The 72,089-nt window shown below is 39.0% G+C and overlaps 3 protein-coding genes and 1 long non-coding RNA gene across 5 annotated transcripts; 3 read left to right on the top strand and 1 right to left on the bottom strand.

The window, feature by feature from the left end:
- The first annotated feature begins 12,126 nt into the window (after positions 1-12,126).
- On the top strand, positions 12,127-21,371 carry LOC146474252 (uncharacterized). Of its 2 annotated transcripts, none has more exons than XR_014866212.1 (5): positions 12,127-12,196; positions 16,488-16,572; positions 17,483-17,693; positions 20,830-20,915; positions 21,328-21,371. It is a non-coding gene; the product is annotated as an uncharacterized LOC146474252 (long non-coding RNA). The 2 variants fall into 2 exon arrangements; XR_014866211.1 differs by lacking the exon at positions 12,127-12,196 and adding an exon at positions 14,801-14,874.
- Positions 21,372-26,300: 4,929 nt separating this feature from the next.
- On the bottom strand, positions 26,301-35,300 carry LOC146474251 (uncharacterized). The gene is made up of 5 exons (XM_085117281.1): positions 35,090-35,300; positions 33,635-33,722; positions 31,134-32,294; positions 27,805-27,844; positions 26,301-26,525 (listed from the first exon to the last, which is right to left on the bottom strand). Exons 1-5 carry the CDS (start codon positions 35,235-35,237, stop codon positions 26,436-26,438), a joined length of 1,527 nt encoding a protein of 508 aa, XP_084973407.1. The 5' UTR covers positions 35,238-35,300; the 3' UTR covers positions 26,301-26,435.
- A 6,124-nt stretch (positions 35,301-41,424) lies between these two features.
- Positions 41,425-67,767, top strand: LOC146474250 (endothelin-converting enzyme 1-like). Its single transcript, XM_085117549.1, has 20 exons — positions 41,425-41,481; positions 43,856-44,157; positions 47,071-47,261; positions 48,306-48,563; positions 49,044-49,109; positions 49,766-49,879; positions 51,951-52,073; positions 54,644-54,780; positions 55,870-56,098; positions 58,342-58,440; positions 59,412-59,489; positions 60,330-60,430; positions 60,553-60,611; positions 61,250-61,301; positions 61,782-61,849; positions 62,302-62,426; positions 63,834-63,899; positions 64,497-64,592; positions 65,317-65,393; positions 66,573-67,767. The coding sequence occupies exons 2-20, from the start codon at positions 43,899-43,901 to the stop codon at positions 66,670-66,672; spliced, it is 2,298 nt and encodes a 765-aa protein (XP_084973675.1). The 5' UTR covers positions 41,425-41,481; positions 43,856-43,898; the 3' UTR covers positions 66,673-67,767.
- Positions 67,768-68,481: 714 nt separating this feature from the next.
- Positions 68,482-69,451, top strand: LOC146474249 (adenosine receptor A3-like). Its single transcript, XM_085117280.1, has one exon. The coding sequence runs from the start codon at positions 68,554-68,556 to the stop codon at positions 69,382-69,384; it is 831 nt and encodes a 276-aa protein (XP_084973406.1). The 5' UTR covers positions 68,482-68,553; the 3' UTR covers positions 69,385-69,451.
- The last annotated feature ends 2,638 nt before the right edge of the window (positions 69,452-72,089 follow it).

Raw genomic sequence — 72,089 nt, 5'->3', positions numbered from 1 at the left:
ACACGACAAAGTGTTGATTCTAGTAGCTATTATGTATTTTTTTCAGCCATTTAGTATCTCCTCAAATATATGCACCTGTACAAGTATTTTGATTTATAGAGAAAATATTTTTGTTATCGTGGTTTCAGACTTTGTTCTAAGAAATGTTCAATCTTTATTCCAGAAATAGCATTATTTAAACATTGTTATATAACTACTCACCATTTTATAGTTTATAAATTTAGCTGTATTATATTAGTGGAGACGCATAGTGTTGGAGCGAGGTTCAGTGATGAGCGGGTTTGGCGTTCACTGACTGACTCACTTCTTCCCCTTAAGCTTTTATTGGTAATTCCGCTGACCAGTGCAGGCCCTTAAATTCTACTTTATGCTCTCGGGTACCACGGGCGCAAAAACGTTCGCATTCACTCGGAGAGACCTAGCAGTTCAGTTTCTCTGAAATATGGCTCGATTAACTCACCAAATGACTGGTTTTCGCGACCACGTTTTCATTTGCTGTTAGCGTCAGTATTTGTGAGTTTTACTCCGGGGTAGCGGAAAAATCCATTTCGCGCCGTTTGATTTCTTAGATTTCCAAGACATGATGTAAATTCCGCTAAAAATTGAAAACAAAGCTCGGACTTCAAATAAACTTAACAAGGACTGAGAAAACGCTATAGTCTATAGCAGGGTAAATATTGTTTTCAAATGTTTATTTACTTTTTTAACCACTGTTGAAGTGATCATTTGAACCAAAATCCTATAACGGTAACAACCAAGGGCAAGAGATATTAAACATGAGAATGATATATTATTCAGTTAGTGACACAGGCATACTCGTAAAAAAAAATATATAAAAAGTTTGGAAAATGGTGTGGGTGGGATTCACTGGCATTGTTGCATTCCGTCTCGTATTTTTCGTATTTAGAGAGATTTAGCATCGCGTTTACAGTTAACGGCAAACACCAAGCTGACATTTTCTCTTTGATGAAAAACAATGAAGCTTTTTTGGCTTAAGCTTATCTCCACCCAGTCGGCGACAGCTATCGAGCAAACACGAAAAAGAGAGAAGGGAGTACGAGAAACACAAGTTAATGCATTTTAGAACAAACAGCGGCTTGACGTTTCGCGCTTGGCGTTAGCCGTAAACGCGAAGCTAAATCTCTCTCTTATACTTCAGAATTTACGGTCCCTTGTATAATCTGGGATTATACTTCAAAACATTCGACTCCATGTAACAACTGAATGCATGTTCCAAGACTACTCCACTGCTTAGCATTAGCTAGAACTATCCGACTAGCTTTCGGATCGTTGTGTCACAAGACCAGCAAACCATTACTAAAATGTCAGACAAGACCACTTCACCCCTGGCAGCAACCGAAGCGGATGCTCCACGCACTGAATAAGGGTTGAATTGAGATGTGTCAATACCAGCTGTCTGCAATAAACCCTAACCCATCAAGCCACAGTACTAGCAGAAACGATCGACTGTGTTATGTTATGTTATGTTATGTTATGTTATGTTATGTTATGACTACGGACAGGTAAAGTTTATTCCCTTGGCCAACTGATTAGTCCTCATGTTGATACCACTTTCATACTCCTTCAGCATTCTACAACACAAAGCTTTTTATCCTCAGGACAACTAGCATGAACAGATTGTTTCAAATTCTTGCCAGTCCTAACAGATTTAGAAAGGGAATGGAGGTTAAACACAACCGGGCAAAAGCGTCTAAAATGGAGATCACTAGCCACCAAGTCCGAACTTTGATCAGCAGAGGTTACGGCCAAAAGCATAGGAAGCTTTTGAGTCAAAAGTTTAAGATCGAGAGATATTTCATTTCATTTTTTTTATTTCGTCACTAATAAATTACATTGAAACAAAAGAATACAAATAAAAATCAAATTAAAAAACATATATATTCTTAAAGTGGTAACATGTTTACGAATTTATAACACTTGACAAATATTACATTAAAACTTTTATATTAGCTAGGCAGACATGAATGTGAAATCGCAGATATAACATAATTATACGGATTTACACTGAAGGAAAACACGTTTATGAAGTATTTGTGGTGTAAATATAAATATAAATAGTAGCGAGGAGATCTTGAAGAAGCTTACTGAGCTTATCTCCCAGGTATTATAAATTAAAGTAATAAATTGGATGCAGAAAAAGGCGTCTTAAGTAGAAATATTCATTACAAAACTAGGTATTCATATCTGTTGTTATTCAATAATTATTATTCTATGCACGTTGTATTTATCTTACACCGACTAGTGGTTATATTTGCATTCGAAACTGAAGATGGACAACGATGGATGCAGGTCATCCGGAAACAGAATCCTGATTTAAAGTTGTGATTTTTTTTGAGGATCCTGTAGCTCGTACAAGCCCCAATGGTTTCCCTATGGGCATCCTGGCCATATGTTTATCTCTCTTTTGTTATTTATTTATCTTTTATATTTTAGTTTATATTTATCTTGTAATGATGTGTAAAAATAATGGCAAAAATAAACTGAAACTGAAACTGAACATGTATTTCAAACAAACTTAAAACCTTGTGTTGTTACTTGAAGATTAAAGCTAGGTATGAGTTGCATTGTCTTGCTAATCTCTTAGAAATGATTTCATAAGTTGTTGAAAAGAGTGAAAACTTGGAACTGCTTTGATATGCATAGGTGTTCCATCTTTTAGGTCCTTGAAAAAGTATACAAAACTTTACGAGATAAGATCTCATTAGGACCGAAAAATCTGATGTTTTCCACAACTGCAAAAACATCCAAGGTAAAGGCGTACTTAGCTTGAAGAGGTCTTGAATTAAAAATTCCTTTGAGTAACTGATGATAAATTATAGGGTGCTTCCATACCCGGACAGAGTCAATGACTGGGTGTGTCATTGAAAAATTGCACATGCGTAACTTTAAGGGTTCTGTGTTGGTTTCCTTGCTGGGCCTCGCCAGCTAAGAAGTCAATAATGACACTCAAAGATGCCGAAATAGATTTGACCTCCCTCTCAGTACACTAGCCACGTCACTTGCGCCATGTAGATGTATACTTTCTTTGCTTCGGATATCGCTTTGGCTGTCTCTGTTCCCTCTTTCAGACGCGACTCTAACCCTTGACCAAACAGGTCTTGGCCAGTTTAAAAAAGTCCTATTTATCAAGGGAGGCATAAGTTTTGTGGAATTTTGATAGGACAGCCACCCTACGTTTCTGTGCCGGAAGGTGTAGCAGATGAATGTGCGCCCTAGCTACTAGCTGCATTCATCTCTGAATGATAGCCATGAGGACGTTTACTTCTTCCCTAGGCAACTGGACAACGGGAAATTGAACTATTCTATAAAGAAATGCGGGCAGTCCTCAGCGTGCCCATAAATATCAAGGATCTTACCTTGAAAATGTAGAAGTCATTCGCTCTTGTGCTCATTCGTAAGAACTCTCTATTCCTCAAAAATTTCAAAGAACAAGCACTTTTAGGATCAGGCGCAAATTAAACGCAACCGCTATCTAGTGTAGCCTTGCTATAACGTTCTTGAAGTGACGCCTTATAATCTGCTTACAATTTTCAGTTTATCCGCATGGGGAAAATTGGAACTGTTTTTCCGCGTCTTAGAAAAGGCCGCGTTTAAATTAATTTGTTTTGCAAGTGCAAGATCAGAATAATAATAAGCAATACGCAGAGAGATTTGACGTCGGCTCCTGCAAAACTCGTACCTGAACTGTCACTTAAAAAAAGATCACTTTATTTAAGTGTCAAATATTTAGCGCAGAGCACTAACTGGGGACACTCTCCAGATCGGACTGCAATTTGGAAATGTTTGTTTTTGAGGAGAGAGGAAAACCGGAGTACCCGGAGAAAAAACCTCTCAACCCAATTATGACGCCGAGTCCGGGAATCGAACCCTGACCACATTGGTGGAAAACAGGTGCTCTCACCACTGTGCCATTCCTGCGTAAGAGGGCGAAGAGGATCTAAACCGCCAGAAGTGTTCTCGGTTAACAAAACATCAAAGCAAATCTATTTTGGTTTGAAGGCCAGCGAAAGCTGTTCGGATGTGACTATGACGGCAAAGAAATTTAAAAGCAATTAGTTTGTCTCACCCCTCCGGCGGCTTGAGAAATTTAATGTAGGGAATGACTGGGCGCACGTACGCTTAGTAAAAAACATTTTGTTTCCCGAAATTACAACTATTTATGTATAAAAACTCCAATACATGTCTTGGGCTTTTATCTCATAATTTTACGAAAAAAACATTCCTTATTTCCATTAGTTTTGACGCTCGGTGCTGTTCTCTTTAAAGTTTAGGGGAACTTAAAACATGCCATACCATTTGAAAAGCCTGAACACTTCCATTGTACTATTCTATTTTTTTTCCGAATTTTGTGTTTCGTGCCGTGTATGTATCGTGTGTGTGTGCAGTAAGCCTAATGCTAAGGACGGTTATTGATTGTATTGTAAATTGTAGCTACAAAATAAATAAAGGAACAGTTCACAAAAAAAATATGCCGTATTATTAAAGTTAGACCATAATTCTAAATGAGAAATTGCATTGTTTGCATAACTTGTTTTCATGATGAAGAGAGTGTAAATTAAGCTCATAAACCTCGAGATAAACGGATGTGGATCGTGAAAAAAATAAAAAACATTGTTAATAGCTATGTTTAATCAAATTTCGAAAGAGCGAAATCATTGAGGTAACCTGATTAGCTCGGGGATGGGATTTTGCTATTGGCATCAGTAATCTACGTATATTTTGGAACGTTTTCCCGCTTTTTTAAATTTTCCTGCCACTTTACGTTGGAAAAGTGTTTCCGCAGTGTATGTACACAATAGAGAGATTTAAAATCGCGTTTACGGCAAACGGCAAACGCGAGATTCGCGCGCTTATGTTTTCTTGAAAAATATTAGTGCACAGAATTAATGAGAATAGTCACCTCAGACCTCAGACTATCCGATGCCATCCACTCATACCCCCCCCCCCAAAAAAAAAACTAAAATAAATAAAATAAAATAAAAATAAAAAAATAATAAAACACTTACCAAAATAAGCAGATGAACACTTAGAGCACCAACCTTGATCGCTAGTGCAAAAAATAGTAATAAAAAACCACGCATATCTGAAATTAATACGAACAGCCAAAACCCTAAAATTAAGGTTCTCTCTGCCAAAAACACCAGAGCTGTGGCGACCCATGCAAAAAGTCGTCTTCAAGGGAGGCAGGTTCACCCAATCTTCAAATATTTATACAGGATAACCCTTCAGTATAAAGTGCTGTTATCAACGGGGTCCTGCTGACGAAGAATTATTGAGTAAGCTCCTTTTCTTGGATATCCTGATGATATTCATCTCCATTGTTCCTGAATTCCACTTTTGCTTTTTCATTCTCTTTTTTCATGTGGTGTTGTAACATCATCATCTTCCTCTGCTTTAGCAGGGGGCCAAGCGCAAGACGACGATACAAATTAAACAACGGCGAGGGGGTGCTCAGGTTAATAGAAATAAACGGAAACTGATATTTTGTACTCCATTACTGTATTTATAAACCAAAAACCAGAATTTTCGAGAAAGAATACGCCCATATACCTCTTGGCGATATTTAACAATCATTGAGGACTATTCTAATGTATTGCTAACGTAACACCTTCTGGTTTGCTAATAAACCAATTATATCCTCGTTTATTTTGAATAGCGCTTCTAAACGAGTTATACTCGAAAATCACCCAAAATCTCTGGCAGACGGGCAGCTCTGCGTAAGGTTAAGGTTTTTATTATTGTGCACTATTTCAATGGCTCACAACAAAAGGAAGTTACAATATATAAGAAAAGTCACGTAAAGATAGCATTAAATTACATAAATGTGAAAAGTAAAATGTGCGCAGTGACCAAAGGAGCTTAGGCTTTCAAGTTGGTCACTGGCACGTGCAACTAACTGGCGTATAACGTGCAACTAAACAGCAAAAAAAATATAAGAATAATAAAAGTGCAATAATAGGCCAGGCTCAGTGCGGCAGAACCGCAGTGGTCACTGGAGAAGAAACTTTAAATATTCCGTCAAGAAGATGATGATTTTAGCGTTATAACATCACATGATTGAAATAAGTCTAATCGATACGAGGAGGAGAGAGCACTCCTCTAATTTTTGCCTACTTTTAGGAGTAAAACGAAATAAGTTAGCCATTAAAATCCACCGTAGCTGAATTTCTACAATCATAGTAAGGTGTCAAACGTACTAATATAATATATCATTACTACTAGTTATTATCATTGTTATCATTACTATGTATGCCTCTTTAGAGAATGTAGAGTGAGACAATTAAAGTCTTACTACATGTATGTTGGTGACTCCAATATTAAATGTGCATCAAAAGCCCCTAAAAAAGGTTGGAACCTCGCCGGTGAAAACTAAAACATAGAGATACAAACCTTTTGGAATAGTACACATATACTGGGGAATACGTTTATGATAAAGTTAACATCCAACATTCAGTTGTTCTTTATACTGACCTGCAAAGGCAAATTTTCTTATCGTAACGTTACCGGATCAATATCCTCAGCAAAATGTTATGTTCTATGTTTTAGCCAGAGGCATATCCGTCTTTACAATTTTTTTATTTGCATATTTTTTTTTAAACAAGTTGTGTTATTGAATCATGCTTTCCGCTACTGTCAGTCTCTTAGAAATTCTCAAGTTTTGGCCAAAAAGAACAATTTTTTTAGGAAAAAAAGTTACTTCTATTTGATCTTATTCTTCTAAATACGTGTAGTCAATTGACATTTCTAGAAATGAAACATTTGTCACCTAATGTACCGATCGTTAGTCCAAACCGATATACCTTTGCTGCTGATTAAAATTTATTAAAGTTGGAAATAATAATACAACTTATATATAATAATTTACATTTATATATAATAATTCACCTCAATCTTATTGCCAATTTGACAAGCAGAAAAGGACCGCCAAGTCAACTGACCTTAATTATTCCTAAGGACGAATTTTCTCGGTGTTATGGTTACTGGCTCAATATCCTTAGCGTAATGTTATATTCCAACGAGTAGACTTAAGCCAAGTACCCTACATTTATACAACAGCTATACAATCTCGATTAATTCCACACATGAAACTGTGAATTTTATTATAACGGATACTTAAATTTGTAAGCAGACCACAAAGTTTTAATCAATCAAGTTGTGTTATTAAATCATACCTTCCGGAATGCTTGTGTCGCTTGGAAGAAAGAACGCGGATTTGGCAGAAACAGTGAACACAATTCATATCTTTGACACATGATTTAATAAGCAATGTTCCATGGAGCGAGTTCGATTGAGTCCGGTAATCCAACGTGATTGGACTCACTAATAAATATCTTAGCAATATATCGAACGCGATTGAACGTTTCAAGATTGACTGTGCCGAACTCAGTCTTGATTGCTAAGTTTACTGGCAATCTGTGTCGACGATTCTGTTCGATTTCCGAACAGGTTTCCGGTTCGTTCGATTGGTTTGGCAAATGAACCCACAAAAATTTCGTTGTTCGATTAACCAATTCAAGCAATGGATTGAGATCGATTTCCGAACGTTTGAATTTGGCTACGCTGGGTGTACTCGCTGCTATTACCCTCGCAAGCAGGCTGAGTTTGAAGACACCATCAGGGTTAAATTGATCGTGTAACGATTAGCTAGACGTAAGAATATTCTATCCTAATAATAATAATAATAATAATAATAATAATAATAATAATAATAATAATAATAATAATAATAATAATAATAATAATAATCGAATATTTATACAGGATAACCCTTCAGTAAAAGTACCGTTATCAACGGTGTCCTGTTGACTAGGAATTATTGAGTAAGCTCTTAGCTTCTTCTTGGATAACCTGATGATATTCATCTCCATTGTTCCTGAATCCCACTTTTGTTTTTCTTAATTCTCTTTTTTCTTCTGGTGTTGTAACATCATCATCTTCCTCAGTTTTTAGCAGAGGGCCAAGCGCAAGACGACGATACAATTCATGGCCCAGAATTCCTGGTTTTCTAATTTTTATCTGGAAGACTCGGTCGTGGAGGAATAAGTTTTTTGGCAATTCATTTTGGATCATCTCTATGGCCAGAAAAATAATTTGGCAGCAACAATTATTATTATTATTATCATTGTTATTGTTATAATTATTGTTATTATTATTATTATTATTATTATTATTATTATTATTATTATTATTATTATTAGAATAGAACAGAATAGGAAAGGATAGAATATTGCCACGTCTAGCTAATCGTTACACGATCGACTTAACCCTGATGGTGTCTTCAAACTCAGCCTGCTTGCGAGAGTAATAGCAGCGAGTACACCCAGCGTAGCCAAATTCGAACGTTCGGAAATCGATCTCAATCCATTGATTGAATTGGTTAATCGAACAACGAAATTTTTGTCGGTTAGATTGCCAAACCAATCGAACGAACCGAAAATCTGTCCGGAAATCATCATAATCGTCGACTCAGATTGCCAGTAAACTTAGCAATCAAGAGTGAGTTCGGCACAGTCAATCTTGAAACTTTCAATCGCGTTCGATATATTGCTAAGATATTTATTAGTGAGTCCAATCACGTTGGATTACCGGACTCAATCGAACTCGCTCCATGGAACATTGCTTATTAAATCATGTGTCAAAGATATGACTTGTGTTGTTTCTGCCAAATCCGCGTTCTTTCTTCCAAGCGACACAAGCATCCGGAAGGTATGATTTAATAACACAACTTGATTGATTAAAACTTTGTGGTCTGCTTACAAATTGAAATATCCGTTATAATATAATTCACAGTTTCATGTGTGGAATTAACCGAGATCGTATAGCTGTAGTATAATTGTAGCGTACTTGGCTTAAGTCCACTCGTTGGAATATAACATTACGCTGAGGATATTGAGCCAGTAACCGTGACACTGAAAAAATTCGTCCTTAGGAATAATTAAGGTCAGTTGACTTGGCGGTCCTTTTTTGCTTGTCAAATTTGCAATAAGATTGAGGTAAATTATTATATATAAGTCTGATTATTACATACACCTTTAATAAATTTTAATCAGCAGCAAAGGTATATCGGTTTGGACTAACGATCGGTACATTAGGTGATAAATGTTACATTTCTGGAAATGTCAATTGACTACACGTATTTAGAAGAATAAGAACAAATTTATCTAACTTTTTTTCCTAATAAAATTGTTCTTTTTGGCCAAAATTTGAGAATTTCTAAGAGATTGACAGTAGCGGAAAGCATGATTCAATAACACAACTTGTTAAAAAAAAAAAATGCAAATAAAAAAATTGTAAAGACGGATGGGTATCTGGCTAAAACATAGAACATAACATTTTGCTGAGGATATTGATCCGGTAACGTCACGATAAGAAAATTCGCCTTTGCAGGTCAGTATAAGAAATAACCGAATGTTGGATGTTACCTTTATCATAAACGTATTCCCCAGTATGTGTGCACTCTTCCAAAAGGTTTATATCTCTATGTTTTAGTTTTCAATCGGCGAGGTTCCAACCTTTATCAGGGGCTTTCGACGCACATTTAATTTTGGAGTCACCAACATACATGTAGTAAGACTTTAATTGTCTCACTCTACATTCTCTAAAGAGGCATACATAGAAATGATAACAATGATAATAACTAGTAGTAATGATATATTATATTAGTACGTTTGATACCTTACATTGACTGTAGAAATTCAGCTACGGTGGATTTTAGTGGCTAACTTATTTCGTTTTACCACTAAAAGTAGGCAAAAATTAGAGGAGTGCTCTCTCCTACTCGTATCGATTGGACTTATTACAATGATGTGATGTTATAACGCTAAAATCATCATCTTCTTGATAGAATATTTAACGTTTCTTCTTCAGTGACCACTGCGGTTCTGCCGCACTGAGCCTGGCCTTACGCAGAGCTGCCCATCTGCCAGAGATTTTGGGTGATTTTCGCGTATAACTCGTTCAGAAGCGCGATTCAAAATAAACTAGGATATAATTGGTTCATTAGCAAGCCAGAAGCTGTTACGTTAGCAAGACATTAGAATAGTCCTCAGTGATTGTTAAATATCACCAAGAGGTATTTGGGCGTATTCTTTCGCGAAAATTCTGGCCTTCGGTTCATAAATACAGAAATGGAGTACAAAATATCAGTTTCCGCCTATTTCTGTTACCCTGAGCATCCCCTTCGCCTTTTTGTCCATGTTGTTTATATCGTCGTCTTGCGCTTGGCCCCCTGCTAAAAGCAGAGGAAGATGATGATGTTACAATACCACGAGAAGAAAGGGTCTTAAGAAAAACGAAAGTGGAATTCAGGAACAATGGAGATGAATATTATCAGGTTATCCAAGAAAAGGAGCTTACTCAATAATTCTTCGTCCGCAGGACCCCGTTGATAACAGCACTATATACTGAAGGGTTATCCTGTATAAATATTCAATTATTATTATTATTATTATTATTATTATTGTTATTTTTATAATTATTACAAAGTAAAAAGACCTACTTTTGCATACGCGTTAGAGATTCTACAGCGTTATACTTGAGTTATAGTCTTGATCTTTACACGATGGCACGTTGACTAGAACTGAGCGTTTTCCGGAACAAGTTCGAGGAAAAGCTAGCCAACTACCAGGAGAATAGATGGAATAATTGAAAGTAAGGATTGTTTTGTTGCTTGTACGTGGGCAAACATATCTGTTGGTTTGACCACAGAAACTTAGACTTATTGACAACAAGGAAACTCAGTAAAGTCTAGAAAGGAAATATAAAAACCAGAAGAATAATTTGGCATCAACAATAATAATAATAATAATAATAATAATAATAATAATAATAATAATAATAATAATAATAATAATAATAAATAATAATAATAATGATAATAATAATAATAATAATAATAAAATTATTATTATTATTATTATTATTATTATTATTATTTTTTTATTATTATTATTATAAGAATAGAATAGGAAAGGATAGAATATTCCCACGTCCAGCTAATTGTTACACGATCGACTTAACCCTGATGGTGTCTTCAAACTCAGCCTGCTTGCGAGAGTAATAGCAGCGAGTACACCCAGCGTAGCCAAATTCGAACGTTCGGAAATCGATCTCAATCCATTGCTTGAATTTGTTAATCGAACAACGAAATTTTTGTGGGTTCGATTGCCAACCAATCGAACGAACCGGTTTCTGTTCGGAAATCGAACAGAATCGTCGACACAGATTGCCAGTAAAGTTACCAACTAAGACTGAGTTCGGCAAAGGCAATCTTGAAACGTTCAATCGCGTTCGATATATTGCTAAGATATTTATTAGTGAGTCCGATCACGTTGGATTACCGGACTCAATCGAACTCGCTCCATGGAACATGGCTTATTAAATTATGTGTCAAAGATATGAATTGTGTTGTTTCTGCCAAATCCGCATTCAGTATTTCTTCCAAGCGACACAAGCGTCCGGAAGGTATCGTTCAATAACACAACTTGATTGATTAAAACTTTGTGGTCTGCTTACAAGTTGAAATATCCGTTATACTATCATTCACAGCCGGTTTCATGCGTGGAATTAATCGAGATCGTATAGCTGTAGTATAAATGTAGCGTACTTGGCTAAAGTCCACTCGTTGGAATATAACATTACGCTGAGAATATTGAGCCAGTAACCGGGACACTGAGAAAATTCTTCCTTAGGAATAATTTTAATTAAAAGAAGGTCAGTTGACTTGGCGGTCCTTTTCTGCTTGTCAAATTGGCAATAAGATTGAGGTGAATTATTATCTATAAATATAAATTATTATATATAAGTTGTATTATTATTTCCAACTTTAATAAATTTTAATCAGCAGCAAAGGTATATCGGTTTGGACTAACGATCGGTACATTAGGTGATAAATGTTACATTTCTGGAAATGTCAATTGACTATACGAATTTAGAGGAATAACATCAAATAGAACTAATTTTTTTTTCGTAATAAAATTGTTCTCTTTGGGCAAAACTTGAGATTTCCCAAGAGACTGACAGTAGCGGAAAGCATGATTCAATTACACAACTTGTTAAAAAAAATATACTAATAAAATTGTAAAGACGGATATGTATCTGGCTAAAGCATAGAACATAACATTTTGCTGAGGATATTGATCCGGTAACGTTACGATAAGAAAATTCGCCTTTACAGGTCAGTATAAGGAACAACTGAATGTTGGATGTTAACTTTATCATAAACGTATTCCCCAGTATATGTGTACTATTCCAAAAGGTTTAGATCTCTATGTTTTAGTTTTCAACCGGCGAGGTTCCAACCTTTTTCAGGGGCTTTTGACGCACATTTAATTTTGGAATCACCAACCAGTACATGTAGTAAGACTTTAATTGTCTCACTCTACATTCTCTAAAGAGGCATACATAGTAATGATAACAATAATAATAACTAGTAGTAATGATATATTATATTAGTACGTTTGACACCTTACTTTGATTATAAAAATTGAGCTACGGTGGATTTTAGTGGCTAACTTATTTCGTTTTGCTACTAAAAGTAGGCAAAAATTAGAGGAGTGCTCTCTCCTACTCGTATCGATTGGACTTATTTCAATCATGTGATGTTATAACGCTAAAATCATCATCTTCTTGATGGAATATTTAACACTTCTTCTCCAGTGACCACTGCGGTTCTGCCGCACTGAGCCTGGCCTTACGCAGAGCTGCCCATCTGCCAGAGATTTTGGGTGATTTTCGCGTATAACTCGTTTAGAAGCGCGATTCAAAATAAACTAGGATATAATTGGTTCATTAGCAAGCCAGAAGCTGTTACGTTAGCAAGACATTAGAATAGTCCTCAGTGATTGTTAAATATCACCAAGAGGTATATGGGCGTATTCTTTCGCGAAAATTCTGGCCTTCGGTCCATAAATACAGAAATGGAGTACAAAATATCAGTTTCCGCCTATTTCTGTTACCCTGAGCATCCCCTTCGCCTTTTTGTCCATGTTGTTTATATCGTCGTCTTGCGCTTGGCCCCCTGCTAAAAGCAGAGGAAGATGATGATGTTACAATACCACGAGAAGAAAGGGACTTAAGAAAAACGAAAGTGGAATTCAGGAACAATGGAGATGAATATTATCAGGTTATCCAAGAAAAGGAGCTTACTCAATAATTCCTCGTCAGCAGGACCCCGTTGATAACAGCACTATATACTGAAGGGTTATCCTGTATAAATATTCAATTATTATTATTATTATTATTATTATTATTGTTATTTTTATTATTATTACAAAGTAAAAAGACTTACTTCTGCATCCGCGTTAAGGATTCTACCGCGTTATACTTGAGTTATAGTCTTGATCTTTACACGATGGCACGTTGACTAGAACTGAGCGTTTTCCTGAACAAGTTCGTGGAAAAGCATACCAACTACCAGGAGAATAGATGGAATAATTGAAAGTAAGCATTGTTTTGTTGCTTGTATGTGGGCAAACATATCCGTTGGTTTGACGAAAGAAACTGAAAGTTATTGAGAACAAGGAAACTCAGTAAAGTCTAGAAAGGAAATATAAAAACCAGAAAAATAATTTGGCAGCAACAATTATTATTATTATCATTGTTATTGTTATAATTAATAATAATAATATTATTATTATTATTATTATTATTATTATTGTTATTATTATTAGGATAGAATAGGAAAGGATAGAATATTGCCACGTCTAGCTAATCGTTACACGATCGACTTAACCCTGATGGTGTCTTCAAACTCAGCCTGCTTGCGAGAGTAATAGCAGCGAGTACACCCAGCGTAGCCAAATTCGAACGTTCGGAAATCGATCTCAATCCATTGATTGAATTGGTTAATCGAACAACGAAATTTTTGTCGGTTAGATTGCCAAACCAATCGAACGAACCGAAAATCTGTCCGGAAATCATCATAATCGTCGACTCAGATTGCCAGTAAACTTAGCAATCAAGAGTGAGTTCGGCACAGTCAATCTTGAAACTTTCAATCGCGTTCGATATATTGCTAAAATATTTATTAGTGAGTCCAATCACGTTGGATTACCGGACTCAATCGAACTCGCTCCATGGAACATTGCTTATTAAATCATGTGTCAAAGATATGACTTGTGTTGTTTCTGCCAAATCCGCGTTCTTTCTTCCAAGCGACACAAGCATCCGGAAGGTATGATTTAATAACACAACTTGATTGATTAAAACTTTGTGGTCTGCTTACAAATTGAAATATCCGTTATAATATAATTCACAGTTTCATGTGTGGAATTAACCGAGATCGTATAGCTGTAGTATAATTGTAGCGTACTTGGCTTAAGTCCACTCGTTGGAATATAACATTACGCTGAGGATATTGAGCCAGTAACCGTGACACTGAAAAAATTCGTCCTTAGGAATAATTAAGGTCAGTTGACTTGGCGGTCCTTTTTTGCTTGTCAAATTTGCAATAAGATTGAGGTAAATTATTATATATAAGTCTGATTATTACATACACCTTTAATAAATTTTAATCAGCAGCAAAGGTATATCGGTTTGGACTAACGATCGGTACATTAGGTGATAAATGTTACATTTCTGGAAATGTCAATTGACTACACGTATTTAGAAGAATAAGAACAAATTTATCTAACTTTTTTTCCTAATAAAATTGTTCTTTTTGGCCAAAATTTGAGAATTTCTAAGAGATTGACAGTAGCGGAAAGCATGATTCAATAACACAACTTGTTAAAAAAAAATATGCAAATAAAAAAATTGTAAAGACGGATGGGTATCTGGCTAAAACATAGAACATAACATTTTGCTGAGGATATTGATCCGGTAACGTCACGATAAGAAAATTCGCCTTTGCAGGTCAGTATAAAGAACAACTGAATGTTGGATGTTAACTTTATCATAAACGTATTCCCCAGTATATGTGTACTATTCCAAAATGTTTAGATCTCTATGTTTTAGTTTTCAACCGGCGAGGTTCCAACCTTTTTCAGGGGCTTTTGACGCACATTTAATTTTGGAGTCACTAACATACATGTAGTAAGACTTTAATTGTCTCACTCTACATTCTCTAAAGAGGCATACATAGTAATGATAACAATAATAATAACTAGTAGTAATGATATATTATATTAGTACGTTTGACAACTTACTTTGATTGTCGAAATTCAGCTACGGTGGATTTTAGTGGCTAACTTATTTCGTTTTACTACTAAAAGTAATCAAAGATTAGAGGAGTGCTTTCTCCTGTTCGTTTCGATCGGACTTATTTCAATCATGTAATGTTATAATGCTAAAATCACCATCTTCTTGACGGAATATTTAAAGTTTCTTCTCCAATAACCACTGCGGTTCTGACACACTGAGCCTGGCCTTATGCACACGGCTGCCCGCCTGCCCGAGAAAAGAAACCTCCTGTGGATCAACATGCAGTCTTACTCTACAACTGGCCAAGTTTATCGTGACACAATTCCTATAGAAATATATAAAATGTGCTCGTCATTGTTAAAAAGGCACGGTAGACTTGAGCGCTTTGTGGTTTGGTCTGAAATGTTTGATGCATTGCCAATCTATTTCTTCAGTGATGAGCTGTACCATATGATGTTATGCTGGACCGGTTGTTATACTGTGCCTTTCGACATCCTATATACTGTTGAGTTATTTCACGAGACGCTAAGTCATTTAATTTTTTTTAGAATTTATTTATCTGATGCTACGGTCAACCATTCTACCGTTACTCTAAGCTATACCTTGCGATCAGACGTTATTTTTTGCCAGAGCAGCGTGAAAGTGTCGGCAGCGCGAGAGTCGGCGGTTGGCTTCGATATCGGATACGAGTTGCTATAATTCTGTTGATATTTTGGATAGACCGTTTAGTTTTACACTTTCCATTACAGTAAAGAAAGTTGAACAGTTTGTACTATGGCTGTTCCACTATTTGCAATGGACACTTGAATCATCTCTTGTCTGTCTGTATTGTTTGAAATTCATATATTTTTGGTGGTAACGGCTGCCCATAGTTTTCCACTGACCTATGCAGTCGCAGTCGACTGACCCACGAGAGTACAATTATATTTTCGTTTTGCGACGGAGTTTCTAAACTTTTTGAGCCATCGATTGCTAGAAACATACAAAAGTTCATCAGACTGAGGTTAGCATAAAAAAGGTACTGACTTAGATCTACTAATCTAATTTGCCCAGAAATAAATAGGAATAAGTTTTTCATCGATTATTTTTTAAAATGTAGGATTTGTCTGGCCCCAACTGAAACAGATTCTGTCTCTCCGATTAAACTATGTTTTGAAAACATGAAATGGCAAATGGCTTAGGGTACACTTTACTTTATGGATATACCTGGGAGGTATCCTAAGAACTCGAAAAGCTAGAATTGTTTTACGCTATCAGCTCCAGTGTCTTGTTCGCCTATTTCTTGATTAGCAAGTTGTACTGCTCTAACAACTAATTTTCTACAGGGAAGCTCGGTCATGATGGCGAAGCCCCGCAGTCTTGGAACCATTATATTTCTCACGTTCGCGATTCTCTGTTTCCTACACTCAGGTAAAATTACATACGATAGCGACAGTATAATTATAGATATCTTTTTAGATTCTTTTTTAGTGTGTAATATCCTTTTTACCGTAATTGTGCGTGGGAACTAGTAATAGATTCTATTCACTGCGTTCAACGGTGATTATTTTATAATTGTAACGTTGTGTTTCATCGGACGAACCTATGGGGCGTGTTCAAGCACAGACGACAATGAGTTCGTTTGTTTGTTTCGTTATTATGGGGAAGTTTAGTTTACGGGATTGTTCGAGAATGCATTGAAACAGGAGCCCATGATGGAAATAAATAATTTTCTCAATGCCTCTCAATAGAGCGTTTTTTGATTGTGACGAATATTTTGCATTTGTTTTGGTTTTGCTTTACCACGCTCTGTGATTGGTAAGCAAGATTCGCACCATTTTCTCAACCAATGAGAAGCAAAACCGAAACCAATAGTGACTTGGTCGCACGCGCTTGTATCAGTCCCCGCGCTTGGCACCGGTCAAATGTACTTACTTCGAATTCTGATTACTTCATTGTGTTGTTTACGTCAACTGCAGCTGTGATTGGTCAGAGCAGGCTCCTGGTCAGAGTAATTACTTTGGTTTTGGTTTTACGACACTCAACTGAAAGCCGCTCTATTTGCACTAACAAGAAACAGCAATGTGTTGCGTTCTTGTATCTTCAATTTGACATTCAGTGGGTAATCCGAGCCTTTCAACACTACACTAACAGTGAAATGTTTTGAGCATTTGGCAATGATGGAATTTATTGTTGAAGGGTATTCTATCCTTGTATGCAGCGTAAACAATAAATAAGTGAAAATTCAAGGAGATACCGTCTTTTTAACAGCGCATGCAGAAGTGTGGTTTATTGTCCGTGCTTTTTTATCAGTTACCCCTTCATGTAATCTTGCTTTCAGTGACTCCGAAGGAAATGGCTGATGAACAAGAAAACGATTCCGTGCCTAGTGGGGAAGAAGTGCTGAAGAAATGCAGTGAAGATGATTTGGAGGGATGTATGGACACGCCCCGTGTGGATAGCCGGGATACCGCATCCGAATCAGAGAGACGAGCGAATGGTTGCAGTCCATTGCATTCGGGATGTCGATTTTCAGGACGAAAGTAATAAAGGTGGGTATCGACAAGTAGGACAGTTTTGTCGATTATATTGATTGGTATTGATTGGTATTGATTGTTATGGAGCACCCAACGACAACATTAAAACAAAATAGTTAAAAATGTTGTCTCCTACATTGCCACACCATTTATGGCTTTTCAAAAAGTGAATTTGACATGTGATTAAATCTAAATTAAGTGGTTCAGACGATTTATTACCAAGAAGTCATTGAAAAAAATAGCACAAACCTAGTATTCAAAGTGTTAAAAAACCAGTAAATGAAAAACGTATTTCGATCAACACTGTTTCTTGTTCTGAAACGTTTGTTTTTTTGTTTTGTTTTTTTTCAACCCGATACCCTCCCCCCCCGGATATAAGCCCCTCCATTTACAAGCTCATCTAAAACCCCTTACGAAGTTATATAAGCCCAGGGCTTATAAGCAGCAGTTTACGCTAGTCGTCACTGTTTCTTCATTTAGCTGGCCTTTACTGCGAGGGCATCCATGTTAAAACTACAGATGATGATAACAATGATGATGATGATGATGATGATAATGATGATGATGATGATGACGATGATAATGATGATGATGATGATCATGATTGTGATTATGGTTGTGACTGTAATTGTGGTTATCGTTGATAAAATGAGAACGTTTGCGTATGAATATATTTATCTTTGGTTTGTCGGCCTTACCACTCGCCATCTTCACAACGAATTCGAATCATATTAATAGAAGATCACAAATCTTTTGCTGTTGCAAACACATGACGAGGCCGTAGTGTCAAGATCCCTGAGCAGGGGCTAACTCGTTCTCGGTTTTAAAGAAATGCCATGAGAAATTGTCTGATCTACGAGATATTGATATTTATTCGTGAAATGTTATCCAAGCTGATGACACAGTCAGGCGTAGCTCGTGTTGTATTTATTTAGCATTCATACTGCACAATAATAGGCACTCCTGAGTTTTACAACAGACATGTTTCGGCAGTTGCCTCTGCCATCTTCAGTGTGAAATGAACTTGTAACAAATTACAGTGGAATATAAATGCTAAAAAAATTACAATAATAATAGAAATAATTAAGACCAAAACAATAGTAATACAAAATTAAACAGAAAGTTTTAAATTAACGTGTTTGACTTGTGCGTTGAGTGTAGGTTTTTCCCAAACTGTGTGCAACGCCTCTTTGATTTTAAGGGCAAACCGCGTGAATGCCTGATCGATGATGGCAAAATTGTCGCGGGAGCATGCAGAGCGACATGCTGGCGAAGTCTCCAGATGTTTGAAGATGTGTGAGTTCCAAGTGTTCCCTTACACGTGTGTTGAAATGTCTGGTGGTCTCACCGACATAGCAAGCTGCACAGCCTACGCACGAAAATTTATAAACCACACACGATCGGAGTCCATTGGGGAAAGGGGGTCTTTCACACTAAAGAGGCTTCCTACTTTGAAAGAGCAAAACGCTAACACTATGTTTGCATTATTACAATAGAAATGTGAAAGTCGACGAATGCGCTTTTGAGCGATGCTAGAAAAATAACCTATGTAGGGTAATTTGAAATAAAAGGTATTAGGCCCTTGTTCACTAGTTGATCTTACATAGTTGCCTGTTACATACTGAGTGATTCTGCGGTTAATGAATTTTTCTATTAGCCTGGAAGGATACATGTTTTTCTTTAGGATGAACGTTAGTGACGCGATGTCCTCAATAAACGCTTGCCAGGTGTTACAAATCTTAAGAGTTCTATCAACAAGTGTCTTGACTAGCCCAATTTTGTATGAAAATGAGGTAGAACTGGAAAAACTTTGATGTTCTTGTGCATAGTGTGATGGATAAGATCAAAGCAGCTAAAGACGTGAGACTTGCTTAGTTTAGGTGGACAAATGGAGTGATTTAGTCCAAGCTTTAAAATACCAAGTTGTTCTTGTGTAAGCCGTGTTGAAGAGATGTTAGTTACTGTTTCATCCGAGGTGAAAGGAAGGACGATATTGCGTGTTAACTTTTCAAGTTTCTTCTGGCGTGTCATGATCACTGTTTGTTTGCAGCTTTGTCGACGTTCTTAGATAACGACCGTTTAAGAATGTAAAAATCCACGAACCCGTTAGCACCTCTTTGATCTTTTTCGATAGCGCGTCCTTCGTCTGTCGTAGTTTACGGCTTTCCTTTGCTCGTTTGGTGACTGCACTTTTGAGAAGAAATTTGCGGATGGATGTGGTGTCATGTTGACTTACGTTGGGTAAATCAACACACACAAACTTGGGGAGAACGTTGAAAGATTGACAGTTACGAAGAAAGTTCAAATCTAATTCCGCTTTTCGAGTCTTGATTGATATTTTCTCAAACTTGCGGAGATCAGCAATGTCAATGTGACTGTATTTTCCTGCTACATCGTGGATAACTCTTCCAAATGGTCTAGATAAAAGCAGTGAGGAAATTAATTTTATGAAAAACACGACACTCCTGAGTTTTACAACAGACATGTTTCGGCAGTTGCCTCTGCCATCTTTTATCTAGACAATAATAGGCCTTATCACAGTTTTCGACGCCATAGGCAAGTAGGCAAACAGGCTTGAAATAACAGTGTCATGAATTCTTCAGAAGCGATGTTTTATGAAAATTGTTTGACATCGGATTTCCATACAAACAATGTTATTTCAAGCCTGTTTGCCCACTCGTCAAAATGGCGACAAAAACCGTGATAAGGCCTATTCTAACGCAAGTGTTAATATATTCCGAAACTTTCAAAGTTTAAATTACTCCCACTTCACCGTTATTTTAATTTGAAATGAAACCACGACCGCGACCGTGCACAATCCTTTGTTTTAACGTTCACAATACAGTTGAATATGCATGTAACAGGAACGTCTCTATAGGCCATTTTCATGATGGCGTCATTCAGTTCGTTTTCCTTTTCAAATGCAAATTTTGTAATCCCAGTGGAGAGCAAAGAACAATAGCTCTAATTAGCACGAGAAAAGAAAAACCAGAAGGATCCTGGTAGTTGTAGTAAAATGACGCCATAGTGAAAATGTCCTATTGTTCAGTTGCTCCGGTCATGGCCAAAAATGACAACAGAAACATTTAATAAAGAATTTTGTCAGGTTTCATAACCATTTTCTCTTATTAACTGTTGTGTTAATTGTCAGTTTCAGATCAAGAAGATTGACCTGTTTAGAGTTAGAGAAGAAGAACTTAGAAGAACTGTAGCTTTACCTGTGTGAAAACTTTGTAAGGCCCGGTTCAGACGCCGAACTTTTCACGAGCCGAACCTAATACCTCGAATTAAGTACATGAAAAGTTCGGCGTCTGAATCAGTTGAGAACGGCTGTTTCAATTTGGAACGGCTCAGCCGTTCTTCCCGCCTGGCTCAGCCGGGAATTTCGGCTTTGGAACGGCTTTGATTCAGACGCCGAACTTTTTATTAGCCGAACCTAATGCATAAATTATTATAACGTATTTCAAATAAAAAAGAGAAAATAAAAAAAAAAAACGCTAACATTTCGATTGGTTTTGCATCAAGTAAATTAAGTTCGGCTAATTAAGTTCGGCGTCTGAACCAAAAGGCGGGATTTTCGTGATTTGGGCCGACCTTAATTTGAATTAAGTTCGGCTCATGAAAAGTTCGGCGTCTGAACCGGGCCTAACTTGTCGTCAAAGGACAATAATGAATAAAACCTGTCTTGGGGGATTTTTCTGTTTTTTTTTTTTAATATACGTAAATAGCGACCTTATGGAGCTTTCGCAACGACGACGGCGACGACAACGCGAAATACAAATAAAACCAAAATAACAACTCGGGCGGAATTAGTAACAAAAAATGCCGAAGCACTTTCGGACAGCAGTTGTGAAAAGTTTCCTGCCGTAGTGGGATGGTCTACGACGTCGGAAGGCCGAATTTGCCGGGCTATCTTTAAAACGGAGACGGAGGAACCGGGAACGGGGAATCCTTAAAAGCGGGGATCTTTAACAAAAAATGAGTAATCTTTAAAACGGGGAATGCTTTGAAAGCGGGTATTTTTAAAACGGAGAATCTTTAAAAGCGGTAAGCTTTCAAACAGAATCTTTGAAAGCGGGTATCTTTAAAACGGGGAATTTTAAAACGGGGAATCTTTCAATGCGGTAACTTGGTTTAAAACTAAGAATCTTTGAAGGCGGGAAGCTTTAACTGAACGGGGAATCTTTGAAAGCGGGTATCTTTAAAATCGGGAGCTTTAAGGTGACTCGACCCAGTTATTTTTTGGCGGTACCATCCTACTTTGAAGCTTCCTGGTATCCCCACCTTTACTTTTATCGTAAGTCTAACACGTAGAATGGATACCATATAGATCAAAAGATCTATATGGTACAATTCAGCCAAAATATCTGCTATATCTACAATATAGCAAAAAAAATTTGGCGATCGGGGTAATTGTCACGAGGTTATAGTGCCATGCCCCTTTGAGGTCTGAGTCGAAATTCTGCTGTTGCCGGCTTCTTTTCGTAAAATCTCTCGGCTACACATAGTGCGAATTAGTGCCTTGTGCTGAACAGAGTTTCACCAAAATCGCAACTTTCAAAGGGGCGTGGCACTATAACCACGTGCAGGAGCCGGGCTCCTGCCACGTGACATTTACTCTGATCACCAATTTTTACGCGGGATGCCCTGAGGGGGCATACCGTGTCTAAAAACGGGACGATTTCTTTTTCTTCGTCGTAGTCACAAATCGGTACATTAATTTATTCATTAAACTCTCCCCTCTCCTACTCGGGATGTATTGTTCTGATTGTCTTCAACAAAAGCAGGCCAATCAAAATCCATTCTTGTCGCTTATATCGCGAGGGAGGGAACCCACTCACCCCTACCTGTATGACGTCAACGCATCATTTGATATATTTATTAAAAACGGATTAAATTTGTGGCGCCATATGTTGTGGACATGTTGTGGACTCAAATGTGCCGTTTTCAAACGGAAATTTCACCATTTTGAATCGGTAAATCGAAAGAATATCTTCTAAGAAGCACTCGACATCCTAAACGGTGGAAATTGGAGAGTTCCTGGCGAAGGAATCGTGCTTTGTTTGACAGTCTCGAGCCACGATGGGAGACAGAAAAGAGGTCATTGAGAAGCTTACGTTATCCTAATGGAATTTTCGAGATTTCCGGTGAGATCCTCTGTAGCGTAACACACGGGAAACAACATAACGCGATCTTCGTGACTCAAAATATTCCATTAGCAATGATAGTTTTATCAATCGGCGAAACATACAGTTGGAATAAATGAATCAGCCGCAGCATCTCGCGTATATGCCAGTATAGGCATCTTGTTTTTTCTTCGTCGTAGCTACAAATCGGTACATTAATTTATTCATTAAACTCTCCCCTCTCCTACTCGGGATGTATTGTTCTGATTGTCTTCAACAACAGCAGGCCAATCAAAATCCATTCTTGTCGCCTATATCGCGAGGGAGGGGACCCACTCACCCCTCCCTGTGTGACGTCAACGCATCATTTGATATATTTATTAAGGACGGATTAAATTGTCGCGCCATATTGTTAACATGTTCTGGACTCAATTGTGCCGTTTTCAAACGGAAATTTCACCATTTTGAAGCAGTGAATCGAAAAAATAACTTCTAAGAAGCACCCGGCATTTAAAACGGTGGAAATTGGTGAGTTCCTGGCGAAGGAATCGTGCTTTGCTTGACAGTCTTAGACCACGACGCGAGACTGAAAAGAGGTCATTGAGAAGCTTACGTTATCGTAATGGAATTTGCTAAAATTTCCGGTTATAGTCTGAGTCGCGTAACACAAGGGAAACAACGTAACGCGATCGTCGTGACTCAAACTATTCCATTAGCAAGGATAGTTTTATCAATCGGCGAAGCATACAGTTAGAATAAATGAATCAGCCCAGCATCACGCGTAATGCCAGTATAGCAGGCATCTTGTGTTTGCGATATTGAAGATTGATCTATATGTTATCCATTCTATGTGTTAGACTTACGATAAAAGTAAAGGTGGGGATACCAGACAGCTTCAAAGTAGGATGGTACCGCCAAAAAATAACTGGGTCGAGTCACTTTAAAACGGGGAATCTTTGAAAACTATGTTTTAAAACAGAGAATCTTGAAAAGCAGGCGCGGGCATCTTTAACACGGGGAACCTTTCAAAGCGGGAAGCTTTAAAACGAAGAATCTTTGAAAGCGGGTATCCTTAAAACGGGGAATCTTTGAAAGTCGACAGACAGCTGCCCAGGAGTCACTGTCAGTTGCTTTAAATGACGATTTTATAACAAAAACGGCTTTGAAAGACCCTTGTCCTATCACATCTCGTCCTCCGAGATCATTGAACTTAAAAAGTGGAAGAACTTCGGGGTGACCGATTTTTTTTAACTCGAGAATGAACGATTCATCTAAATGTGAAGGAGTGGCTTTCTGTTATGGTTCGCTTTAGGCTCTCTCCCCCTTCAATGATAAAAGTTCACGTTTTCTGGAGTTCGAAATCAAAAGAGATAGCCTGAAAAACACTCGACCGATGTACATAGTCTTCTTACGTTTTTATTTACGTTGGAAGCCGCTCAAAGCCGAGATTGTCGTTTAAGTCAACTGGGATTCCGAGCAAAAAGGAAAGAGAAAATACGATGGAGGGAAGGGTGTTCCCTGCTTATTGGCGTATTCTTCTTTGGCGGTCCGAAGTCATTTGACCCATGCGCGTACGGGAAAAATTTTGTTGGGGGGGCTGAACATAATTTGCCCGAATGAAACTTGTTGGTCACAGATGCACATGATGATTCTTTCGTGACGTCAAGTTTTCTTCGCCATACCGTGAGAGCACGGGCATTCAAAATAGTGCAAATATTTTCGGTAAATTGAGATCAACATTTCTAAAATACAAAACCATGAAGCGAGAGATAAAACGTACCCATTTGAGCTCTAAATGAAGTATGAAGAACGATTACTTCGAGACCCAAATATGTCAATAATCCGTCGTATGTCATTCTGCATTGTCTTGTTTGCATACTTTCTTTCAATGTTAATAACGGCGATACTGCTAAGTCGGTCTTTCTTGTCTCATTGTGGATCTTAAAAATGTCTTGATGCGGCGAAGGGCGCTGAAAGACCTTTCAGCAGAGCACGAGGTTGCAGGAATTGTGGCCAGCATGGAGGCAACTTTATATAGAACAAGTAAAATGTCATGGAGACCATTTTGATGCATGGTCTTTACCATCACGGCTGCGTTTCTTCTCTGGCATGGGTCCCCGCAGTCGTAGTTTTCAAAGATTGACTTCTCACTTTATAGCACTTCACTATCCACGCCATAGAAATTTGATACAGTTTGGATGTTGTTGATGCTTGGAGAACGGCTGAATACGATTTCGCCCAATGCGCACAAAACCTCCTGGTCACTGCCCTGAAACCTTGATTGACGCTCACTGACGACTTTCTCAATACTTGTGTAATAAACTGTGATACGAAAGTGGTTTTTTGCCGTCTGTTGTGAGCTGTCGTTCGCTGCAGCAGGTGTCTCACCACTGAGTAAGGCCCTGAAGTCGGCGTGATGGTCTGGGTCTAGGCACCTTGACATCTCTGAAGGTAAATTTCGTACCCTCGATTCCTATTCTGATTTTTAGCCCTATAACATCAGCCTGTGACCACATCTGAGTGAAGCTCTCTTCATTGCGACTATTGCTCAGTGTCTTAACGACAGCATCTGTCAGCTGTCTCTGTTTGGCAGTGATGACATCCATCTTTTCTCCCCGTAGATATCTACTCAAATTATCAGTGTTGGATAAGATGAGCTTCAAAACCATCAAGCCATAAACAAACTTAAAGTCAAAAATTGAGTGGAGAAGCGAATTACTTTCGTTGTAGGTCTTGAGATCGCGATCCTTTGATAAAGTGACCACGCCTTCCATTATCCTCGGCACTTGCTCTAGCACGGCCCAAATCAAGTTATTTAAAAAATAAAACATTTTTTACTATGTCTTTGTCCTAACGGTACATCCGTTTTGCCCGAATAATACTATTTTTTTCCGACAGGGGTGGGGGGGGGGGGGGGGCTGCAGCCCCCCAGCCCCCCCGCCTCGTACGCTGATAAATTTTGACCGTTAAAATCGTAGTGCCACGGGCGCCAGATAGCTAGACACCCTAAACAATTGTTAAATACAAAAATTAATCATTGTAGCGGTAGCCGTGCATATGTGGTTTAGTGGCATGGTGCGCTTAGTTTTAGAAACAAAGATTCCCGGGCTTAATTCCCGAGATAACGAAATATTTTTTCTTTTTTCTTTTTCTTTTTCACCTTAACAAGTCAACCACTCTAAAGGCTCCATACAATTTTCGAAATTGAAACTTTCTCAAGAAATACAAGACTATTCAAAGAGCTCAATCTTGCTGAGGGGGACGGCTTAAGAACCAAGCGGCATAGTGATGCGGAATAAATAATGCCCGTGAGGTGAGGCCTCTTATTAAGCGTTTATGGCTTACATTTCGAGTCAGGCTGGGCCATGTTTTCACATGTAACATGTTTAAAAAGGAAGGAGAACAAACGTGACTAATTCTGTAAGCACGTATTCAAACGTTTGATGCAAAGGATTGTTATTTAATATTATCGAATAACAACAAAACCAAATTTCTAACGGATTTAAAGTTTTATTTAACTGCTAATTTCATTATTGTAGTCTTCGTGCCTGAAACTTATGTTGCATACATGGGAGATTCCAAAGTAGTATGAAAGACCGTCAAAATAAGATGATGCATGCACTACTCAATTTTAAACTCTGCCGATCATTTTTCCTTGCGCCTGCATTTTCTTTTTCAGAGCACGGAATTCTTCAGAGGTGTACTGCCTCTTGGATTTATCCTATAAGACAAATAAATTTGAAGATTCAGTATGAAGGCGAAAACTAGTCGTAGACCAAAGTTCGGGTAGATTTGTTTCAAGCATACGCGTAAAATCATTCTTTGAATTCTTAAAACCCACTACAGTCAAACCTGTATTAAGCGGACCCCATATTAAGCGGACATCCTCTATTAAGCGGACAGCAGCACAGGTCCCATCTCCCCCCCCCCCCCCCCCACCACATTTCCTGTAAAAATACCTGTTTTGAACGGACACCTCCATTAAGCGGACGCGGAGACCTTAAACCTGATTTTTATGCTCAGTTCTGTTGTTAAAAACCTGTATTAAACGGACACTGCAAAAAGGATGCATGTTCTCTGTTCATGTTTTAATAGGTCGGTCATTCAAAAAGATCTGTCACATCTTTATACACACTCAAAAAAATTAGGAAATACCATCTCTGTTGGCAGCCTGATTAGCAAAAAGTGATCAAATTAGTGATACCTGACCTCACCGACAAAACATTCGTGTGGCAAACAGGATATTCGTATACCTAGAGACTGTCTGTAAAACTAATTATACAATACAAATCCGATCATCAATTTCTGGTCATTACTGAGTTATCAGTTACATGAAAACGTGTCCCCTTGAAAAATGATTCGCAGGCTGGTTCCTACCATGTGAGCAGTGGTATCTCCCACCGGACAATACGCTACGAAAGGGTGAGCAACCCTTTCGAAGCGTAGCATCCGGTGGGAGAAACCCCTGCTAGCAGGGTAGGTAGCTCCAATCGATACCCACCGATTTGCTCACCCTCTTTTCAGTAATTTTCACTTAGCCCGGGTTTGTTGGGCGCTTTAAAAGCTTAGTTAACCACATGGCCATGAACTTTGAAACGCGCCCAACTACTTCCATCAGATCTGTTATTTCGTTTGGGCCGGGACAGTATATTTTTCTGCCGGTGAATAAACCCGATCTGGTTTTCGGTCCGCCAAACACCTTTCCGTTCACGGGAATGGTATTTGACCCTTTTTAAAAGGCCTTAAAAGGCCTTTTAATACTGCGGGATATCAATGTGATCCTTTAAGACTTATTTTAAGGGAACTTGTTTTCAGCGGACACCTTGTATTAAGCGGACACTAGCAATGGTCCCTAGGGTGTCCACTTAATACAGGTTTGACAGGTTTGAACCTTGCACGCGTGTGCGTCTTCGGGAGTAAAAAAATGGTAACCCGCAAAAATTTTAAATGGTTTGCAAAAATATCGATTACTTGGTTAGTTGTTAAATAGCATATCATACCTTCCTTTCCGAACGTCTTTTGTCCTTTCGTTTCTTTTCACTGTGGAAATAGGAGAGAAACAAGTTTGACTTAAGGCGCTGCTACACTAGGCAATTTTCCTTGCAACATGTCTCGCAAATTCATTGCGATTTGTGATAAAAGTTGCACGGAAGGTTGCCTGGTGTAGCATGCCCTTAACGAACGTGCCTCGTAACGTCTTTGTTCCAGTCATCATTGCGCGAAGTAGAACCGACTTCTACTTCTCGCAACGCTTGCGGTAACAAAAAAAATGCGAGACATGTTCATTTCAGGGGATGTTAAACTAGACAACGATTCATGCAACTTGTGTTGCAACAAAATTGCGAGACAAGTCGTAAGAAAAAGTGTGCCGAATGGCTTTATTGATCTAATGGTCATGATAAGTGGTTTTACATCGAGTACTAACCGATGTGGTCTAATGGTACGTAATAGTAGTAAGGGTCTTTAGTCTATGATCATAGTCGGCAATCAATTTGATAAAATCAGATTTGGATTTTCATGCCAATTGGAATAAAATCTAAAGTAAATAATAAAAATAAAATAAAAATCTAAAGTAGATTCTCGAAGAAACTGGCTACAAAAAAAACTGTAAAACTGTAATAAACAGCAAGCAACGAACGTTCTGATTCGTTTGAAATCCAACCTCCTTGTCTTTGCATATTAAATGGTTTACATTTTAATATTCTTTTGCATGCATTCAAATTAGCCCTACGAAACTCGTTCAAAGTAAAATATTCTTTTGATTTTTAAACTCAAGAACGAGGATAGTAGGGCTATGCAAGCCATTTTTGCAGAGGATCTAAGCCGGTTTGGAAGAACTCGATACATCTTCATCGCTCTTACAAATTTCGAAGCGTACAATCAATCCACTACCTAACTTAGTTTGAAATTCTTCAGTGTCACTTCCATTTCAGATTCATAGGGAAAGTATTTGCTTTTGACTCAGGTATCTCGCAATACAATCACTCTCGCACAAACTTTTCAACGCCTCCAACCCCCACCCTTGTGGGACATAAGGTCTCAACACGGGTTTCACAGATGTGTACTTCTTTACCCACCCTCCGAAGTACAGGGTAGTAATAAAGCTGAAGTCTTGAAGTCTCTCATGTCATAAAAATTGCGCGGCTTGACTCCTGATCTCCCAACAATCTCGGAAATCGAGATCTCAATTCTGAGATCCCTAATCCCTTCGGTGTGGGGGTGGGGGGTACTCCCTATATGGCCTATACGGATACGTGCCACTGGTTAGGATATGGTTTCTCATCACCGCTGCTCTGAACAGGGTCTATAATTTCAAACGATTCTGTCCTTATTAGGGTCTGGATCCGACCTAGACAGGATATGGCTGCAAGATTGTCGTCGGACATACAGTCGACTCCCGATAACTCGAACCCTCGCTAACTCGAACCTCGCGCTAACTCGAACCAATTTTCCTTTCCCTTCAGGTCATTTTCTATATAATTTTACCCTCGATAACTCGAACTCCCGAAAACTCGAACCTTTTTCAATTTCCCTTGAAGGTTCGAGTTATCGGGAGTCGACTGTATATCAAACCAAGATCAGAGTAGCCTCCCACTCAGTCGTTTTTAGGGGACTTGTATTACCTCTTCCTCACAAACGCCTGCTCAACCAAGCTGCACATTCCTTTCCGCCGCTAAACCAATCACAGCGAACCTTCTAAAAACGACTGCGTGGGAGGCTAAGGTCAGATTCGTTTATTTGTATTTATATAGCAGGTAATCAGTCAACATTAGATCATTTTCAGGACTAGATATTTATATTTAGCACTTCTGTTTTCAGTATCTAAACAGGGTCTTAAAATAGAGGGCGTTGTCCTACACAAGTTTATTAAATTCTCAGCCTCGGATATTGCATTTCTAGCGTTCTGATTGGTTCACTAAATCTCGGTTATCAGCTTATATACCGTAGTTTGACCTTATATGGAAAACGAATGCCCCAGGTGTCGCTAAGCTAAATTTTTTTTTCGGCGGGAAGCAAAAGTCTCTTCGAAAAACTGTAGAAAAAAAAAGGAAAAGAAAGAAATTCCAAACAATGCCATCTCAATATAACAACAATAAAAGCCACAAAGTTCGGTATGACACTATTTAATGGTACGTATCTCTGAAGTTTCCTTTAAAATCTTCAAAATTGCAAGATTTTACGATTTTTTAGATAACATAATAACAGTAACATAAACTACCGGTTACCTTCAAAAATTTCAGGATGGCTTGCAAATCCTGGCGGTAAGAGGTCAAAACCAATCGAAGAAATTTCTCAGGAAGAGCTTTATGCCTGCCTTTATGTTTTTACGAATTTACGAGGACTTCAGATGGTTCATCTATGAAATCTGTACGAGCGGCGGCCATAATGTTCGTTTCCGTCGCTCGGCACCACTCAGCAAAACATTTGCACTAATGTGCACAGCTCTTACGCTTCTCAAATAAGCTTGAAGTTTAAAAACTTGCACTGAATGCTTGTCTCAGTGAGGTTGTACCTCGTACACTTGGACGTGCCTGAAGTGTTTTAAATCGTCCCGCGAGGAATTCAGTTCAGCATGAAAAAAGCCGTCCTTGCCCTGATCTCTTCCTTCGCTCGGCACACACACTGAGCAGAATATTTGCTCAAATGTGCACAACTATCATGACGCTTCTCGATGAGCTTGAACTCCAAAAGCACTTGAATGCTAGTCTCAGAAAGGTTATAATTCGTACATTTAAACGTTTCTTGAATTTTAGATGTCCGACTGTGTCCGATTTTCTTCGCTTTCGATTTTTCATTCAACTCCGTTTGCAAAGAGCTGCGCGTGTCATGTGATCATTAGATTTCGCGCGCTTTGGTCGGAGGTTGCCTCAACATCCGGTCGTTTTATTAAATTTGAAAGAAATTTTTTCTTAAAATATTAAAATTCAGTAAACTTCAACAGCAATATCCAAACGCGGAGAATTTAATAAAACAATTATTCCATTCGCGCTTGTTGGATATGAGATTAGTTATAGCCAACTCAGTGCTTCGCGCCTCGTTGGCTGTTTACCATCTCATATCCAACGCGCGCTCATGGAATAATTGTTAATTATTTTTCTCCTAAACAGGGTCGGGGTTTTAAACCCCCAGCCGCACACCTATGTCCTATACCCAAAATTGGGTCAAGTACCCGCCGGTTCGGCCCTAATCCAACGCATGCGCGCACAAACAAGCTCTAATGTCTATTAAGTTAATCAATTACGTACGCGCTATATTTTATTTATTGAGGAATGACTAGGATATATGGGTGCGTGTATCCACGCTTATTTCTTATTATTTTTCAACTCACCTTGTTTTCAGCTCTTTGTCTTTACAAGTTGCGTCTCCTTTACACTCTTGCCTACTACTGAGGTCGCTCTGTTTGTCTACTTGTCCTCCCGGAAACATGGATCCTTTCGCAGCTTTTCCCAGTCCCTGCCATCGTTGAGGAAGTGGCTTTATACTCTGCAACGTGTTCCGTTTCTTTTTCAATGCTCCCAGCCTTTCATTCTGTGGTAGAGATGTAGCACGCTCAAGAAGATATTTGAACAATGGAATCTCGTTAAACCTTTCAACTCGAAGTTTCAATTTCGTGATGACAACGTTTCTCAGCAACTCTAAGGTCTCGGGACTGCGTCGGGCGATAAGACGTTGAAAGCTCGCTTTATCCAGCTCATAGACCTCTAACGTTTCTATGCAGTCCACACTTGTGCAGTACTCTGGGATATCAAGAATTATTTCCACATCTCCTATGACGTTGTTTGGTCCAATGGTAGTGGCTTGTATTTCACGCTGCCGGAGCCTAGTCTCCATGGCAACGAAGCCGTGTTCTATTCTTCGACGCCGCCTTTCAATCACCGTCAAAGGTCGAACAAGATCTTCCATTGCGTTAATTTTGATCTTTTCCTCGTCATCACCCAAGTTGGATTCTCGCTTCCTTGCTGCCCACCTCGGATTCAGAGCTTTATATTGCTTTTTACACTTACGTGGGTCCGCCAACACTTTGGCTGCGCCTTTTGCTATGAAATACACTGAACTACACGGACAACCCTGTTCCACTACGCGATTCCCGAAATGGATTTTATGCATTTTCAGGTTTTCAATAAGAAGCGTTTTCAATGCCGTGGGCCAGGAGGCAAACAGAGGACAAGCGAGAGCGAAAGTCGACTTTTCCTTCCATTCGAGATTGTACACTTGAAACGACTCCTTGTACAGTGGCTCATTGATAATGATCAGCTCAGTAAGCTCATCAGCAATGACTGTAGCGTTTCGCTCTTTTTTCTCGCTCATCAGCACCATTTCACCGAAGCTGCGGCCGCTCTTTAGACTACCCAACTCCGTTCCAAAGTAGGCGAGTCTCTCCTCGACGCTGCGGACTGTGACCATGTCATGATGAGGATGGAAGTCACCCAGATGTTCATCTTCTTTCCTGGCGTAAACTGACACAGATCCTTTGAGAATCACATAGAAACTGCAACAAAATATATCTGATTGTAAGAGGTTCAGAATGGGCTTGACGACCAACTGGTGTAAACTGACACAGATCCTTGGCTTTAGTACCGTTGAGAGAGCGCACGCGTTACATCTGACGTCATTTTTGCCGGTACTCTTATTATAGACATTATCGCTGCAAGCCAATCAGCGCGCTAGAACTTTGACAATTGCTGTAAAAAATGAAATATAAATCAGATCACAGAGCAAAAGGGACTGCCCTTTGAAGAAGACTAGTGGTACAAGTTGAAATGTTAGGACAAATAGATTGACCTTGGCCGTACTGTCAGCCCTATAATCAGTTTGCCGTTTAAGTACGTCTCTCGCGTGCACGCTCAAAGGGCGTTCTTACTGGGACACAGCCTTCGAGATAGATACCCAAGCGGGGGAGGGGGGGGGGAATTCTCTCCCGTATCCCTTCTAGTATGCCAACCGTGACTGATATAAGAGATATAAAAGGTCGAAATTTTATACTTGCAACTTGGATGGGATTTGAGAAATCGCTGAATAGGGGAGAGAGGTGGGGGGGGGGGGGGGAGGAGGGGGGGGGGGGAGAGAGTGGTGGTAACATTCGGAATTTGAAGAGACTTGGTTGTGTGAGGCCACGCCGAAAGGTCATTTAGTATTCAGTCGATTAAGGATCGAAACAATGGGCTAATGGTCTTATGATATTAATAAAACCTCTATTAAACAGCCACCGCATTAATATTAGTACTCCAGATCAAGTTAGAGAGTTTCAATTAAGGGAGTGAGGAGCCTTTTTTCAATGAAATTTTCAAAATGTCAGTCTTTCACATAGTAACGAAGGTTAAAGCCATCTGCAACATAATCTATCATGAATAATATTTTATTCAATTGCATCAGACTGGTGAAAGAGCGGGAAAATGCGTGCAAGCAACTCACGATTGGTTTTGGTTATCATTGGTTAAGAAACTGGTTCGAGTTTTGTTAATCAATCACAGAACGGAGTAAAACAAAACAAACGCGAAATTACTTTCGACACTCAATTCAAAACCGCTCTAAAACAAATGCAGAAACACCAACTATTAAAAGCTGGATCATCGTATAATGCACTTCCAGGGAGCTTAGCGGCTGTGGTCAGTGTGAGCCATTATACCATGCCTCAGAGAAATAGCGACCATTAAATTGTCTTCTGGTTGTTCTTGCAAAGCGGAATCTGCAAGATCTAGCAATATTTCTTAATTTTTTTAATAAAACAATTATTCCTCTCCCGCTTGTTATATTTGAAATGATTGTAGCCAACTCGGCGCTACGCACCTCGTTGGCACGCTAGTGGGATAATTGTTAAATATCGCCTACCAGTTGCCTTGGTCTCCTTGCCGTACAATCACATGATCCTTCTTGACTTTAATAAACTCAACATGTTTTATGACATACACTAGTATATCTATAGAGAAAGGACAAAAAAAGTGTCAAATAAATGGGGCAATGTCACTCGTTTTCAGTATCACTTTAAATACCCTAAATATAGTAATGGTCCAGTTTTATCCAAAATTATTCTACAGTGTACAGCTGAACTAGCTTTAATTATTTTTGGCTATTACTGATACCCAGGATCATGGATAGCAGCTTAAAAAGTTAAAAAGTTCCCTGTGCATTGTAAAAGTCGCCTACGACTGATTATAGACGTATTTTTCAATGAGTGACACAGACATACTCGGACAAAGAAAATCCGAGTCCTCCCAGCAAGGGGTCGAACCTATGACATTCCGACAAGATCCTCTCATGTTTCCGATTACTAGTTCGGATGCTCTACCTCTGGCCGAGCTCCCGCGAGTCTCAGTCGACTTAATTGCAGAAAGTCCTAACAAGTTATCTGAAGGTGATAGGACTCTACTCCTGCTGTCAGGACTCGGTTTTAATTTTTCCGAGTATGCCTGTGTCACTGACTGAAAAATTAATCTATCATTTATTTACCAAGCATAACATAACATCACATTGCATCTTAAAGTTGTAACCAGACATCTATTTATAGTTTCAGAAAACTAAAAGAGTAATTTACATTATTTTCGAGTTTCCTTATATTCCAGATTGTTTTCTTTCACAGTTTTAAAGCTTCAATACTAAAAATAGCAGAGAATGATGACGAACAACGCCCATCTGAAAACAAATTTATCTAAAAGCATAATCTGTTTTGTGCCCGTCTACAATTCAAGATGAATGTTTAGTATTATCAACCGTGAGTAATGAGGAAAAAAAATAATAAGAGGCTTTTTTTCCTGAAATTCTCGCGTGCACTTGCCATGTTCTGCAGACTAGCTTATCAACACCAGTTAATAAAACTAATTAAACATTCATTTACACTCCAGCTCTACGGCACAGCACCACAGTTTCAGAAGATTTAAGAGCTGCTAAAAACGGTATTAATTTTTGTAAAGGGGGGGACAGTACCATAGGTTAAAATGGTGAAATAAGACCTTCACTTAGCTACAAAATAATTTTAGAACAAGTAGAGGAAAGAAATCAACTCAGTTCTTGAAAGGAGCAACTCTTGAGTTGTTCTTGCGCATTTTGGAAACAAAAATGCGAGAACTTGAAAAAACGTTAGCCTGACATTTTTACCGGTTTCAATCCATTCCGACCTACTGTCTCTGCCCAGAGGCACTTATGGACAGTTTCATTTCACTGGGGTGATAATTTATAGCAAAACTAGACAATTGTTTTTTTTTTTTGCCAGTTTCGTTGACAGGCAAACGTTTTTGGGTTTTGACATGACATCGAATCCGCGTGATCATACTTCCCCTTTAAACTTACTATCTTCCAGGTTCTTGAACAAGGAGCTCTTGTGTCGGATCCATGGCAGTATAGTTAGTATGGCATCTTCTTCCCTTTGCTCTGGTGGCTTACAGAGAAGTTCTTCAGAACGCTCTAAAGTCCCCGAGTTTAAAGATGTTTCTGGCATTGATGTAAAATAATTGCCAGACGAGCTAACTTTTCATAAACTGGAATTTTTCAATTGTGCGCAATGCTTTACGTCACAAAAACGTCTTGTTCGGGAATATTCGTACAATTTGTGCGCGCGCAGTTCCGTTACGATTTGAATTAACTGCAGTCAAAAGAACGTATACCCAGGCACAGAAAAAAAAGTCAAAAAGATGAAAAAAGTGGGATATGGTTAAAAACAGTACCTTTTTAAATTTTTTTTTAAAATTGTGGGCGCGCTCTGTTAGATCAGGGATCATCTCAGGCCGAACAAACGTCGCAACATGGCAGTGAGAAGAGGTCAGAAATATGCGCGGTGTTCCCAAAACGCAAACTAAAAATAAATTCAAAAATAATGAAAATTATAAGTACGCTCGGCACCAGATGATAGAGAGGTAGATAAATAAATAAATAAATGAATAAACAAACAGACAAGCAAATAAATAAATAAATAAATAAATAAATCAGTGGAACATGTCAAGCATATTTTCAGTGAGATGCTGCCGACTGTTAATCGTTGTGGAAGAGGGTCGCACATTCAAATTAGTTTCTATTATAAAAATACATAATTTCGGCCGATATGCGCGATCTAAAAAGAGATTATTTGTGAAAGTCTAGTCGTTCGCACTCTCTTGCACTCTTCATTCGCCAGCCGAGAAGTTGATAAAGAAGATTAAAATTCTCTGCTGCACAAATGTTTTCAGTCTCGAAATATACGAAATTGTTGAATGGTCCAAGATTTAAATTCATTCTGCCAAAAGAAGATCTTACTTTCAATAATTGTCTCTCAAGATTTGAGACATACCAATATTTGGATGATACCCGACGGTCTCTTTGAAGTTTTCAAGGCGGGGAACACATTGTTGTCGTTGGCAAAAGAGCGAAAGCTCACCTGGTTTTAGTCACTGACTGTAAATGCGATTAGTGGATTACATAAAACTCGCCGAATTATCTGGAAAAGTTCGGAAAGAAAAGACCTATGTGTCGGCGTCGAATTGAGTCGATTTAGCAGCCTTTTTTCCTCTATCGGCCGCCGCTACTGTCGTGATTGATCGCTACTTCAGGTAACAAAAGGGTACACTCTTTTCTTTTCATAAGAATATTGTTTTTCTGGCCCAGGCTGAATATTCTTATTTTTCTGCCGACGTTAGGCTGAAAATATTCTTGTGAATGTTCCTAGATTATATCCATCGAACTGTCATTAGCATTGAACATTTGGCTAGCGCAGGTTTTTATCGTTTTATTGGATAGTTTTGCTGTTTAGAGAAAGGAAGAACAGAAGAATTTTATACAGTTGAGTAAAAAACATATAATTGGATTGTATTTACGAATTTTCAACACACAAAATTATATTCTTTTCAAAATTTTAGCCTCGATATAAGGGCCGACTTATTTGGGTAAAACAGGTTAACATTCGATTTGATTGAAGATTTCGGTCTTTCCTACGGAAGGCCGTACTAGAATCTTTACACTGGGCACTTAGACCGAGGAAATTCAACTAAATTTATGCAAAATTTGAAAATTATTCGTCGGTCACGATATTTTAATTGCATGTTTGTGAAGTGGAACATTGATCAAATCATCAACGATTCCTTACTATATTATGCAGAGTACATGTTAGAGTCGCAGCGCTCGTTTTAATTTCTTTCATTTGTCACAATGATGCGTCAGATCTTCCAGTTTTCTCGTACACTCTTAATTTAAATACCAATTTCCTTCAGTTGGCGTTGATTAATTTAACACAAGCGTTTATTTCCAAAACTGATGTGGTGAAACACGAGATAAAATTGTGCCGGCGACAGAGTCGCGGGCGTTCGAATCGCGGGTATTCCTTTTTCCTCGTTGTGATCGTGAGTTTCTTTTAGAGAAAAAAAATCATGAAAGATAAAATTTCATTCAAAGTTTTAAATTTCGGATGTATGCTAATTCCATTAACCCAATAATTGATTTCAGCGCGTTCTTATTGGACAAAACAGGTCATGTGGTACTTATCGGGCAGTGGTTATCAGACGATATTGATAACGATTTCGACGAAAAAAAAAAAGGAAAACGGTCCCAGTTTGAGGTCTTAGTTGTTGTTTAAGAAAATTTAGCCTGGTTATAATCAAGGATTTGTGAAGTGCGTCCGAGATGTCTTATCTCTACGAAAATGATCGGGTTTTTTTTATTAGAAAAGATTTCCGCCCAGCCCCATACATTAATTATACATGCATCACTGTCAAACTAAACTGTGCGGAAATCTTGCGTTTTACTGTGTTTACTAGAGACTTTAAGCATCGACGACGGGAACGGCAACGGCGACGTGAGATTGTGAGGGAAAACCCAAATGTCACATTGCGCATGTCTGGCGGGAAATATCTAGACGTTCTGCTCCGGGGCCCGACGTGAGAAAGCTTCGTTTGGCGTTGCTCGAAAACGTGAGTAACATTTCACATATTTTACCTCCGTTTCGCCCCGAAAAAATGATATTTTTAATATTGCTTGGCACTTAAGGCAACCGTAGGAAAAGTACGCGTTGAGTTTTTGTTTTATTCTTTCCGAAACTATAATAACTTCATCAGTCGGCTGTTACAAAACAGAAAGCTAGTGAGACTAGTGACGATGCCTGCAAAATTAGAAATGACTTGCGAGTCTGACACTAATTATCGATGTTTCTCTCTAACATCAGTGTAACATTACTTTTTCTTATTCAAAACAAGACAAACTAGAACTTTTAATTTACATTTTAGCTGGAGAAAAATAAACAGTCTATGTTGCTCAAAAATAGCATCCAAACCACAAACCACTGTGTCATATCGTAGGTTTCAGTTCAAATTTTTAGATGTAAAGATTACGAAATTCTCACGCGTACTCGCACTGCTAAAGCGTTTCTTGAAATCCCAGCCTTCGATGCAGAACATTTGAAGTAAATTAATGTTAATCTAGTTGCTATTTCTAGTTATATCGGTGATTTTTATTACGACCTAAAAATATATCAAATGGTCTGAATTGTTTATACATCGGAAAACTGCAACTGCGACAAACACGTTCTCGTTAACAGCAGTAAAAATTCTTCATCGGCTATTTCATTATTAAAATCGATTTCTGACTTTTTTTTACGAAGACTCGATGGGTGCTTTCAATTCGACGAAAAATTACAAAAATTTCGGGTGGGAATCGAATGGAACAGCATCTTTTCCGCAAAAGATTTTCGAAAATGTAGGACAACCTTTTTGAACAGCTGTTCCCGAAAAGTGGAAACCGACCGAGCATAAGCCCGTTCCATTCGAGAACGAAATTTCCGAAAATTCAAATCGAAAAGTTTTGGTGAATGGAAAGCGCTCATCGTATTTAATCCTCTTCGAGGGAAGTTGTCGTCCTATTGCGCCTGCTTAACTGCTTCCAATTTCGCGACGCAACCGCGTCCTCTCCTCAGTCTTTCCTCGGTTTCTCCGTCGCCGTTGCCGTTCCCGTCGTCGATGCTTAAAGTCTCTACTAAACCAGAAATTCGTCAGAAAAAGTTGAGTTCAACCATACCTCAGTGACCGACTATCGCGTAACGCGCAATCTGATTGGCTACACAGGTGCCGTCTATCATTCGATAGACGGCAGTTTGTCAGAGCGCGCGCGATTTAGCATGCATCATTGCACAAATATATCAAAATTTATGAAATAAAAAGATTTTTTTGCTTCATAGATTGATCACTGAGGTATGCTTAAACAATTAGACGGCTCGCTCTCGGTTTCTATCGCCTTTAATAGTTGGCTCGGGGCTTCGCCCTTCGCCAACTATCAGCCGATAGAAACCTCCAGCTCGCCGTCTAATTGTTAATTATTGAATGAGTACGGTGTTCCCCCAGGCCGGGTATACTCAAGAAAGTTTTATACGGGAAAGCTCCACAGGCCGGGTATACTCAAGAAAGTTTTATACGGGAAAGCTCCACCCCGAGGCCCAAACTCTTTATACCCTTTAACAAGACATTCAAGTTCATTAAGACCCCGGAATAGTGTTTTATATATACCATATTTGAGATAAACCAGTCACCCTTTCACATACCTACCGAGTAGAAACATTGCATCTCTATTTGATTGGTTGGTTAGAGATGTTTTGAAATGCCTTTTTAAATAACTAAACGACAGTTTTCCCTAACCTTTCTATACCTCAGCTTATGAAATCCCTACCCTTTCACATACCTCCAGCCTGAAAAAGGTAAACTGTTTGGATTTCGGGCGGAGACTGCCCTATAGGAGGGCGTACCCCGGACGCTTGATACTAAGTCCGCTATGAAGTCAGAACGCCGAAGTTGACTCGTCTCCAGTCGTCTCTTATGATAATCGTACGGTCGAGAGGAGACTAGCACGGCAACGCAACGAAGGAGACGACGCTCTTCAGTCCCCCGCGCGCATCTCTGTCGCGCTTCTCCTCTCGACCACGAGAGACGACTGGGGCGAGTCAGACGCCGAAGTCCAAAAGGAGCTTCTCCTACGCGTGATGGTTTAAACTATGGAAAGGCATCAAATTTTATCTTGTAGAGGCTGTCCCAGGGCACCACGATTCATTCCCCGGTGGAGATCTGTTCCGGAAGGCCTTGATCACCTCAGAAATTCCGGTTTGGTTACAAAAATGAAACGTTTCTTTGAAAAAAAAGTCACCTCAAAGTTTCGTAACACTGGAAAACTAATTCTCTTCGTTTTCGAAGGGACGAACATGTCGCTATTACTGCGAAAAAAAATCAGCTAGTATTTTCGTAAAGCCAACAACAGCTCGTAAATTAGAGGCATAAGATTCCGTTGCCTGAAATTATAAAGACAGATACCTTTATTTAGTCATAAAGCTGAGGGTAGTCCCTTGAGAAGCTTAAAGGCACCCTGCTATCAACAGGAGCCCTGAAAAAACTCTGCGCAACTTAAATTTTCAGCTAAGCATCCGAAAAGATCAAGCTTTATTAGCTCATGTATTCAAGTAAAGGGCAGAAAACGATTTGGGAACACAGGAGACAACATCTTAAGCCAATTTTGCTGAAATGCAGGGTGCCCCAAAAACATGACTTTATCCACTGATTCACTTAAAGCGGGGGTAAATTACCTGAGAGCCGTTTTCACGGCGCTTAAAATCGGTTTAATGGAAATGTCTCGTTCACGTTTCAAGCAATCCAAATACTCTCTGCTTATCCCGTGAATCTATGTTGTGGGGTGTTTTGTGAATTTTTGGGTGATTTTTGGGTATACTTGGGAGGAGATAGTTTTTCTAGAAGGATTGGTAAAATTAAGAGAAATAAGAATTATTGAAGATTTAGTGAAGTTTTAAAATTAGAATTTGTAGTTAATAATTAATAGACGGATACCAAGTTAGTCCACCGTGCAACCTGGGGTGCTCTTGCGTGGGTATCAACTGTCTGTTAGTGTTCCAAAAATCATTTTCTTTCTTCTATCCCTTCTTAAAAACTCTTCAAATTTCATTCAAATTTAGGTCAAGTCCCCCCTTAAGTTTGTACCAAGAATCAATCTTCCTGTATTCGAGTAGATTGTCTGAACATTACAAAACTTTAACGCTACACAAAGCCCTTTTTAATTCAAATTTCGAAAAGCAACGATTTTTTTAATTGTTCGCAAAATCCAGGGATCAATGCCATGACTACGTCCATCGGTAGGCTGCGAGCAAGCTCTCCCGCTTAATACTCAACACCATTTTAGCGTATTTTATATTTCTGACTTGAGTGAACAGCGGGTTCCTTTCGAATTTAAATGCCACAACTTCCTGAATTAAAAGCCATTTAATTTAATATTTCTTCGAAACACTAACATTTTATTTATTATTTTTTTGACAAATGTTCACGAATGTTAAAAGTAATCGAGAAAAGCCAAACAAATGATAATAATAATAATAATAATAATAATAATAATAATGATAATGATAATAATAATAATAATAATAATACTAATATAATAATAATAATAATAATAATAATAATAATAATAATAATAACATTTGGCTCACAATTGATCAGAATAGTTTGTCCCATAGTACATATTCTCTTCAACTTCTTTGTCACCGCATTGGTAGAGGTAATTTGTGGGTTTAATAATCTTACGAATGCGGATTTGATATATAAACATAGAAAAGCCAACGCATGCATAAAATTAACATACTAAAAAATTAATTAAACGCATATTTTTTTCACCACCTTTCCCACTACAGGCCAGCCTGTCCTATTCTTTGCTGTGGATATCACTGAGATAAAAAGGTAACGATCCTGATTTGATACTTGTCACGGTATAGAAATAGTATATAAAATAGACCAATGTTACCGCAAATGTATCGAATTCGCCGAACCAAAGAGTGAAGTGCGACAACCGTAGGTCGAAGATACCTATCAACGTTTATTCATTTAGTCCGCGCATAAAATAACTCATCACACAGTTGGCTAGTTTTATCTTCCAATCAATATGCGCAAATATAAGGCTTATAGCTGAGGGATATATCGGGTTCCTGATTTCGGTGAATTTCTGTTCGAATGGCCCAAACCGCCTCAGAAATTCGTATTGCATTCTGAAGAAAAAACTGCGTTTTCTTAGGTATAATGTCGCCTAAACGTTAAGTACCATGGGAATACTAGTTCCTTTTGTTATCAAAGGAACGAAAATTGACGATAAGAGCGAAATAATTGTCTTACAGAAATATCTCAGTCTTTCGAAAGGTCCGAAAAGGGGTAGTCTGTGAGGGCAGATGGCTTTCCGGCTTTTGTTTTACCCGCCGCGATAAGACATTTCTAGTCATGGTGGGTGAAACAAAAACGGGAAAAGTGATTCCGATGGCCGCGCAGGCTTCGAAAAACAGAACTGACCACTCTTGAACACCGTTTGGTTTCTTCAGATTCTTTAGCTGAGCATTCCTTTTTTTTTAAATTAAATGACAGAATCTCAAGGATTTCCAAGCTTCTGTTGTCTTTCCGAACTGAAAATACTAGCTTAAAAAAGAAAAGGCATTATATAATTGACTTTAAAAAATACTCTTATCGTTCTTCAAGCTTAAACCAGATTAGCTTCTGAAGAAACTGCGCTCGTTGCTCGTCGATGGGGAGTAGAAACGAATGCTTCGGTTTTATCAACAGAGTTGATAGCTAAAGGTTATATGATCACCGTAAAGAGATTCGAGTGCTGACTTTTCAAATTGGCCCTGATGCTGCGGTTTCCGTGCCCACAAACCGCCAAACACTTTTATTCTTCTTCGAGACCGCAGATAGAAGAATTAAATGAAATTAAAGTTGTAGTTTCCCATTTAATCTCCGTCCTGGAATAACTTATTTCTCTGACACACAATTAAAACTGAATTCCTTTAACGTTTTTTTTTTTATCATGAAATACCCTGAAGTTTTCGGCTGTCGTTTTCCTTCCGAAGCAAATAAAATTGAAGTGAGAGGGAGCGACAACGAGCGACAGAGCATCGCGGGAGAAAAGTAGTTTTCTTGTTGCCACTCATGTCGACGTTCCGTGGCTTCATTTCGTTTGAGGCCAATGCAAGTTGTAAATTAAAGAATAAAGTTAAATATAAACATCAAATAAAAATTGCCCTTAGGCATTCAACTCAACCAGACCTGATGTCTTATCAAATTGGCGTTGGAAACTAGAAAGCTGGACAGCTGTCAGTTCGCCCTGTCACTGCATCATGTGCAGCCTGCTCCGTGTTGACGAGCCCCAACACTGTAGGAAAGTGCTATGTACGGCTGCTTTGTAGTCTTTGGCGCTGGTCTTGCCCGATCTGACCCACCGTATTGCTGTGTTGAAAGAGATTTACAACGCGTTAGGACAATTTCTCTTTATCTTTATAAGTCAATAATTAATGAGACCGAAAATATTCTTTTGAAAAACACCAACAAATTTGCAAGGAAGTTGGACAGAGCATATATGAGAGCTGTTATTTATAATAGGGAGCTTTAGCAACGACGACGGCGACGGCAGAAAAAAAGGCCTTTATAAATAAAAGTGAGTTCAAGGGAGTTTTAAAACAACGTTGCGATTTATATTCCTTCTCGTTTTAAATGTCAAATGTAGGTGAAATTTCCTGGAGTTGAATATAATTTTTGGAGAAATAAAAAATTGTCGTCGTGTGTTTTAAAACGTCCCCGAGGAAATTTCACGTCCTAGTCTTGCAGTGACGGCAAAGAAATATACCAAAAAGTGTAAAATGCAAGTGCAGAGTTGTTTTGGTCATTACGCCTATTGCTTTTTTGGCGTTCTCGTTGCGTAGTTGTTGCTGAAGGTCGTTAATTAAATATGAGGTCCTTGACAAAGGAATCTTTACGCTGTTATTATTAATTAATAAGACGTTCAGTTTTGCTTGTTCTTTGTATGCATACGAAAGTGAAAAGGTTTTGGAAATCTGATTTTCTAAGAATTTGTTATCAAAATAAACCAGTAGATTACTGGACGAGGAAACTTTGTACAATCTTAACCATTCGCCATTTATAATATGTACTTTCCCGCCAAATTTAACTAGTAATGTGTTGCGTGACATGGTACATTCCCTCGTGACGGATGTCCCTGTACAAACATGATTATTGAAAATTATGTTCGGCTTCATATATCACCCAGTTCCAATTTAAGCGGATTTCATTGTAGGTATTCGCTTGAGGAGGCGAAGAGAGGGATTATTTTGATCAGAATGCAACGATTTTCTGAAGTCAAAGACGTCTCATTTAGTGACGAACAAAGGCGTTCACGCTCCAACAGGAGGAGGAGTCTCGTAATTTTGTCCGTGGTTGTGTTTGTTTTGCTTATAATCTTGGTTGTGTTCATCACACTTTACGCTTTGGAAAAGTCCAAAGGGCCCAAGGGGTCGAAGCCAGCTGTACCTAGCAGTTCACCCGCTGGCGGAGAACAGAAATATTGTGGTACAAGAGCGTGTTTTGAGACTTCAAAAGGTAAGCTTATTTTTAAGCTTCTTATGTATAAAACATAAATTAGGTTTTGCCAAAAGCCTGATGCCAAATTTATATTAAATAGTTATTTCAATTTTGGACCACGCAATGAAGATATGGGCATGTGCAGTACGCCTGATCGTCTGAATTCATCACAGTCATGGCGCCCATTTCTATAAAAAAAAGATTGTCTGCACTAATTTTGAGAAATTTATCATCTTCTTATCATGAAAGGAATTTGCTCCGCAATGTGGTTTGTTTGTGTAAGCTCGCTTTCACGAGATAGGTCTATTACGGTTACCAAGGTCGAAGTCAGCGGTTCAGCTGTTTACACGGACACGGTAGGGGAGAGGCAACTTACAGACCCTAACAGCTTTCACAGAAGAGTTAGTAAAAAAAGTACAGCAGCAAGTGTTGTTGATTTTTTTTTTTGGAACTTTACTTCCGTAAGTGCCGACGAGTGCGGAGATCGGTAATCTTGTTTCTTCGTTTTCTCCACTGACCTCGGCTAAAATTTTTTTCTCTTGTCTGGAGCGGCAGTAACCCCACAATGGGAAAGAAACATTCGTTCTCAAGGAAAACGTCAGTCCTGGATTGTAATACAGCGTATCATTGGTTGGAAAATGAAATTTTGCCTGTTGAATTCAAAATAAATCTATATTTTATATTTACACGAGTAATAACGCTCGTGACCGCGGTTTGTGTTCTATAAACTCATAGTTTTCGTGACAATTTCAATCACGAAATAGCCATTCTGACGGAAATGTACAACGAAAACCAAATTCATCCCAGATTTGATTTTTAAAAGTGTCTTTTATAACTTTTCGTTGGAGCGGAATATCGATCCGTGATCTTAACGCGAAATTGCTTAGTATCGCTGCAGGCAGCAGCCGCATTTCCGTCACTGTTCAAGTCCTAGTTTAACCTAATCTGTAATGTGGTAAACCATGCATGCTTGATGAAGCGATCAACTTTTGACAACCTCAGGTTTTATACTATTACGTTTATGCGATTGACATTTTGCTTCAAAGCTTAAGTTAAAAAAAAAACCCTTTATCAACACTTCTCGTGAAACACGAGGTCAAAGCGAGTTTTTTTTATTATTATTCTATTTTTATATTGGGGTCATGTCCACATGTGACTGCGAATTATTTATTAATCCTATTATATACAGACTTACAGCTGCCTATCAGTTCATTCATGTATGGATTATAAACAGACTTAAATTTAATTTAGTGACGGACCCTTCTGTAATTAGGTTGTACGGCATATTAGCCCTATTTTATAATAGGTAATACCATGTCTTCATGTGGGAATACCGAATAAATTGTTGTTGTTGTTATTTATTTATTTACCGGAGTCCTTGGTGTGATTGGGAGTGCCCTTTAGGTTTCATGGGTAATTTTCCTGGTGATGTTTTCCTTGGCGTATATTTTGACGGTAATGATAACATCAGTTGTCAGTATTCTCGGTTTTCACATGACGTCACCAAATTCTAGAATTCAAAACTGGGAGGCCTACAAAATTTTTACCTTCATTCAAGGAAAGATTACCTAAAAATATGTCTGTTCACAATTTCTTAGCTCGATGTCGTGCTTCCTTTTGAAAATAGAACAGTTTCAATTTCCGAGTTTCCATCGTGCGTGACATAAGGAGGACGGCCGTGACAGAGCTTTTCCGTATCTTAATAATGATTCTTCGGGTGATTTTCAGCATTCTAAACAATGTAAGTTTGAGGAGAAATATTAATCTAAGCATTCGAAAATTCACAAGGGCAAACAAACCTCTTTTCTGGCAAAAGTGAACTCCAGATGTTTCTTCGTATTTCCGGCCGCCATGTTTGTGCCCCTCAGAGGGACACAAACATGGCGTCTCCATACTAAGCTCTATAAATCTATGTGGAACATTTTGTCAAATAACTCGAGTACGGAATGCCGCACAGACCTGACACTTGGACAGATGCCTTATTTATTTATCCTCTATACCATGTCAATTTCTTGACTTCATTCATGGAATGGTTTCGATTTTTTTTCCAATGGCGTGACAGTGAAAACCGAGAATTCACCTTTTGGATTATGGTCATCACGTTTCCGTTTCACATGTGACCGTCATCAGGTCTCTCAACAACTCAATTGTTACTGGTGATTGAAAAAAAATGTGCGTTCGTTTGATATCGACGATATCGCTTGCCAACAAAAACAGATTGCTTTTAGTCATTTGTTTATACATCTACTAGCCTGAGAAATGTTAGCCTCCCACGTAGACGTTCTTAGGGGTTCATCACGCGTTCCTGGGGCAGGAACGCGTGACGAAACTCTGCGTGGGAGGATAGAGTAATGTTCGTTTCGTTGCTCCGCGGCAACCTCGTTCCCACGGTTGAACGAGTTGGCTTCGCGGCGCGTCGCGAGGAACGCGCCGCAAGGAACCCAAGAGGCTTCCTGCATAGCAGGCGTAATCGGGCGAGTAGCCTCCCTCACAGACGCTCTTTTGGCTAGATTGTGTGACGAGCCAAAAGAGCGTCTGCAAGGGAGGCTAGGGGCTAGGGGACGAGAAAAACTGAGAGAAAAAAGGGGGGACGGGGGGAGAGGGGAGTCAGTGCCCTCTTTTTTTTCTTTCTCGCCCCTCCCCTCTCCCCTTTTCGATTACGCCTGCTATTGACAGGGAAGGCTCTATTGGCAGGTACCCCACTCCCCTCACGGAGGCCTGAAAATAAATGACACCCCCCCCCCCCTCACCCCGGGAGCTTTTAAGGTAATTTCTTGGCATTAGGCAGTACTACGGCGACGGCATTCAAACCGCGCAAGGAAAGCTTCTGACCCAATGTTAGCAATGTCCTTACTCTTCATGATCACTTCCGCTCAGGAATGTTTGAAGGAAGAACTCGTTACCTTTCTCTTTCTCTTCCCTTTTCCACAGATGTCCTCAAGCAGCTGAACCAGCGCGTCGATCCTTGCACTGATTTCTACGAATACGCATGCGGTGGCTGGGAAGATGAGAATGCTTTGGGGCCTGGGGAGACTTCCGTCACCGGCTTCTCATTGGTCAAAGAGAAGAGCTACAATGTTCTGAGGGACGCGCTGTCAAACGCCACGAAAACTTACTCAGATGTGAGTAGAACTTTATCGCCCATACTCCTACAACCATTCTTACAACCAGTAAATGCGAGGCAGGCACAAAACAGATCTTCCAAGTTAGAATTTGGCCAGAAAACTCGCGCTCGGGTGGTTGCAGTGGATCATGGACAGCTGTTTCCTCCTCGCTGACACCCCTCAGCATAGCATGGAATAGCATGGCATGGCATAGCATAGCAAAGCATAGCATAGCATAGCATGGCATGGCATGGCATGGCATGGCATGGCATGGCATGGCATAGCCCCAGACAGTGATAGGAAATATATACTTTGTGGCCCTTGACATTTGCTGGTTGTGCCATTTCCATCTCTGGAAATGGCATGACATGGCATGGCATAGCATAGCATAGCATAGTATAGCACATAGCGTAGTATAGCATAGCATAGCATAGCATAGCATAGCATAGCATAGCATAGCATAGCATAGCAAGGCATGGCATGGAATGGCATGGCATGGCATAGCACAGCAAAGCAAGGCATGGCATGGAATGGCATGGCATGACATAGCACAGCAAAGCAAAGCATAGCACAGCACAGCAAAGCATAGCATAGCATGGCATTGCAAAGCATGGCATGGCATGGCATGGCACGACATAGCATGGCATGGCATAGCATAGCATAGCATAGCCCCAGGCAGTGATGGGAAAGATTTGTGGCCCTTGACATTTGCTGGTTGTGCCATTTTCATCTCTGTCCAATAACGTTCTACAGACAGTTAGACTGCTTGCAGTTTGTTTCTCTCTCGACGTTTGTGTAGTGGCATCAACACGCAGCGAAAAATGGGACGAGGAGGATTGGGACCAGACGAGAGCGGTGCGCGAGCACCCCAATCTCTTCTCGTTCATACCCCTATTGTACTCGCGCTTGACGGATTTATTAACCCTCCACGGATCTTAGGAGAAAAGGGGAACTGCAAGCAGTCTACTTTACAGTGAACAATACTAAAGCAATTACTTAAATTCCAGTCCCAACGCCGGTCGTCTCTCGACCTGGACTAATTTCTGTCCTGTTTGCCATTAGAATGCAGCTGTGATGAAGACAGCGAAGTTTTACAACATCTGCATTGACGCAGCGGCTGTTGAGGCACGAGGAGACGGACCGCTAAAGAAGTTGATTGATAATATCGGGGGATGGAACGTGACAGGTAACATGAAGCCTTTATCGGCCATGAGCATCACACAGCGGATCGGCAAGGTGACGAGTGAACTGTTCACGAAGCCGTTCATTGACGTGAAAGTATTCTTTGATCCGCATGATTCTAACAAGCACATTCTGCAGGTCAGTTAGTGTTAATACTTTTGTTTTGTTAATACTTTTTTTTTGTCATTGACCTATCAAATGGTCGATAAAACATCACGTGGAGTGGTTTTAAAACCCGATGAAACCTCCTCCTTATTGTTTTTACAATTTCCAATTTCCAACGTTCACAAAAGCATAATTGTTATGAACTCTCTTGACACACGCTTTTCCAGGAATGTTTTTGAAGCCGTTCAAAAAACTCGCAGCACGTGTTTTATCGGGTCTTAAACTACACGGCTGTGCCTCGTTGTTTTAAATCCGGATGAAATACTGCTGCTCATGTTTTAAACATTACATAAGCCTATAGCTGTCGCTTTTGCGCATGCGATTTTTGTCCCTTTTAAACTTATATGCAGGATAGAATACAAAAAATCTCATGGGTCCTCATGTACACAAGCGTCAGCTAAATGCGTATATAAAACTGTTAAGTCCACCTTTAAATTGATTTGATATTTTTAGTTTGCACCCGGAGAACTGGGAATGATCAAGAGCTACTACACAAAGAATAGTTCAGACTACATGGCGGTAAGTACATCGCATTCATTCGTTCGTTCGTTCGTTCGGTTCGTTCCTTCCTTCCTTCGTCCGTCAGACCGACCTTCCGTCCGTCCGTCCGTTCGTTCCTTCTTTCGTTCGTTGGTTTGTTCGGCGTTCATTCGTTCATTCGCTCGTTCCATCTTTATTTACACGCAGTTAAAAATTCATCAAGTCGATAGAATACAAAACTACAAGATAAACTATCAATATCAAAATGTACAAAATATGTAAAAATCCTAATGCTAAACAGTAGTACTAAAACTTAAAAAAAGTTGACCTGCTTTCCATAAATGCCGTGTCCCAACTTGCCTAAAATGGAGATTAAGTATTTTCTTAAATTGATTGAGTGATTCAGCCTGCCTAAGCCGAGGGTAGGCTGTTCCAGAGAACTGCACTGCTATAAATAGCTAAAGGTGCCGGGCAAAGTGGTAAAGAAACAACGGCGCAGCGTCACTTAAGTAATAACCTGTTTCGTTGCGTTTAACAAACTTAGAGCATAAGTTCTCAGGAGTAAGACCTTTCAAAGACTTGTATCATTGTATACCATTAAGGTTTTCTGAAACAACATTTTAACTACTTTGCTGTAATGTTCTCTTGGTTGCGCCGTGCCCCTGATATGAATATGCTGTTTCTTTTCGTTTTAGGTTCGTGAAGCATATAAGACGTACATGAAAAAAGTCGCTAAGCTTCTTGGGGGAGGACCTGATTCTGATGAACAGATGATGAAAGTCTTTGAACTGGAAACTATGTTGGCAACGGTTAGTAAAGGTTTCCTGAAACAATGACTCGCACTTTAAAAAGGACAGTTCCTTCCACCTTTGTCACGTGATCATTGTTTTAACGTCTGATGAGTTATAACGTACGAAGTGAGAAAAAAGGTCGTGAACGGTGTGGAATCGGTATTTAAAGAAATAAACTCAAACGTGTCTTTTGAAAAATAATCTCAGGTAAAAAAACTTTGACGAAAAATCATGTAATTCAGCTATAAAACTATTTTGTCTTTTGGAACTCTTTAGCTTTTTTTCACGATGCAAATTTCAAATATATTTTGTTGTATCTTCTTGTCGCGCGGACTTTACGATGTTGACAACTCGGTGTCTACAATAAAATGACTGGAGGTCTTAGCCAGGGCAAGGTTCCTGTTATAGTGTGAGTACGTGTTTAAGCCACGGCTAAGCAATCAAACATTTCGTTCAATATCGTGTTTGTCACACAAAACGTTCGGTGGCCAAACTGGGCAAACAATGTTTTACAATGTTTCTTAGAGTAAATTATGATGTGACTAGTTGTGACGTCACATAACTTCCTTTGCTGATTGGTTGCATTTTCACGTTCGCGCAAGTGTTGTTGACAGACGTTTGTTCTGAATAACGAGAAATGTTGGAGCAGGTCAAACATGGAAACCCGTTTAAATGCAAAGTTGCGAGAGGCGGCAAAGTAATAAAACCTGTTCTGCTGACACAATGTTGGACAAAAAGCTTTGATAACAGCAGCCGCGATATGGTATCACCGATTAAAGGAAGTTGACCAGGAATCAAATAGTTGTAGCGCCGGGCAATACGTTTTTACGCTCACTTCAATATGGCGGATATACTTACCGTGATGGACTGGTAAATAACAAAATATCACTCCGGTTAGCCCAAAGAGCTCTCCAGTTAGCCTACATAACCCTCCGGTTAGCCTAATTAACACTCTAGTTAGCTTAAATAGCACTTGAGTTAGCCTACATAGCACTCCTGTTAGTTTAATTTAGCTTAAAGGGGAAGTATCATGGGGTTTTTGATATCTTTTGTTAAAAATGATGAAATAAGACCTTCAATCAGCTGCAAATAATTCTGTAATAAAGAGAGGAAAGAAATCAACTCAATTCAAGAAAGGAACAACTCGTGATCTGTTCTAGCACATTTTGGAAACAAAAATGCGAGAACTTGAAAAACATTAGCCTAATATTTTTCCAGTTTCGATCCATACCGGCCTACTCTGTCTCTGGGAAGAGGCACATATCGACAGTTTTATTACAATGGGGTGATAATTTATAACAAACTTGACAATTATTTTGTTGTTTCTGCTGACTGACAAACATTTTTGGGTTTTGAAATGACAGCAAATTTGCGTGATACTTCCCCTTTAAGCAGCTTGCGGTTAGCCTTTATATTTGGGTTACGATATCTAGGGAAGAATTGCAAAATCTGGCAGCCAATTGTCGGTAGTCTAGTGGTAAGGTTCCCGCTGGGTGATCCTTTGACCCAGGTTGGACTCATCTTGAGGTCACTTCTTTTTCTAACTTAAAGACGGTGCCTACTTTTGTTACTGCGCGTACGTTCTGCGCATCTCGAGATACTCGGGTTTCCTATGGGTGGTGCCTACTAATACAGGGATATTTTTTCGCGCGGTTTAAAACTATGCGGAGAAAGCAGAACTTAGTCGAGTGCCCTTGGTATCCAAAAAGAAAATTTGGGGTAACCATGCATTTTTCAGAGGTAATAAAGCTTGGATTTGGAAAAAAAAAAATCCGCCATATCTTGCTTTGTATTTTACTGTTTTTTAGAATAATTGTTGCTTAATTATCTCTAAAAAATGCCTGATTAGCCCCAATTTTCTCTTTGGATTTCAATAGCCCTTGCTGAGATCTGCTTTCCCCGCACAGTTATAAACCGCACAAAAATACTTCTTTATTAGTAGGCACCGTCCTTAAATAAGTAGCCAAGTGTGATTTTGTGCTTCATGTATGAAAATTTAGAAGAAGAGTCAGTTTGAGATATGGAAACAAGTGTTATTGTACACAACATTTCTGAATATAAACTAAGTCGCGTTTTCCTTTCTGTTTAGCTTGATAAAGACGCTGAAGCATCTTCCATCATAGAAACTCTGAAGAAAGCTCTGCCAGCTGGTCTGCCGACATTTGATCTGAGGAATACTCTACACGAACTCAGTTCCAAGTCTACAATGGAAGTAGGTGTGAAGATAAAATAAATTCATGAAAATTAGTACCACTTCCAGCCTAACTATCATTTTCACACGAAAGGATGCTGCGTTCGGTGAATAAAACCTAGATTCGGCTTAATTAAGGTTGATAAAGGGGAGAAAGTTGAGAAATATGTTTAGTCACATGTTGCTGAGGTGGGGGGTGGGGGAAGGGGGTGATCGATCTCTTGAACGTTGCCGACAACATTTTATTGGCTTTAAAATTTAAGTTGACGCGGAAATTTTCAGCTAGCAAGGGTCTGCATTGTTAGATAAACAAGAAAAGTGAGTTTTGAATCTCATTGTCATTTTTTACTGCTGGATAGTGGGGTGGCTATGCAATAAAGACACCATCTCTTGAGGTTGAGGAAAGAGGAGGGGGGGGGGGGGTGGGTGCAATTAGAGACTTCCGTCTATTTTGTGGTTTGGTGGGCCGTTTTCCATTATAGTTTTGACCGCTTCTCTAAGCCGAAGCTGTTGGTACCAGACAGAAAAAGTGTCGGTCTCATTAAAACCAGCCAAAGCGGGATAAGTGATCCAACACTTTTTCGCTTAAACATCGGGTTTTTTGACACACTTTCTCGGGGTGGCCGAAGGATGAATCCTTGTTGATCAAAACGTTACTAGCTAGTTTTAGCCTGTTATGATAGTCTTAATTCGTCTCCCACATCCTGCAAACATTCTCCTTGTACAATTCAATAAGATTTTCTACCCAGGAGTCGATTGTACCCGAACATTTTACGCTTGGCTCAGAGAAAATTCCCGAGTCGACACACGTAAAGCCAGCTGGTTTTCACTAGCGACGCAAGCACAGTCGCAAGGATAAGCACAAGCATAAGAGCTTTATGTAAAGAACGCGACGCAAGCACAAGAACGAGAAAAGGAAAAACGTTGATCCTTGTGCTTGTTCTCGCGCTTGTGTTTATGCTTGCGTCAAGGCCGTTTTCACGGTGAAATAAGCATTCTTAAGCTTGTGCTTGCGACCGTGCTTGCGTCAATAGTGAAAACCAGGCTTAAGCCTACAACGGTGGAAGAACTGTCTAAACAGTGAAACCCTTTTTTGGTCGAACAAAATGCCACGGCTCAAGGCGGCAACGTCCGAGGTAACGAAAATGAGAATGTCACAAAGCGGTAGGTTTAATGAGCAAAGCAATGGCATTTCCCGTGGGTCATAAATGTTGGTTCACTTCTTTCCGTTCTCTGCAAAACAAAACTGGCTTTACAAAATATATTTAGAGTTTTATGGGAATGAGCACACGACGTCGAACTCAGTAGTAGCAGTTTTTTTTTCTTCTTCTTCTTCTTCTTCTTCTTCTTCTTTTTTGTTTTTTGTTTTTCAACGCTTCTGCCAGCCCGTTTCCTATATAGTTAGGCTGTATCGATTATGCAGTTTTAACGAGCTGGAATAATTACGAAGTGGTTTAACTAACTTGAATTTGTATTTTTAATTAGTGTTTTTGTTGGCGTTGCCGTCTTGGTGGGTCGGAACTGAGAAAACCATCTGCCTGATGTAAAAGCGGTTTTCAATTCAGTATCGAAAGTAATTAGCGTTTCCTTTGGTGTTGCATTACTGCACCCTGTAATTGGTTAGCAAAATTCGCGCCAAATTTTCAATCAACGAGAAAAAACAACACCAACAACAACAACAACAACAACAAACACAATCGTGACTTGGCGCGTGGCGGCGGTTCGATTTCTAATTGGTCCGTTGTGTTGTTTACGTTTGGTGTGATTGGACGAAGGGCTAACGCACTCGAAACGTCAGCACTCGAATCTCTTTACGGTGACCAATTTACCTTTAGTTGTCAACTCTGTTGATAAACCAAACATTCGTTCATAGGCCATTTTCATGATGGCGTCATCAGTTACTACAACTACAAGAATTCATTTCGTTTTCCTTTTCAAAGCCAATTTTGTAATCCCAGTGGACAGCAAAGAACAATAACTCTAATTATCACGAGAAAACAAAAACCAGAAGGATTTTGGTAGTTGTAGTAAAATGACACCATAGTATAAATGTCCTATTACGTTGGTTTGTTTTCTTCGGCTCTTAATGATTGAGAACAGCGTGGTTCGACTGTAAAGGAGACTGAAACATATTGCTGAGTTCACGCCACTCGAATTGCTTCCCTACAGCACCTGAATCCTTGTCCTTTCAGAATAAATATTAGGAAATTTTGCTCAACAATTATTGGATGCTATTACTGGAAAGATATTCCTATATCTATTCGTCAAAAACGACCAAAACTACTATTTAACGAGCTCTCTTCCAGTATTATTTTGCTCAGTATTAATCACTGCCACACGACCTTGTAAAACGTTTTCTGTCTTTCTTCTCCTCTATTTATGATTAGTTTTCCTTTTTCTTTTCTTATATTTTTATCTTAACAAATATTGCATCGTAATTTTAAAGGACATACAATTAGTTAACTATATTATGCCCTTCTCCACTCCTTTCTTACGCACTGTAACCTTTTGTAATACGATCATGTGGAGTAAATAAAACTGAATACAAAAAACAAAAATATTGAGTTTACCTTTTACTCAAACTCTTTCAGCTCAACAAGCTTCTGGACCTTGTAAATAATGTTTTCGCCAGACAAGGCCGAAAATTCAAGGCAACCGAGAAAGTTCTGGCGTATCCTTTAAGTTATTACACCCGGCTCTTCGATTTCTTCGAAAATGTAACGAAAACGTGAGTATAGTAAAGTATTCAAAAACTGTAAGTCTCTCGCCCTTCTGGGAAGTCTGTTCCTAGGCTTTACTGCCCATCTTTCTTCTTTGTGGGAGCAGGGATGGCGCAGTGGTGAGAGCACTCGCTTCTCACCAGTTTGTCTCGGATTCGATTCCCGTACTCGGCGTCATATTTGGGTTGAGTTTTTTGTTGGATCTTGTACTTGCTCCGAGAGGTTTTTCTCCGGATACCCGGTTTTCCACTCTCTTCAAAAACCAACTTTTCCAAATTCCAATTCAATCTGGAGAGTATCCTCAATTCGTGCTCTGCGCTAAAAAAATCGAAACATCAATAAAGTGATTTATTTTTATTTATTGTTTTGAGTCCTACACAGTATTGTAAATCAGTTACTTTTTGCTACATTTTTAATATAGTTTTTATATTGTGCTGACGATTTACCGTGCAGAAATAAAACGAAAACATAAAATACTCTTTGAATTATTCAACGGAGACTTGAGAGCTCGGGTTTAATTTTTTGGACTCTCTCTCTTTGTATATCGGTCTCCAGTTTGCTTAGTATCCATTTTACATTTTGTGCTTAGTCACCTGGTCTTTGAGTGGAAGCGAGGCTGGCGTTGACTTTGTTTTGATCCAAACCTCAATACTTTTCATATGAAAAATCATGTTCTTCAGGGCCCGGTTGTTCGAAAGCAGATTAACGCCAATCCACGATTAAAAGTTAACCGAGGTTTTCAACTCGCTCCTTTAAGATTATTTTAAAGGCTCGTTTTAATCTAATGGTAAAGAAAAGTCTACGGCAAAACTGAGGGACAAAAAAATCTTTTGGACGAATCCTTACGGATTAGTAAATATACTCGAATCAAAGTTCACGTTAACCCAGGATTAGCTCAATCGGGATTTGAACAACTCGGCCCAGTATGCTAACCTGTTCACGTTTACATTTGAAAAGCACTAAGGTTTGTATCGAAACAAACTCAACTCCAGCCTCGTTTTCACCCAAAGGCCAGGTCACTTGGCACACAACTGTAAAATGGAAATAACTTTCATTTCCATTTATTAATGAATGCGTTTTTGTCGTTTTTCCTTCAGAGACCAAGTGACTGTTGTCAATTATATCGTGTGGACTGTTGTCCACAACTTCATCAAGGTAATGCCACAAGCATACCTTGATGCTTATGATGAATATGTGGTCACGGTGACAGGGAACAGGACACGTCATCGCTGGAAGCAGTGCATTGACAGAATGCAGCCAGTGTTCGGAATGCCACTGGGATTGCTGTTCGTGGACGCCGAGTTCGACGAACGCAGTAAAAAAGTGGTAAGGAGAAAAGAAAAAATACCTTACGGAAACCTGCTTGACTAGTTTTTACCATCCCTTTGTTGAGAAAGATGTACTGTTCGCCATTTCATGAGCTTGGGACAGAGAAAAAATTTGAAAACCTGACAGAAAACGAACACAGAGACCTTTATCACCATGATTGACAATTTTGATGTAGGGCAGGTAACGGAAAGCTTAATTGAGACCTGATCGCCACATGTCTTATCTTTCACGACACGGGGGATTTGAAACAATTATAATCATTTATCTTAAGTCTTAAAGTGCCCCAACCCTTCAATTTGTTTTCTTTTGGTAGATTTCCATATCTTTCAAGAACTCATTTTCGAAAACATTTTTGAGAAATATTGAATCCTTTTTTTTTTTTACGAGTACTAAAAGTGAAGGTAATCTTGTCGATATTTTCACCTATCGTTCGCAGTAGTCCCCCACTCGGCCAAATATGGATCGTGACGTAAGAAAAGGACATCGTGCAAAAAATATCCGAAGATTCGCGGTAATGCTTCAATTGTAAACAGAGAAAATGGTTGAAAAATGTGTGGTGTTTGGATGCAGCAACTCTCGAAATGTAGAGAAAGGAATCAGCATGCGTAAGATTCCTTCTGAATCCTTCTGGTGTCCTTTTCTTACGTCAGAGCTAAGAAAGTGTCAAATATCGGACGCTTCTCATTGGCTTGTTCCTAATGAGCCCACGAGACAAAAATTTGTCCAGCGGGGCTTAAAGCGCGCAAAAATTTAAAAATTTCAGTAACTTTTAGCGCTCGTAAAAAGAAAAGGATTCAATATTTCTAAACAAAATTTTCGAAAATGAGTTCTTCACAGATATGGAAATCTTCCAAATGAAAACAAATTGAAGGGTTAGGGGCACTTTAAAGTAATAAACCTAGATAGCTTCAGGGATAATTAAGGAAAACGCGGGAAAAAGACACGACATTAGCAGAACTTGTCAGGTTACGTAAAAGCAGCCGCGAGCCATTTTGAATTTTCAAAGTTAAACAGTGCGCCTTATATATTTGCTCTTTCGCTTTAAATTATTCCTAAATTTACAGAAATAGACTTGCTTCGCCCAGTTGTCATATTTCTACGTGACACAAAGCAGAAAGTTTCAGTCTAAGAAACCTTTAGGTATCAGTTACGTGAAAATCTGCCTCTCGACTTTGAAAACGCGCGTTGAGAACCAATCCATTCGTCGTTTGAGTGTTTAACCGAAGAGGCTGGTACTAAATGTCTCCATTAAAGACTCTGCCTTCGTGTTATTCCTCAAACAAGGAACTTTCTTCAACATTGTCTCTCTTCACCCAGGTGTATAAATGGGTACCGGCGACATACTGCTCGGGTAACCCTGCCATGGACCAGCATCTCTCCTAGCTTGAGGGGGGGGGGGGGGGGGGAATAATACTTCTACAGTCGACTCCGATAACTCGAACCTTCAACGGAAGTTGAAAAAGGTTCGAGTTATCGGGAGTTGAGAACAAATGACCAGAAATAAGGAAAAAAAGTTTACTGTGTATTTCTATTCATAGTGTCAATTTTAAACATTTCATGAAATTTGCGCATTAGAAATGTTATTGTCATCATTATTATTATTATTATTATTATTATTATTGTTATTGTTGTTGTTATTGTTATTGTTATTGTTATTGTTATTGTTATTGTGACTGTTACTGTTATTGTTATTGTTATTGTTATTGTTATTGTTATTGTTATTGTTATTGTTATTTAATGATAGAGAAGTCGAGTAAAAATGGAACACCCCTGCATTTCTAACTTATAAATCAAAATATAACGTAACGTGAAACAAAAGAAAGCAAAGCAGCAGGAGAACACCAGGTACTGTGAACTTTGCAGGTTTCAAAGACAAACATGGTTCGAGTTGTCGAGGGTAAAATGATATAGAAAATGTCCTGAAGGGAAACGAAAATTGCTTCGAGTTAGCGGGAGGTTCGAGTTACCGAGGGTAAAGTTACATTAAATGTATGAAGGAAATCCAAGGGAAATAGATTTTGGTTTGAGTTAGCAAGGGTTCGAGTTATCGAAAGTCGACTGTAGTTGCTTCATGCTACGGAAACCGGGTTAAGCTGTGGCCGTGTGGGTGACCTGTGGCTCCTATGTGAGTTTACGTTTTTACGTTGGATGCAGGGGACCGCACGACGCAAAATAACTGTTTTGAATACGTTCCGTTGCCGGATCTCTTGTAACTATATATTCTGCAATTTTATTTCCAGGTAACACAAATGACTCGACTGATGAAAGATGAGTTTATCAAGAATCTTAATTCACTGCCATGGATGTCCGAGACAACAAAAGCCATGGCAAAACAGAAGGTATATCGGCGTTTTATGAAACTTTAGCGTGAGACTGGAAACAGTCAAAGAACCTATCAAGTAGTTAGCTCTGATCCTTTCTTACATAGCAAATTTTTTTCAATTTCCCGTTTTATCATATTTTACCTTTTATCTATTTATACATGTCATTTTTTTCTTTATCTTTTTCTTATTTTCTGTACTTTATTAGTGTCCTCAATTACTTTGTCAAAAATGCCTAAAAACCCATACACCACCACCAACCAGTGCATACTACTACTACTACCACCACCACCACCACCACCACTACTACTACTAGAAGAAAAGTAACCTGATAGTGGTCTAATGGATAAATACCCTGCTGGCAGAGTCGCTTTAGTTTTATTGTATTCGCCTTTCTTTATCGTTTAGTAAGAGACAACAATTACTTCTGCAGGACAAATATTCGTCGAGAAAGTAATATTTAAAAAGTTTGTGTTGGACTCGCGTAATTAATTCCCAGCTTGCAGTGTCCATGAATTTGTAAACGCGCATTAACTTTAAGCGCTCAAATACTATGGGCATCAAACAAACGAAATGTGCGAAAACCCGCATGGCAAGCAAGTCTTCCTATCCTCTCGGCTGGAATTTTGGGATATCGAAAAAAACGAGGCGATCCCATTGAGCAAAAGCTCATTTGTAACTCTTAATTTTCAATCACCTTACCACTGCGTAACATTGCAGGAATTAGCAGAATCGTAGTAATGTCATATAATTTTATTTGAACGCAAACGGGGCTGGATTTGACGCATGCTCAATAAGGGAATTCAAAGCCGTTGTCAGAGTCGCCTTCCTCTTTCCAGACTTCTCTAGGAAAGATCGAAGCGACTCTCCTAGCAGGGTAATGGATAAAACAGAAAGGCATTTAATTTTGGCCATGGAACCAGTCATATGATCTTTGTCATAGCTGTCTACGTGAGTGGTTGGACTAAATAAAATCGAATTTTTTCCAGGCTATTGGCATCCAAGAAGATATTGGTTATCCAAGCTACATCAAGGATCCACAAGAATTGGCTGCTAAAATCAAAGACGTGAGTTGCTCTCATACGAACCTGTCTTCTCATTTAAAGTCTTTCAACACTTTAGCCCATATCTTTTGTGCTAAGAAAATAGGTACAGTGGAACCCCTTTAAGACGACCATGCCACCTTCGGGCCGTGAAAATATTAATGTGGTCGTCTTAACGGGCTGGTGGGATCAACAAGGTTGTAAAACTAAGGAAATGACTGGTCTTTCAATTCGTTCAGGGTGCAAAAATGTGGTCGTAATAACGAGGTGGTCGTATTAACGGGCGGTCTTAAGGCGGGGTTCCAATGTATGTATATTGTTGAATACAGGCCTCCTTCGCCACAACAGCCTTATCAGGGTCGCTGGAGCCTGGTACGAAACTGCTGACTCTGACTAAATGGAGCCCTAAAGCTCTTATTTTCTGTCGTGAAATCCTAGAGTCCTGCATTTTTCGACCTGGAGGCCAGGAGCCTCAAACTCATTTGAAAGGAAGAAGGTGGAGTGGCCTGGTGGCTAGGGCGCCGGACTTGAAATCCGGAGGTCCCGGGATCAAGTCCCACTCCGACCATTGGGATTTGTTTCATGGTAGCCCCATTTTCAAATCCAAGGCAATCTGATGCTCTTTAAAATCAGTAAATAAACAAATAAAAGAAGTTGGCCGAATATGTTCCGAAACAATACTGATTTCATTATTAAGAATACTTTTTAGTGACCATTTTCTTCAGCATTTCGTTTCATGTTGCTGTCAAATGAATTCGAAATCTTTTGAAGGGTCATAACCTGTATCTCCGGTCACCCTCCTTGAATGAGATTTCATCATCATTTTCCGTTGTTTTGGTTTTTTTTTTTTTTTTCGTTTCTCAGCTGACAGTGGGCGATAAGCTGTTTGAGAATGTAGTGAGTGCTATGACGTTTGTTGCTGACCAGTCGCACGGATCACTGGATAAGCCAGTCGACAGAGATCAGTAAGGCTGGAGAGATTTGTCCTTTTCCCACCTCCTACCCCCTTGCGTTATTATACTTTGGAAGATTTGTACCAAGACCTTTTGTCCTTGCAATTGATTGTAGTTTGCTGTTACTTTCACAGGTGGTTTTTGGGCCCATCTCAAGTGAACGGATACTATTCACCAAGACAGAACCGCATCGGTAAGTTTCCCTAGCCTGACTAGTACTGCAGATCATTCCTCGTTTTATATATGTAAATCTAGATCAATACTGCGTTAATTCTCCCATTGCATGGACTCTCCCAGATTTTATACTTTGCAAACGTATATGCGTGCACCCCGGATGATAATAATATACACGTGCGAAAACGTAAACGCGAGGTCTTTTTAGGTGGCTTACACAGTGTTCAGACTAAGTCTTTTCACTGGGTCGTATTCTGGATTTTTCGCAATTACGAAACCCTAAAATCAGGTACATATTACTCATCAAAATCACTGAATGAATTCTTTATAACCTCTCGTTTGGCCATTCTGTTTTGTTTGTTTGTTTGTTTGTTTTTTTTCGCAGATTAACGTTTAGACATATATTCATGTAGGGTCTTCAGTGTTTCTTCCTTGTTTTTGAAATATCCAATTTTGTCCTCCAAAAATGTTGTTTTAATTGGTGCTTTGCGTGGCAAAATTTTATGTTTTTTTTCGTGGGATTCCGTTTTGAGGGAAGCCAAAGCAAGTTTGCATGCATTGTCATCCATGCCTACTCGCATGCGTTTTCTTTGGTTTAATTTTTAAACACGTTTTTAAAAAGTTCCCATGTTTAACTGTTTTAAATTCTACTTTCAGTTTTTCTGGCTGCCATTTTGCAACCACCATTTTACAATCCAAACTACCCTGCGTAAGTTATGATCACTGTTTTGTTTATTCTTTATCGGTTGTCGTAAATAGCTCTGCTGTGGCGTCCAAACCATCGCATCTAACAGTGCCAGTAATTGTCCAAATTAAATTAAAACGTGTTCAGTTCCAGCTGAGTCTTTCTTTCAAAGCATCATCTTTTCCAATCCTCGCCACCAATCAGTGATTGTGCAGTTCCAGAAAATATCCATACTCCCCCCACGGAAGGTTTTTTGTTTTGCACCCTCCCTCCCCCCAGGAAATTCCAGTTTAGCTTCATATATTGCTTCTAAAATTTTGACTTTTAAGACCCCCTTCCCCCTAGGAATTTCCAATGACCTTCCTTGGGGTGGGTATGGATTTTTTCTGGAACTGCACATTGTCCTAAAATGTTACCATACCATAACATTACATGTCTGAATTTTCTATGGCTGAAAAGCCTTATTTTCCTCCTCTTAAAATAGATTATTTTGTCTTTTCTTAGATATTTTAACTACGGTGGAATCGGCATGGTGATTGGCCATGAAATAACCCATGGATTTGACAGCACTGGTAAGGACAAATTGAACATGTAACGTCTTTGAATATACTTCTCAAACTCATTAACAATCACATCAAGAGAAAACAAAGAAAATCACTACTGTGACCGTGGTTTGGATATGTGTTCCTAATAACCATAAAATTTTGCCAACTTTAGCCTTGAATTTCTCCAAGAATTATGGATCATTTGAGAAGCCATATCAAACACTCGAAAGTGTGTTTCATCAGATATCCAAACACCTCGAAGTCGTTTTAAAAAAACTCCGCTGCGCCTCGTTTTTCAACTGACCTACTTCTCAGTGTTTGGATATCTGATGAAACACACCTTCTCCTGTTTGATATGTTACATAAAACATGTATACGCACTGCGGATGAAAGATACTCGCAGTCTTTTCAGTATTTTTTTTAACAACAATCTCTCAGTCTTTATAACAAGCAGCGTTCGCATAACTTTAAATTTACAGGCAGACTTTTTGACGAGGATGGTAATATAAGAAATTGGTGGTCCGTCATGTCTGGGTATGGATTCTTGATACGATCAGGTTGCCTCTCAAGGCAGTATTCAAAATACGAGGTTTACGGCAAAAAGGTACAGTGAGTCGTTTTTAAGTAATTTAAGCTTTAAAAACTCGTGCGACAGGTAAAACTGGTTTTTGGCATTGTCCACGTGTATGCGCTTTCAATCATTATAATTTGAAAGCGAAGATTTTTGTAAAGACATACTTTTCATCCGCTCGTATCCGTTGTTTCGCTGTCTACGACACTTTCATTCTATTGTCTTCGATCACTGTTATGATCGTTTTCGAAAACCCCCGTTTTCACCCTTTTTTAGCGCCACACGTTAATACTGAAAGCCTTAGCAACGACGACGGCGACAGCAGCGAAAACGTCACTATTAAAATGAATTCTCGTCTTTTCAAACGTCGTCGCGATTATAACAACTCGCTTTACATGTCAAATGTAGGTGAAATTTCCTGGAGTTGAATTTTTGGAGACCTCACTCAAGTTTAAAAAGAGAAAGAAGAATTTGTCGCCGTGTGTTTTAATACGTCCTCCATAAAACTTCCCATCAGGAAATTTCACTTACGTCCTTGTCGTGCAGTGACGGCAAAGAAATATACCAAAAAGTGTAATGCACGTGCAGAGTTGTTGTTTTGGTTATTAAGCCTGTTGCTTTTTTGACGTTCTCGTTGCCGTCGCCGTCGTCGTTGCTAAAGCTCGCTTTGCTTATGACTTAATCCGTTTTCAAACATCTCCACTTTGGAATCCGTTTTCGGAGCGTTTTCGTCTCGTACAGGTACATGTGGACAGTCGCTTTACCGCATAAAAAATCTCCGTTTTCAAAACGGACAGGTGTGAAGAATGGCTTGGGATTACTTTCGTGTTCTTTTCTATTAATCAGCCGCACTTAAGAGTAGTAACTGACACAAAATTAGTCAAAGAAAACATGTGTTTGGTTTATCAACAAAACTGATAACTTAAGGTAAATTGGCCATCCTAAACAGATTCGAGTGCTGCTGTTTCGAGCGCTAGCGCTTCGTCAAAGTGAATCAAAGTGCTCTGATTCCCTCTGACGAAGGGCCGACGCTCGAAACGTCAGCACTCGAATCATCTGTTGATAAACCAAACATTCGTTTTTACTTCCCACTGACGCAGCACCGCAGTTCCTTTAGAAACTAACCCCCTTATGGCGTAGAAAACATGATTTACTTTTCGACTCAACTGAAAGCAGAAATATGAAGTGGAGTCTGTGATTGCTTGTCAATTGCAGCATGCAGAATGTAGCTCGAATTTGGTTTAATCGTACTGGTAAGCTGGTTACCGATTAATACCAGTCTATCAACCTTTGTTGTTTAACTGACCGGTCTTTTATCAGGATAAATAAAGTTATTATTTTATTTATTATCATTATTATTATTATTATTATTATTATTATTATTATTATTATTATTATTATTATTATTATTATTATTGTTATTATGAATTCATTTTTCAGATCAATGGCAATCAAACATTAAATGAAAACATCGCAGATAATGGAGGGATCAAGCTTGCATTCAACGTAAGATTGTAGACATCTGTCAATATATGGCCGAGGTAGTAGGCGCAGGAAGGAGTGGGGTGAATATAATAATAACAATTAACAAATTGGAGGAGAAGGGGGAGTTAAGGGGAGACGGGTGGGGATCGAGGGCAGAGTGTGGGATTAGGGGAAAAGAGGAACTTAGAGGGGGAAGGGGATTCAGGAATCCCAACGTGTTTTTGTTCGAGTTCTTCCGCTCCACCACTCTCTGGTACTGCCACTCAGCGGATGAATCACCGATATTTAAGCGTAGTTATGACAATTTAAGATTACCATTTAAGATTACCAGTGTACCGGTCTCTCGACAGAGAGACATCAGCCGTAGCCATGCATGTTTAATTTTGCTTTTCTACATTGATTGATTGATTGATTGATTGATTGATTGATTGATTGATTGACTGACTGACTACTGACTGGTTGATTGATTGATTGACTGACTGACTGACTGACGGACTGACTGACTGACTGACTGACTACTGACTGACTGATTGATTGATTGATTGATTGATTGATTGATTGATTGATTGATTGATTGATTGATTGATTGATTGACTGACTGACTGACTAATTTTGCAGGCGTATAAGACACTGATAGGCCGAGAGGGAACTGAAGGAGCCCTTCCTGGCCTAGGGCTAACCGAGGAACAACTGTTCTTTGTAGGATTTGCCCGGGTGGGTATCTGTCTGGCGTATATTGACCTTTCTTGCCGTAATATTAGGGCAGTGCTGCTTGTAACGTGGTTGCCATTCATCAGGATTAAATCAAAATTCCCTGACTTTCCGCCGACCATAAACCAATTTTCACTGCACTATCCAAGATAACTAAAGCCAGCGATGAAGAGACGGAAATCATTGCCTTCGTAAGTTTTGTTTGGAAGGGAATTACCTTTGCCAACAAGGAACAATTAGCCAATTAAAACTAAAATTCCCAGACTTTTTGCTGACATTGAGTTAATTTTAGAATTCCCTTGACTTGATGCAAAATTCCCTCATTGACTTTTGACCTTTCCTTGACTTTCCCTGACCGTGGCAATCCGGCTGAGGTATAAAGGGACGGACAACAACGGAACAGCAGCGCAAAAAATTGTGGACAAGTACATACGAGAATATAAACGTCCTAAATGCAGACTTGTCAATTTAAACTTGCTCGTGTACAAGAACCCTAAAATAAGAAACATCCTGCTTTACAGGGATGTCATGTTGGCAAATGAAATAACTATCAGTAAGCTTAGTCGATCTGGAAATAGTAGTGAGATTAGTGGAAAAGGCAGCGTCAACAATGCGGTAAGTACGGTTTGAAAGCACTTTTAGCCTGGAAGAAATAAAACTGTGACTCCTGTACTAACTTAACAGAAGTATCGGCATAATCCGGCAGTGAACTGCTTTGTTTTGACAGCCATGGTGTAGCTTATACAAGAAGAAAGCAGCCCTTCTTCAAATGGAGACTGGTAGTCACACCTTACCTCAGTACAGGTGTGTATTACTCTAACTAGTTCTCCCATAAACTTAATTTTAAAGGTGATTTCCCTGGAAGTTAAGGGTACTCCCCTATATAAGCTATACAAGTGTGTGCGGCGTAAAAGGGTATGGTTTTGAACCTTTTTGGTCAAAAATACTTTTTCGCCAACTACACGCAGTGATTTCATACATGGTACTTGACCAATGTCTTTATAGAATTAAAAGATTTAAAATTTAGTATTCAAAGCTGACAAAAATTGACTTCTGTTAAGAAACATTTTTCACCAAAATCACTTATCGGGCCCGGTAAGTTACCGGGACTTTCGAGAAACGGGCCCCAGGACTGAAAAATGGGTACGAATTTTAGAGGCCAGGCCCCGGTTGTTCAAAGAATGGATTACTTTATCCAGCGAATAAAATTTATTGGTTGGAGTGCATTTTATCTGCTGAATAGCGATTTATCCAGTAAATAAAGTTATCCGCTCTTTGAACGACCCAAAGCCAGGTCTATAAAATTCTACCAGAAAATTACATATTTTGGTCTGAAATAGGGTCAGAGTTTAGAGAGCCGAGCTGCAGACCCCAACAAACATTCCGAGGAGACCCCCTCCCCTCCCTTCCACGGGGTGATTCTTCGCTTGACAACGTTTCAAACCCTTAACGGTATGCTTTTACAGCGTTGAACTCATTGCGGTATTTTGAAGCATCACTACCCCGTTCAATCCACTGACCCGCAAGTGGTATGACATACCTCTGAAAAAGCCTCAATTCTGTATCAATATTGATCTCTGGCCAAGGGGCGGCATGCACCGTTTGCAACGTCTTACATGGTTGGTCGAGAGGACAAAAGAACGAACAGAACAATGCTCCCAACCCTAAAAAACAATGCAGCTGCAGGTTATCAGGGTCCAGTGAAAATAGAGCTTTTGAAAGGTGCATGTCTACTGCTGGTCAAAGGTATAATGTGAGGTTCAAAATCAGAATACCTCGAAAAATTAAATTATTCTCTTCTAAACATTAGTAAGAATTACTTCGGCCATTTGGACATTCGTCACCGGAAAACAGATGCAACATAGATTCCACAAAATATGCCCCCCCCCCCCCCCTCCTCTCTCTCTCTCTCTCCCAAAAAACCCGCTCTCTTAGTAACATTGCGTGGGTTAAGCTAAACCTTTCTATTTGTTTTGTTTTTAGGATTATTGGTACTCTTCACAACTACGATAAATTCGCCAAGGCATTCAACTGCGAAAGGGGCTCTGCCATGAACCCTGAGAACAAGTGCTCCTTGTGGTGATTGCGCAGGCGTTCTTTCAAGATATGTGGATTGCATACATGAATTGTTGAAATGCACGGCATTAGTGACTAGTCGATGAAGCATTTTGTACTGAAAACTGATGAGCTTTTTGAGTTGTTGCGAAAATAATTTATTTTGTTATTTGGTTTTGCATTTTACAAGCGCTAAGAGGAGATTGACTCCGCATCAAGAGGACAGAGAAAATCGTACCTTATAGGGTTAAGATTCGTTTAACTCCATTTTTAGAGGTGTTTATTAAATCTAACATGACCTGCCACCGTTAGAACACAAAATACGACAGAACGCACTTCTAGTAGATTGCTGATTTCTTTCGTAGAATAGCGAATTTGAACCTTCTCCTCAAAACGGTATTCTGGTTTCTTTTAGCGTTCCTTTCAAACTTGCCGACTAGTCCCTCCGTAACTTCTGTATGGAATGCCCTTCCCGTCTTGCATTTGATTGAATAATCACGTTTTGCCAGATCTGACCAATCATAGCAAAATTGCTAATTTTCCGTTAATCATGAGCAAACTAGTTGTGACTTGACTTACGTGTATTTTCCCGCGCTTGGCACCAATTTACCGTTTGTACATATTTACTTTGAATTTTACAGCAGGCGTAACTAAGACAGCCGCTTTGCTAAGAATAATCAAGATCTTTCAGTTATAACAAAAAGTAAAATTCAGTAGGATAATTGCGTTCGACGTAGAAAGAACGCACTCTTAATGCAGATTGGAGTCGAGATTGTATGGGACGGTCGATCAACGAATGAATGGATTTTGGGACGCGTATCTGGCATCCCCCGCAGATTTTAAAGGAGCGGATGAAATCACCAACTTGGCAAAGGAGAGAGAGCCTGGGATCGAGATCGTCGAACGCGCTTCCTAATCTTTGATTATTACTAGTTTTATAGTTTTCCATCGTGTTGTTTTTATTGATTTGCTGCTAAAAGTAATGAAAACATGCGATTGAGTATTTCCAACTGACAAAATCAGCTTTTTGTGCCCCATACAGCTTGTATCTTGTCGAGGATGACCTCTTAATGTTAAATTAATTGTACAAGAATGGTCATGAAATAAATACCAGTAAAAAGTATCCAATTGTTAAATAGATAACTTAGATAACAATTAACAATAACAACAATGGGATACTAATAATTCTGACAATGATTTCAGAATTGTAACATCTTTTGCCTTGGGGTGAAATATCCTGAAGAGGTGAAGGCCGTGCCTTCCGAAATATTGCAAAAATATATTTCCCCAACCGTGAGATCATCAGGCTTGCTCTTTTTTGCGTTATTCATTCCTTTCTTTGTTTGGCTAAGCCCAGTCCTTTTCCAAGCCGGAGCGATTTTCCAAAAATGTAACGACTAGCTGCCCCCCCCCCCCCCCCAAATTTTTGTGCAAACAATACCTGCAAAGGTTCCAGATGAAAACAAAAAATACTCGGAAAAGATTAAAAAGGAACGACATTTTCGCAATGAAAAAAAAGGTGATGGAATATATATATATTTATATTTTTTTTGGTAATGACAACCTGACAAGTTTTCTAATAAGAAAAAAGACGGAAGAGTGCTTGCAAAAAGTGGTTTTTGTAGAAATATTGAATTGGCTTTATTTAATTATCTCACTTTTTCCGGCCAACGGAGTGATTCTGTTTTGTATAGTGTTCGATTCTTAATTAAGAAAATAATTTTGCATTGGAGGTGATTGAAATGCTATCACAATGGTGTAGAAAAAACAAACAGTGATAAAAAAAATTAATAAAAACCATGCAGTTTTATAGCACCTGTCCCATAGCAGTCTCGGAGCTGATGTTAGGAATAACACTTTATCATCAACTAAAAAGGAAACGTCTTTATACAGATTTACGCTATCTGAAATGTTCAACGCAGTGACTTTGATATTTGTCGTTGTTGTCACAATCGAAACAATTTTGATCTGCATCGGGAATGCTTTCACAGTGTTCGTTTTCTGGAATCAAAGAGCTTCTCTCAAACGACCTTGCTATCTACTGATCAACCTCGCAGTCGCTGATCTACTTTTAGGAGCAACTGAACTGATAATTACAGCAACAATAACCATACCTCAAGGAAAGGTTTTCTTCGTTAATGAATGGACGGCCATAGTTGGCTTTTTCGGATACGTTTCCCTTCTATTCCTTCTTGTAATCTCTTTGGAGCGCGCTTATGCTGTGCTTTGGCCTCTTCGTCACAGAGTGGCAAGCACTCAAACTTACATCATCAGCATTGTTTTAGTTTGGGCGGCGGGCGTATGTGTACTGACTCTGGAATTTTTGTCACTTAATAACAAAATAACCAAGAAGACTTCGTTTTTGATCATTAACTCAATGTTGTTTGTCTGTCTTTGTGTGATTTTGGCAACGTACATGACAATTAGAAAGCGTCTACGGAACACGGATCCTGCAGTTGAAGCTCATAACAGGAAAACTATTGAACAGAACGTGAAATTGTCCAAAACGTTATTCGCTGTCATCGGTTTGTCGTATGCCCTTTGGCTTCCAGCAATAGTTTTGTACACCGTTGTGGCCTTTGAGGCTGAATATGCTAGCGGAACTACAATGTTGATTTTAATGTGGACAGTAGATATCCTACATTTTGGCAACTCACTCGTGAATCCAATCGTGTACAGTTATAGAATGCCCATGTTTAAAGCTACCGTGAAAAAGTTGTTTAAAAGCAGAGCGAATTAATTTAAGATTTATTTGTATGTTTGGTAGACTAGAGAATTCATTTGTCCATTCAGTGAAATATTTCAGTCCCCCCGGCAACTGTTATTTTACTCTATTAATTATCGATTCTACGTTTTTTAATCTGTTGATAAGGGTCGATGGAGAGATCTATTCGACAATAGGCTACTTTCTGCGGCACAACTACTGTGTTTAAACTGTACTGAATTTTCGACTATCTAGACACGATGTTGAACTTCAACTATGGATGCACTAAAATTTAAGTGATGTAGAATAAAGCCTTATAACTAGACTAGACCTAGTCTTAAAAACTGTAAAATAGAAATGATAAAAATACCTAATATCATAGCTAGAATTAGAAAACTTGAACGCTGTATTAAACTAAGAAGCTTAAAAACTTTAAAATGAAACTGACAGAGGAAGCTGAAATATAGGTCGCTTTTTTATTCTCCTTTTGCACTCGATAGACAGTTTAAAGAAAATAGATTTAATTGTGTGCCATTGGAAAGATGGCTAGCGAAACGGATGATTTTCCACTGAAAGAACTTCTCTGTTAGAAAGTGAATCATTGTCCCGACTCGTTGTTGTTTGGCAAAGAGTATTAGTCGATTTTGAAAAAAAAAAAAAAAAAAAAAAAAAAAAAAAAAAAAAAAAGCTATAAACCAAAGTTGCGGGAACCTACTGATGGGCGGGGGCTACACTTGCTGAAGGCATGCAGAGGGTGTTTTAGAACGACTTCAAGATAAAATAAAAACAAAAAAAAACCTTTTTACAGAATTTAATGGTAGACTAAAATGACCGGTGAAATTCCAAAACGAGTTTCTCCCTAGGAATGAAGTACAATTTTCATAGCTATTTTTAATTCTTTTTCATTGTTGTCAGACGTCATGCGAAATCAGTAAAACCTAACATTTGCAGCATTTTACTTCAAAGCAAACAAATCTTGTTTATTCGGAAAATCAAAATGCAATTTCCGGCAGAGCGTACATACAAATGGAAATTATAGAAAATTTATTTTATGTTTTCAAAAGAGCTTTTTAATTGAAAGCACGTTCGAGATGAATTATCAAATGAGATGTTCGTTCCATATAATGGTGGCATCCTGTATATTGACTTTTGGTTGTTTTTGTTCTTCATTCACGTATTATAATTTTATGTGGCGGATAATTAAATTCTAAAATTAACCTGGGAGACACTCCCCTTCATGTCTTCAATACGCATTTTTCAGTACGTATTTCAGGCTGTTGGCAGATTCTGTCGCATCGCACAGAATGCTGGGACATATTTATTGTGTAAGACAACCGAGCGGGCCAGAAGACTGCAAAAGAAACTGACAAAGGACCCACATTTTGCCAACAATGGTTGATAAAGCTCGCTTTTCTGATCAGTTAAGAGGTCTTAAATTTTTAATTTTAGCCTAAATTAAAAAGCGACGAAAAGGCGGCTTTCTTTGTTCAGGTTACAAGGTGCGATATCAAGAGCGATTATCGAATAATAAAAACAACAACTGCCTTCCACTTTTGGTCAAAACAATACATCGTCCAAAGTGAAGGGTGCAAGAACTAAATTAAAAAACATTTTGCATTCAGGAGTTGATTAAAAAAATAAAAACAAACAGTGACAAAAAAAAGTTAATTAAAACCCTGCAGTTTAATAACATCTGGCCATTTCCTAAAGTGCCCAAGCTTCCTGGGAGTCAAGCTTGTTCTCAACGTACTGACAAGCAAAGGAATCGTCTCTGTTCAGACTTAATGCTAACTAAAATGTCCAACGCAGTAACTTTGATATTTTGCGTTGTTGTCACAATCGAAACAACTTTGATCTGCATGGGGAATGCTTTCACAGTGTTCGTTTTCTGGAATCAAAGAGCTTCTCTCAAACGACCTTGCTATCTACTGATCAACCTCGCAGTGGCTGATCTACTTGTAGGAGCAACCGAACTGATAGCTACAGCAACCATAACCATACCTCAAGGAAAGCTTATCTCTGCTGATAATATTTGGGCGGCCATAGTTGGTTTCTTCGCAAGCATTTCACTTCTATTTCTTCTTGTAATCTCGTTGGAGCGCGCTTATGCCGTGCTTTGGCCCCTCCGTCACAGAGTGGCAAACACTCAAACTTACATCATCAGCATTGTTTTAGTTTGGGTGGGCGGCTTCGGTGCAATGACTGTGCCAAAAATTTTATCACTTGACAACAAAATTACCTGGAAAACTTCGTTTTTAATAACAACCTCGACGTTAGTTGTCTGTCTTTGTGTGATTTTGGCGACGTACATGACAATTAGAAAGCGTCTTCAGAACACAAATCCTGCAGTTGAAGCTCATAACAGGAAAACTATTGAACAGAATGTGAAATTGTCCAAAACTCTGTTCGTTGTTATCGGCTTGTCGTTCGCCTTTTGGCTTCCAGCGATAACGATGTACGCGGTCATGGCTTATTGCTTTGAAGGTGCTAACGACATTTTAAGGTGGATAGCAAGTGCTCTACTGTTTGCGAACTCACTCGTTAATCCAATCGTGTACAGTTATAGAATGCCCATGTTTAAAGGCGCCATGAAGAAACTTTTCAAAAACACAGCGGACTAATTTAAAATTAATTTAATTTATCTTTAGTAGAGTAGAGACTCACTTGTCCACTCAGTGACATCTTAAAATCCTCGTTTGATCACAAGCTCTCCGCCGCTGTTTTATATAAGAATACTGACT

Source organism: Pavona decussata, unplaced genomic scaffold, assembly GCF_977016875.1.
Source record: "Pavona decussata unplaced genomic scaffold, jaPavDecu1.1 SCAFFOLD_91, whole genome shotgun sequence".
NCBI lineage: Eukaryota > Metazoa > Cnidaria > Anthozoa > Scleractinia > Agariciidae > Pavona > Pavona decussata.
This window is presented reverse-complemented; position numbering and strand designations above follow the sequence as displayed.

Coding starts and splice junctions, on each gene's coding strand:
- LOC146474251 (XM_085117281.1), bottom strand. CDS start 35,237: ATGCCAGAAACATCTTTAAACTCGGGGACTTTAGAGCGTTCTGAAGAA. Junction 32,295..33,634: donor CAAGGAGACCAAGGCAACTG/GTAGGCGATATT, acceptor ATTTTGTTGCAG/TTTCTATGTGATTCTCAAAG. Junction 26,526..27,804: donor AAAGACGTTCGGAAAGGAAG/GTATGATATGCT, acceptor TTTGTCTTATAG/GATAAATCCAAGAGGCAGTA.
- LOC146474249 (XM_085117280.1), top strand. CDS start 68,554: ATGTTCAACGCAGTGACTTTGATATTTGTCGTTGTTGTCACAATCGAA.
- LOC146474250 (XM_085117549.1), top strand. CDS start 43,899: ATGCAACGATTTTCTGAAGTCAAAGACGTCTCATTTAGTGACGAACAA. Junction 61,850..62,301: donor CCATGGATTTGACAGCACTG/GTAAGGACAAAT, acceptor TTAAATTTACAG/GCAGACTTTTTGACGAGGAT. Junction 63,900..64,496: donor GGATCAAGCTTGCATTCAAC/GTAAGATTGTAG, acceptor CTAATTTTGCAG/GCGTATAAGACACTGATAGG.